The sequence below is a fragment of the Camellia sinensis genome, chromosome 8 (genome assembly GCF_055761805.1).
Source record: "Camellia sinensis isolate YWXY chromosome 8, ASM5576180v1, whole genome shotgun sequence".
Lineage (NCBI taxonomy): Eukaryota > Viridiplantae > Streptophyta > Magnoliopsida > Ericales > Theaceae > Camellia > Camellia sinensis.
Window position 1 is genome coordinate 106,605,428 of NC_138968.1, and position 72,089 is coordinate 106,677,516.

The 72,089-nt window shown below is 35.5% G+C and overlaps 4 protein-coding genes and 1 non-coding gene across 9 annotated transcripts; 1 reads left to right on the forward strand and 4 right to left on the reverse strand.

Moving 5' to 3' along the window:
• The first annotated feature begins 8,747 nt into the window (after positions 1–8,747).
• On the forward strand, positions 8,748–21,788 carry LOC114301170 (vacuolar acid trehalase). Of its 3 annotated transcripts, XM_082883087.1 has the most exons (9): positions 8,748–8,996; positions 10,233–10,306; positions 11,237–11,278; positions 11,689–11,730; positions 12,264–12,347; positions 14,311–14,398; positions 16,101–16,198; positions 16,290–16,341; positions 16,485–16,616. In XM_082883087.1, the coding sequence occupies exons 1-8, from the start codon at positions 8,822–8,824 to the stop codon at positions 16,308–16,310; spliced, it is 624 nt and encodes a 207-aa protein (XP_082739213.1). In that variant the 5' UTR covers positions 8,748–8,821; the 3' UTR covers positions 16,311–16,341; positions 16,485–16,616. The 3 variants fall into 3 exon arrangements, with proteins under 3 accessions (XP_082739213.1, XP_082739211.1, XP_082739212.1); XM_082883085.1 differs by lacking the exons at positions 16,290–16,341; positions 16,485–16,616 and adding an exon at positions 21,484–21,788; XM_082883086.1 differs by having other exon boundaries at positions 16,290–16,616.
• U11/U12-31K (RNA recognition motif and CCHC-type zinc finger domains containing protein) lies at positions 17,403–24,052 on the reverse strand. 3 transcript variants are annotated; one of them, XM_082883083.1, is made up of 2 exons: positions 23,131–24,052; positions 17,403–17,870 (listed from the first exon to the last, which is right to left on the reverse strand). In XM_082883083.1, the coding sequence occupies exon 1, from the start codon at positions 23,988–23,990 to the stop codon at positions 23,181–23,183; it is 810 nt and encodes a 269-aa protein (XP_082739209.1). In that variant the 5' UTR covers positions 23,991–24,052; the 3' UTR covers positions 17,403–17,870; positions 23,131–23,180. The 3 variants fall into 3 exon arrangements, with proteins under 3 accessions (XP_082739209.1, XP_082739210.1, XP_028101885.2); XM_082883084.1 differs by having other exon boundaries at positions 17,403–17,939; positions 23,131–24,050; XM_028246084.2 differs by lacking the exon at positions 17,403–17,870 and adding an exon at positions 22,571–22,754 and having other exon boundaries at positions 23,131–24,050.
• Positions 24,053–33,449: 9,397 nt separating this feature from the next.
• LOC114301163 (uncharacterized) lies at positions 33,450–46,171 on the reverse strand. The gene is made up of 7 exons (XM_028246078.2): positions 46,025–46,171; positions 40,782–40,882; positions 37,967–38,837; positions 37,688–37,822; positions 37,457–37,519; positions 37,171–37,325; positions 33,450–33,897 (listed from the first exon to the last, which is right to left on the reverse strand). The coding sequence occupies exons 2-7, from the start codon at positions 40,845–40,847 to the stop codon at positions 33,643–33,645; spliced, it is 1,545 nt and encodes a 514-aa protein (XP_028101879.2). The 5' UTR covers positions 40,848–40,882; positions 46,025–46,171; the 3' UTR covers positions 33,450–33,642.
• LOC114301171 (small nucleolar RNA U49) lies at positions 40,003–40,068 on the reverse strand. Its single transcript, XR_003642928.2, has one exon. It is a non-coding gene; the product is annotated as a small nucleolar RNA U49 (small nucleolar RNA).
• A 2,570-nt stretch (positions 46,172–48,741) lies between the features above and the next one.
• Positions 48,742–55,442, reverse strand: SCPL49 (SERINE CARBOXYPEPTIDASE-LIKE 49). The gene is made up of 9 exons (XM_028246075.2): positions 54,827–55,442; positions 52,900–53,068; positions 51,452–51,571; positions 50,830–50,973; positions 50,593–50,743; positions 50,284–50,372; positions 49,740–49,998; positions 49,488–49,621; positions 48,742–49,013 (listed from the first exon to the last, which is right to left on the reverse strand). Exons 1-9 carry the CDS (start codon positions 55,138–55,140, stop codon positions 48,885–48,887), a joined length of 1,509 nt encoding a protein of 502 aa, XP_028101876.2. The 5' UTR covers positions 55,141–55,442; the 3' UTR covers positions 48,742–48,884.
• Between the last annotated feature and the right edge of the window lie 16,647 nt (positions 55,443–72,089).

Sequence of the window (72,089 nt, forward strand, 5' to 3'; positions counted from 1 at the left end):
TGGGCCAATCTTACAAATTCAGTTTCTGGCAAGATTACTCTACATTTATTTCGAGCCCTCTTAAATCTAGAAATAAACTGAGTGGCCTTCTCTTCAGGCCTTTGACTTAATCTGGCCAAGTCTGCCATGGAAACTTCTGGCTCTGATTGGAAAAACTGGGCATGAAATGCCTCTTCCATTTGCTGCCAAGTCTGGATGGAGCCAGGTGGAAGGTTAATATACCATACGAATGCTCCTCCGGTTAGAGAATTTGGGAATAGTCTCAACTTTATATAGTCATGATTGGTAAATTCACCACATTGAGCGGCAAACCTAGCAATATGTTCTACTGTGGATTGGTTTCCGTTCCCATGAAAGAGGACAAAATCTGGTATCCTGAAACCTCTTGGATATTCATGTACCCTATCGACCCATTCTGGGTATGGTTTTCTATACACAGGGGTCTGGACCCCCCGAGCCATTGGTCCACACAACTCCCTAACTATCTCAGTGATCTGGTCCCTAGGGACCATATTTTGCGCCTGCTGAACCACCATTGGGGGAACAAACACAGGATTTGGTGGACAACCTTGTGCTTGTGGTCCTCTTGGTCCATAAGGTGGTACATTTGGGACTGGCTGTCCCTGTGGTAGAGGGTGCTATTGGGGGTGTAGGTAACCTCTTTGAGCCTGTCCTGCGAAAGGACCCACGAAGGGTGCTAGAACAGGTATTGTATCCCTTCCACTTGTAGGAAAACCTTCCAACCCCCCGGGTATAAATTCGAATACGGGATTATTGTACCCCCTGGTGCCAGGTATGGCTTCGAATGTGGGATTTGGACTCATTCTTATGCCGTTTTCTTGTACCGGGCCAGATCCACCAATCTGCATGGCTTCACTGTTGAACATTGAGGCATTCTGGCCTGCTACAGGCCTCGAAATGGGTTCGTACCAAGACTGAGGTGGTAATCTTTCATGAATCTAATTACTGGTTTGACCATTAGAATGTCCATTAGCTTGCATAGGCTGTTTGTCTCTAGCCAATCTTTGCTGAGGGACATTCACCTCCTCTATGTGTCTTACATTCGTTGGTTGGTGGTTATTCATTCGATCCAAAAAGGATACTGCCCACCTTTCCATTGTGTTTATTAATTGCTGTCCCATGGCATCTATCAAGCCGCCCCACGGATTGAGTGACTGAGCAGATGGGACACTGGATGGTCCAATCCCTTGGTCTCGTCCACTATTACGAACAAATGGTATTTGTTCTGAAGTATTGGTCTGTTCGACCATGGGTTCCGATAGGATAGAAGTCTCTATAGGATGTGTTATCACATTATCCTCTGGATTGGATGTCTCCACCTCTCCTTCCACGCCTTCTTCCAAACGTTCATTTTCTCCTTGTCTCCTACGTCTAGCCATTTTGTTTTTTAAAAGGTCCCACTGGGCATGCCAAAAATATATGTTGGCTTTTTTGGCTTTCGAAGGTTACTTTCGTAATTATGAGCGTGCCAGCAAGGATCAATCAGTCCTTACAGAATTGCCAAACAATTATTCAGACGATTGTGTTATGGTTCTTTCGGCCTCAATAAAGAGGACTTTTACTGGTGGCTTACTGGTAATTTAACTTCAGAAAATTTGAACATAAGAACAATTAACTAAACTGGAGTATTTCATTAGTATAAAAAGAACTTACAATGATCTCAGTTCCGTAGAGAATTACGGCGGCAATATACTCGACAACTACTCCTACAAATGAAGTGCAGCGCAGAAACTTAAAATACAGGAATATAAAGGACAGGAAATAACACTGGAATATGTAAAGTAATTCTTTAGATTTTTCTTCGTCCCCTTCTCTGAAGTCCTTCCTGCTATTTATACTCTCCGAAGATAACCATCGAATTGTACTTCAAACCGTCGAACTGCTCCTCCGTAGTTGTTGATCATGCTACCTTATAAGTAGTTCCACTACGCCTTCACTTGCAGTTAGGCTTCCCCCTTATATTCGAATTTGAAATGTGAGCAACCGTTGAAGCCACGTCACTGTACGTCTCTTTGTTGATCTGCTACTACTCAAATCTTATAACAACCAATATTAATTGTCATGTGTATGATCAGGATCGAAGACCTACCTGGTCTCCCCATATTACCCTCACTTCGCCACGCGTCGGATTGTCACTGGCTTAGTACAAAATGTGTAGCCAACAGTTACACTTCAATGTAATATACTAAAAAACTCGTTGGTGTATTTTCTCAAACATAACAACGTAACACTCAAAAAAAACTCTTTGGTATGCTTTTTTTAAATGTAACGCTCAACTGTAATACAAAAAAAAAAAAAAATCATTAGTATACTTTTTCCAAACGTAACATTCCATTCAGTATAATCCCAAATGTAACACTTCAATGTAACACATAAAAATACTAAAAAAACTCCTTAGTGTATTTTTTTTTTTCTAAACATAACACTCACAATTTAAAATTATAAATTTGCCAAAAACTTACTAAGGAATATTTGTACTCCTTTTGGAATGGTTTGAAGAATCTCACATTCTTTTTTTTTTAGTGTTAGGGGTGTTTGGGAAGAAAAAAAATAGCTCAATTTAGGCTAAAATTCACAAAATAGGCTAAAATAGCTAATAAGACAAAATATCACATCAAACCCATAATCATTTCATTTTTTCTCTCACAAACATCACATCCAACCACAAAAAAATCCAATCATCTTCCCAAACACAAAAATTTTAGCCTATTAAAATAGCCAAAAACTAAAATAGCCTACTAAAATAGCCACTTCCCAAACGAGGCCATTAGAGTGTTGCGTTTAGAAAAAGTACACTAAGGAATTTTTTTTGTTACATTGGAATGTTATGTTTTGGACAAGTATACCAAAGAGTTTTTTTTTTTGTGTGTTATATTAAAGTGTTAAAGCTAAGGTATTTTTTAGAGTATTATATTAAAGTGTTATGTTTAGAAAAAATACGCTAAAGAGTTTTTTGTGTGTTACATTAAAATGTTACACTGAGGAGTTTTTGTGTGTTACATTAAAGTGTTACACTAAAGAGTTTTTTTAGAGTATTATATTAGAGTGTTACATTTGGAAAAAGTATACTAAGAAGTTTTTTTGTGTGTTATATTAGAGTGTTACACTAAGAAATTTTTGTATGTTACATTAGAATGGTACACTATAGAATTTTTTTGGAGTGTTATATTGATGTGTTCCGTTTGGGAAAAATACACTAGGGAGTTTTTTATGTATTACATTAGAGTGTTACTGTCACGACCCCGTACCCGCCCCCGTGGGTTAAGGACGTAACCGGCCAGTAATCATGAGATTACCTACGGCCTCAAACTGTCGGAAACGTATTTTAACAGAGTTAATGGGGGCCAAACGGAAGCAAAATTAAAAACTTTGTCCATAGAGCCGTGCTTATATGCACATCAAACAAACCATACTCAGGTACGTTAATAACTCACATCAAAAGTACGGTTTCACAAAATTCATTACAGACAGGATCGTCCAAAACGAGTCAACCTATAACAGACTATGTACAGACATGCACTAGGTCCTTGCCAACAAGACAAAACATAGGTACATAGTAAAAGGGCAAGGATGGTCTCATGCGCGAGGCACAAGGCTGACTCTCCCAAAACTCCTGTTGTTTCTAGCAGACTTCACTGGGGCTGGGTTTGGACTTCCCTTGGCTCACCTACAAATACATGAATGAGCGTGAGCGATAGCCCAGTGAATAATATCAAATACAACAGTTACATAACATTATGTAGAACAACATATTCCAAACGGCCTTGGGCCCAATTCATACTTCTGTTTAACAACCAAATATATATAACTATACGAAATGCAAGTCAAGTAACTGTAGTTCCAAACATTCTGGCCTTTGGCCCATCCGGGTTTCTATTCATGGCAAAACGGCCTTCGGCCCATTCATTCATGTCAAAACGGCCTTTGGCCCATTCATTCATGTCAAAACGGCCTTTGGCCCATTCATTCATGTCAAAACGGCCTTTGGCCCATTCAGTCATGTCAAACGGCCTTTGGCCCATTCACTCATGTCAAAACGGCCTTTGGCCCATTCATTCATGTCAAAACGGCCTTTGGCCCATTCATTCATGTCAAACGGCCTTTGGCCCATTCATTCATGTCAAAACGGCCTTTGGCCCATTCATTCATGTCAAAACGGCCTTTGGCCCATTCATTCATGTCAAACGGCCTTTGGCCCATTCACTCATGTCAAAACGGCCTTTGGCCCATTCATTCATGTCAAACGGCCTTTGGCCCATTCATTCATGTCAAAACGGCCTTTGGCCGATTCATTCATGTCAAACTTTTGTCCACAATCCCAATTAACAACTCATAATATTTATAGGGGAATAACAATTGGACATTGACAAGTTTTCAAATATTGATATTACTCACAGTGATCGGCTTGTGGATGCGCCCTGGAGCTTGACCCTACACATTTCATGAATACAAAAGGGTCACTAACAGTTCAATCCGTTCTTTAATTCACATATTCCTCTTTAGGCTTTGTTCTTATCTCATTAACTCATTTACAATGCTTAACATATGCCTAAGAGTGCTTACAAGTGAAAGGGAACGGAAAACGAATCACAGAATGCATGAACAAAATTCCAGGAAACAGGGTCCCCGCTCGAGCGGACCGTTAAGGCCTGCAGAAGTACTGGTTGCACGAAAGATGCGCTCGAGCGTGGAATAGAGCGCTCGAGCTGAAGGCCTGTCTACAAAAATCCACGCTCGAGCGTGGAGTGTCCCGCTCGAGCGGACATCCAACTCTGCAAAAATGCTGGGAGCACGATTTTCCCGCTCGAGCGGCCATTACCCTGCTCGAGCGGACCTCAAAAATCTGGGTTTCCCAGATCGTGTTCTTGAGCTCCAAATCGGTTTTCCATCTACATTTCTTGCATGCAATGGTTCAAATTACACATTACACATGCTAACATGCTACCAATGCAAGATTACAACATTAGGAAAGCTCAATTACATGAATTATCTACACGCATGTCCCAAAATATCTCAAACCCATCATCAACATGCTCAAATTCAAACATTCAAGACTTATACTCCCATGATTTGTACATGCATGTGGGAGATGCTCATCATTCTCAACTTAGATGGTACAAATGGTGATTACAACATGAGCTTTAACCAAAACTCTACATGAATCATGTGTTTCAAGCTCAAACATGCAAATTCAAAGTAATTTCTTACATGCATGAGTTCTAAGACTTCAAACTCAACAAAAATCAACTCATTACATGTTCTTGATCACAAACAACCCTTGAACTTACAAATTACAAGTAAGAGTCCATGAATTCACTTACCTAAGAGCTTCAACACTCAAGCTCTAGCCAAATCTTGAGCTAGATCTTCAAATTCCCAAGTCTTGAGCCCAACTTACACAAATCTCTCCCTTTTTCTCTCCATGGCCGGCCTCTCTCTCACTCTCAATTGTCTAACTCAGATTTTGAGTTTTTAAGAGAGCTAAAGGAGAGTGCAATACAAATATACAACAAGCCCCACTAACAAATATTTTAATATAAAATAATGGGGTACTTAATTTATTATTTTAATCAGTTTAAATTGACCAGAATCAATTTTCAATCAAATTTCACCGTAGGCTCCAAAAATCATGCCAATCACAATGGCGAAATCAATTTCGGGTTCTGTGGCCGATAAGGCCTCCAATTTAATTTCCAAAGCTGATTATTCACACAGATATTCCTACGGTGAACAGATAAAACTTTCAAAATCACCTATATTCACATAATGGCACATAAAATCATGGTAAACACATAATCACACTCAATTTAAGGACCAATTAGCATATTACGGAACAGGGGTATTACAGTTACACTAAGGAATTTTGTGTGTGTGTTACATTAAAGCGTTATACTAAGGAGTTTTTTTGGAGTGTTATATTGGAGTGTTACTTTTAGGAAAAATACAGTAATGAGTTTTTTTATGTGTTACATTAGGGTATTAAACTAAGATTTTTTTTAAAATGTTATATTGAAGTGTTACGTTTGAGTATTGCATTGAGTATTACAGTTTGAAATTATATATTCAATAATGTTCTGGACCCCCTTTTCCTCACACCCCCTTGACCCCCTCTTAATATGATTGGCCAGTTTTTCTTTTCCTTTTTCTTTTTTTTCCTTCTCCTCCAATCACTACCCGCCACCGTGTGTGTGGGGAGTGGTTGGGGTGGTGATTGGAGGGGGTCTTAATCATGACCCATATATATTTGGGCAAAACTTACAAGTAATTTTTGTACTCCTTTTGAAATATTTGAAAAATTTCACATCCTTTTGAAATGTTTGAATAATCTCATATTTTAAATCATTTTTGTATTCATTTTGAAATATTTTTCAAATAAAAAAGATTTTTATATAAAAATTCATCCCAAATTTAATTCTCATATATTGTGTATCTACCTTTCTAGCACAAAAGAAAAAAAGAGAAGGAACATAATACAAATAAGGGTATAACCGTAAATCAAATTTTTAAATAATATACTAAATCTACTTTTCCAAAATCAATAGGGCTAATTGGTCTATAAAAAAATCTTTGGGATTAAATGGATCACCATTCCTCAATATGAGACTTATAGGTAAATTTTCCTTTCTTTTATTTTAATTGATTAATTTTGGAGTGAAACACAAATCAATTTTAAATAGTGATATTATAAACTATTTAGTTCTTCTTTTTATTTCACTTTTTTTTTTTATGGACCCAAATGTTCCATTAAAGTGTGAATTACATAAAGGGTCAAGCATAAATATGAGTGTTATGTGTTGAGAGACGAATGTGAGTTTTCTCACTAAACGTAACACTTCAAAAAAAAATTTTAGTCTACTTTTTTTGTGTGTGTTACTAAACGTAATACTCCAATATAATACACTAAAAAATTCATTAGTATACTTTTATCAAACGTAAAAACCTAACATTCTAAAAAAAATCATTATTGTACTTTTTTTAAACGTAACACTCCAAATAATGTAACACAAAAACACTTTTAATATAACAAATTAAAAAATCCTCGGTATACTTTTCTCAAATATAACAACGGAACATTTCAAAAAACTCTTTAATGTAACACTCCAATCAATTTAAAACACAAAAACTACTTAGTGTACTTTTTTCAAACGTAATACTCTAATATAACACTCTAATATAATACCAAAAAATTACACTAACAAAAATGTAGATTTTCATACTCGAAAGCCAATACTTCAGCCACCAAGCCCCCTAAAAAGAATTTTCCAGACCCCACATTTCCATTCCCACCCCAAAAATGAATAAGAAAATTTAAAAAATATATTACAAAAGAGTATTCATTTAAACTCAAATGGCACCAAATTAAATAAATACAACTTTTTAAAAACAATATGGACTAATTAGTTCATAAAAAAAGGGTTGAAACTAAGGCCAAGTTTGGCAACTCAAAAATAATCTATCTTTTTTATCTTTTTTTCATCACATCACCTCTCTACTTTTCTGCACATCTTTTCGTAAAAAGACAAAAAGTACACTTATTTAGATCATCCCAAACAACAAATAGATCAACATTGCCCTATATGAAATTTATGAGTAAATTTTCCTTAATTTTGATCTTAAATTTATAATTTTATCTCAATTTATTCTTATTAATTATAACTGTTAATTATTTTTTAGAGCAAAATCATAAACTTACACATCTTGAGTTAATTTTAATCCATTCATTGATAATTTTTTACTAAAAACATTAATGTCTAATTTGACTTATTAACTCAAAATCTAAAATTAAAAATTGACATTCAACCAATTGACACAAGGTTAAATTATAGAGATTATATTAGAAGTATACTTCGCTCAATTTTATTTTTTTTAATTTTTAAGATTTATTGTATTTAGTGCTTGTTTGGGTTAATCTAAAAAAGTACAGTTGCGTTTGGTAAAATTTTTTAAATATGATTTGATAATAGAGTTATATTTTGAGTTTGTGAGTTTTGGAATTATGATTTGAATGTGAAAATTTTGTTTGGTGAATGAGTTTTGAAAAGAATTTTGAATTGAGTGAAAAAATTTTGATGTGACATAAGATATTTGATACAAAAACTTACAACTCATAACCAAACACACAACTCAAAATTCAATTAAAGCTCATAATTTTTTTTAAATTCAGAAAATATTTTTTGTTGAATACATAAAAATTAACATGTGTCAATTGTAAAAAAAAATAAAAAATAAAAATTGCATTGTTTTGGTCAACCGGCCGGACGACCGGTGGGATGACCGGTTAGCCCAAATTTTCCCGCATTCGATTGAGTTTTCAAAGGTGAGCATAAAATTAATTTTTAAAAGCCACAATCAAATACCATATGCAAACTAAGAGCTGTAATCACAATTCCAAAGCTCTTTCAAACAGAGCGTACATTTTTTTTTTTACATACACACATTTATTTAAGTCACATCAATCAACATCTATCAACGTCTCCTTTCTACTTTTCTAATTACTTTCTCTATTTTTTTACAATTTCTTTTATAAAAAATAAAAAAATGTACTCATCTAGAACATTCTAACCATTCCTTATTTTTTAATTGACTGAATTTTGTTGTGATATCATAGGTTAATTGCCAAATGAACCGTTTGATTTGGACAGTCAAAGTTGCACCCCAACTGGGGTGAGGTCTAGCGTAGACAATTGAAACCCGTTGTAAAGAAACTGGAATACTAGGCATCATATAAAAAAATAAAAATAAAAAATAAAAAAAAGGGATAAAGGGGGGAGAGAGAGAGAGAGAGAGAGCAGTGGTATCTATGGCTTCTTCTGCTTTCATCACTCTTCAATGCTTCTCCTATGGCTATGGTTGTTGTATCCCAAAACTTTCAGTTTCATCAAACCCTTGTGTAGTCTCACATGTTTTAACCTTTCCATCTCCTAAAACTTCCAATTACATGAAACTCAATCACCTCCCAAGAGTCTCTCCTGAAGGTCTGCTTGCTTTCCTTTCTCACTTTCCTTGTACCTAGTATGTTAATACTGCAATCTCATGCTCACTTGATTATTTTCAAAATTGGGTTTTGGGAGAATTTTTATTTCTGCATTTCTTGTTTTTTGTATGGACTAAATATTATTGTTGAAAGACTTATATTGAATTGGTATTATTATATGCATTATCAAGATTTTAGAAGTAGTTTTCTTTATTTTATTAGCTACAATTTTGTTTCCAAAAAGCAAGAAACTTGGTTCCAAGTTCCGGGCAAATAGTGCCTTCAACTTTTGGCTTGATTCTTACTTTTTAGGGATTCCCTAGATATAGTGGTGTTGTGAGGTGTTTTGCATTTTTACTGTAGACTTACATTTACTGAAAGACTTTTATGGAGGCGGAGGGCCGATGCCCAAAACATATTTTATTGTATTTTTCGGCTGGGATTTCGACGTGAGAGTGTGATAGTATTGTAGAGTGATTGAGTTGAGGTGTTCGGAGCTTGTAATCCTTGTTGTGCATAGTGCATTTGATATCATCCCCTCCATGGGCACACATTGTCGAACCTTGTATATTTTGTGTTCCGTGTGTTTGATTTGTTTCTCTTTATTGTTTTGTAATTGGAACCATTCTATTTCTGCGGAACAAATAGAATGACAAAACAAGTCTTTGTTGCTGACTCTGTTTGGTGTAGCAAAGGTTGCATAATTCTTGTTCCTCAAATTATCAGAATTGATATGTAGACTTAAAAGAAATGGTATTGGGTGAGATAGAAAGGACTCTACTATGTACGTGTACTTCAATTAGAGAAATCATACTATATTGACTTTATCTCCAAATTATGTTTAGGGTGATTTTACTTGCAAGTAAGGTGTCCCAAGAAAAGCAATCCTGGTGATTATCAGATTGAAACTATTTGGACACTGGTTGGAAGGATACCAGCATACAATTCCTTAAATTTCATTGGGACCTTTTGACATTATTGTTGAATGATATAATCATTAAACTATTGCCCCACTCATCAATGAGAGTTTTCTATTGAATACTTAGTAAATGATGAAAATTCATTAATTTGATATTTATTTTTTGAAATTGTTACTATAGACCTGGCTGGAGAGATTTTGAGTAATATAGATGTTCAATTGTACTTAAATGGTTTCTTTATATTATATTATCTTTGAAAACAAAATACTTTCTTTCAGTATTTATGCTTGTATAATTTGGCCTGTGTCACGCTATAGGGCTTCCTACTGAGTTGATTGAGGATTCCAAGTTTGTTCCTTTGAATGCTGATGACTCTCAATATGGTCCACCTGTAAGTACTGGTTAGTTCTTTGCCAATTTATTTATTTATTTTATATTTTATATTTTTTTTAATAAAGTTTCCTGTCATTTTGTTTCCGTTAGTGTTTTCTTCTTTCCAGTTAAACAAATTCACAATGTTCCTGTTACTTCTAAATTGTGTTGTCTGAACTGTGAAATCCTTCTGTCGGAAACAGCAAAACATAGTTTTGGGATATGTGTCCAATGTACAACACCTTTTATTAGCATCCTAATCGCTATGCATAACAGAAAAATGCTCAATATAGGTATCTAGATCAAGTTCGTTGCATTCTACAAACCATTACAATTTGGAATTTGGAATCATTTTGATTATTGGACATGTTCAAATAATAGAAGAACGTGTTAACCTTGATTGTGTAGAATATAAACTTCCCAACTAAAATGATGAAATGATTCTTCATTATCTTAATTGAAGTAACGAGCCCCATTGGGGCTTGTTACTTCAATTAGTCCCGATGTTCCTCGAATGGATCTCTTAGTTTTTGAGAAGGTTGCGCAAAAGCGGTATATAAGGCGTACCCAGTAAAACTTACAAGTAAACGAGATAAAAAGATGGCTACTAGGGTTGTTGTTTCCATTATTTTATGTAATTTCAAGACCACAATGGATCTATGATAAGATCATTTATTTACAATGGAAACTAGTATACAAAGTCAACAGATCTCAATAAATAAAGAATTCAAATTCAACCATTCATGATTATTTCTTGTCTCTTATTTTTGAGATACAAATATTAAGCAAAATTCCAAATTTTATTTTTATTTTAAATGGAAAATAACAATTTCACAAAGGTATTAAATTCTAAATTAATACATAACAAAATGACATAGTTATGTTTTGATGTCAAAATTCCACAATAGTCTGATCAGATGAGAACTGAGATTCATATCTTGCTTTGCAGGCTTTATTGTTGTTGGGCTTTGAAGTGGAAGAGGCACTGAAGGTAAATTTTATCATTCTATCAGTTGCCTTTTCTATTTACACCTTTTACTGAGGTTAGTTTATCCTAATTGTTCTCATTATTGATGGCGTACCCTCTGCAGTGATCCAAATAACTTGCATTTCTTGTGAAACATTTTCTTCCTTTGTCGTCATCATGTTTCCTCTCTTCTTTCTTATAAAAATAAACTAGTTAAAGTGAAGATATGGTGTTTGGCATAATCTTCTTTTCTTATTTGTACTTATCTAAGATAGTTTATTTGGGATTTTTCTTTCATCAAGTTGAATGGACCTTATCAATAGCTTCGAAAAAGCAATGGTGCCTAGATTCTCTAGAAATCACCGAGTGTTGTCCAAGAAAAGTGTTTTCATAAGCATTGTAACTAGTACTTTAAGGTGTTTATCTTGTTGCAGATACAGCAGCTTCTAAAAGAGATGGGTGGTGAATTCCTAGAGGTAATTTCGCCGACTGCAGCTCTCTCCATTGCTTAATTTTTGTTGGACTTCGCCAATAAAGATATTTTAACATTTTTTATTATTTTTTTTCTGGACTCTGCCAAGAATTTCCTAAACGTACATCTGAACAATTTTTGCCTCTTCAAAGTGTTACATGGTCTTGGGTAGAACTCAACCCCAAAAGCTAATTCATTAAGGGCTTATATATACTACACATTACTTTTTACCCAGGCAATGTGGGACTTTGTTTCAAACAAAGAACTCAAACTTGAAGAGTTTTCAACTACCAAAACCCAATCCTTAAACATTATTCAGGATTATTTTGCCATTTTCTCTTCTTGAGGGTGATTCATGCACCCTTTGTGATTATTTACCCATTTCTTTTAAACTTTCACATTTGAAAAAAAGAAACTGTTATTAGTATCATTATGAATACTATTAGCTGGATCTGGATCTAATAACCATGCATTGAAACTTACAAGAAGGAAAATTCTATATCCATTATGATTTCTACATTCAAATTTATACTGCAGGTGATTTTTTGTACTGAAGACATGATTACAGGCACGCTCTGGGAAGCAGTGAATACAAAGCAACCCAATTTGGATACAGTGAAGGTTAAGTTTCTAACCTTCTTGGCGCCTTGACTTTTTTATTTTAGCAACCACTATGCCTTTTGATTTCCAGGGGAAGTGTGAATACAAGTGAAGCTCTTTTATACTCTATTTGGTTGAATGGAATGAGATGGAATGGTCATTTACTTAGGCTTCCCTACACAATAGTGAATAATGATTCCATATGCAATGTATTTTTCATTATTTTTTTAGTCAATCAAATATGGGAATGGACATTTTGATGAAATGATCATATTCCATTCCACTCCATTCCAATGAACCAAACACTACTTTAGGGCTTTCAAAATTCTGTTAATTTTGATTTGTAAAATTAACCAAAGAAAGATGCAATTGATGCATTTCAGTAGTACTAACTTTGAAGAGAAGACTGGACAAATGGCTCCTTTTTAGCAGAAACTAAATATCATTTAACAGTAAACCACCTTGGAAGAAGGCTGCATATTCTTAATCGCAGTTTTTAAACTGAAAATACAGAGTAGAGTATGATCAGATTGTAAGGTTGTAACTTGTAAGTTTCTAAATAATAATCTATATATTCAATTGTGTTTAATGATGCTATCGTTTGCACACCAAAATAAAATGAATAAAACCGGTAGCAACTACCATTATGAAGTATAGCGGTTGAGAACGGGTGTCGAACCAGAGAGACTAGGGCAAGTTATTTATAATTCAAGATTTCGGTTTTGAAAATGGAAAATGAGAAAAAGAAAACCTTAGGGTCTAGAATCCACCACTGACCTTGTAATTAGGGGTTATTGTATTTAGATTGTAAAAAATCATTGAAATGGGTACTACGATGTGTCTTGGTCAGGACACATCACTTAAAAAGATCTGTGTTTTAAAATCAAAAAGTCATGAATCATTTTCGCCTAGCACAGACCGTCACCACTAAACTAAATTAAACTAAAGGTGATGCACGACCTGTCTTACTAGGTATGACTCGTTTAACAATTTTAATACACAAGCAATAAAAACAATTGTATAACATGTATTCATAACCAGTGAACACATAATTTGATAAAACAATAATTGCACAAAAATCTAAGTTATACAACAGTACCAAAATCAATTAAAAATCTACAAAACTAAATGCAAACTACCCCAATCACTTAATCAGAGTTTTCATCTTAACCCTAAGCTAAAGAGGTTAGTTCCTCATACTAATATTACGACCACTATATAAAAGCACTCTAAGAACTCCAACTATTTATAGTTAAATATTTTTGCATAGTTAATATAATAATATTTAAAATGTATTATTTATATTAATTTTTGTACAAACACTCAAAATATATAAAAATACACAAAAATATGTAAAATTATAAAATAGTAAAAATAAATGGACTAATAAAATGTATTTCAGGGGCTAAAAATGAAACATTCAGGCTCCAATCATTTAATTCAAAGAGTACAACCGATTTATATAGACCTAATCTAAAAATGGAAATAAGAATAAACCTATACTCTTACAATCAATCTAATATATTTACATAATTAACATAATATTCTCACATGTTAATCTCTAGATCCAAGTGTAGTCCAGTGACTCACTCTAAATTGCCATCAGATCTGCTGTACATTTGTAGTTTTAAATCAATAGCAAGCCTACCACTACATCTCTCACCTCTCTCTCTTTTGTTTTCAGCCGCCCCCCCCCCCCCCCCCCCCCCCCCCCCTCCTTTTTTTTATTCTCCTTTGCCAATTCATGGCAATGAAGTGTAGTCCAGGGAGTTGGGTGTTCTCGGATCTAAAAGCAGAGTTTCAGGGCCTAATATGTTGAGAGAACTCTTGTAAAATACTACTACTCTGTTCTTTGTCATCTAATATAAGTATCCTTATTTTGCTGCTTACAAAATCATTGCCATGAATTTGCTTCCCATCTGGCGAAAATGTTATTGTTCCAATTCTGTTTAGTAATGATTAATAAGTATTCCATGCTTTGCAGATTGCAAAACCAGTGCCACGAATTTGCTTCTTATCTGGTCTTACAGGGGAGGAGATGATGATGTTCATTGATAGCTTTCCAGAAACGGGTACTGAATTGTCTTAATAGCCTTTTATTATCGCCAGACATGATTTTACGTTTTGGTATAAGTTGGTTCTGATCATGGTTAAAATTGAAATGAGATGTCTTAGCATCAAGCAACAGGTAATAGAGTGTAAATGCAACTTGTTCAGATCATGGGCTGGCCAAACTAGTGAAATTTTTCAAACTTCCAGCACAGTCCTAATATATATTTTTTTCTTGGAAAAAATATATGGTAATGTGTGTTCTAGAACTCACAATAGCAAACATTTTTAAACATTTTGAAACTTAGCAGATTTGCTACTGTCGCCTTGTTGCAAGTCAATATGGTATACCAAAGGTTCTTTCTTGATTGTAGGCATATTTATGTTACATAATGTTGTCAGTATCTTAAGCTTCACGATATGTATCTTACAATTCAATACCTTTCAGAAGGAAATCAATATTATCATCCGTACGTATCTTAAATTAAATGTATCTTATGCTACATATACGATACATGTTGCGATATACAATACATAATATGATATGTATGTTACATGAATACTTAAATTTCTTTAGCAAATTTGAAAAAAATATATTCAAATTATTTTATTTAAATTAATATTGTCGAAAATTTTCATCAACTTATTAAAAAAAAAAAAGCTATTTTTGAGATGAGAATGGTACTTTTTAGTTTGTTTCTCGACCTTTTTGACATATCTATCGTATGGTTTAAGAATCTTGCGTTATTAATTTATGCCTTGTGAAGATAATATATATTGTTGCATGTATATATTTAATTTAAGGAACTTTACTTTTGCAATTGACAGAAGTATACATTATTTAGTGTTTTATTCTCATAGGATATTTGTTTTTTATAACTACATTTATTTTTCTACCTATTTCTAAAGATATTGAAGTATCTTACGATACACGATACGTGATTAAGAAAAATCAAAAAACGATACACGATTCGTATCCTGATTTGACAACAACATGGACTTGGGTGCTGGAGCATATCTAGGGGTTGGACACATTAAACTCCAAATTTTAGGATATGCAGACTTTGCAAAATAGAAACAACAAATTAGATATGGATACGGTGATACATTGTCTAATTAGAAAAAAAAATTATACATGAAAATTAAAATTTATTCATGTTCTATCATATTATAAACAATGATTTTATTATAATTTACTATGTTGGCAATGATTTTTCTCTTTTTTTGATAGAAACAAAATTATGTTTCTAAACAAAATGGTCAAATTCATATCACGTATCTCCGTACCCGTATCTTGTTGTGCTGACACAAGTACTTTAAACAAAACTGAAGAGTCCATGAAACGAGTTATATACATCCAAGTTTTGCATGGTATGTGAGACGAATAAAGCTTTGGACCCCCAGTGGGGGTACTGGGGGTCACCTCCCATTGGTCAAAAAAAAAAACAGTTTTTTTTTTTTTTTTTTTTTTGAGTTTTCAGCCAACCCCAGGCCGACACGTGGCACTGGGGGGTCACTGGGGGTCATCCCCAGTGGGGGTCTGTAGCATTGCTGTATGTGAGACTAGTGGACAGCTTTGGGGCATTTATGTTAGCCTGTTATGAAAAGATTTTCCATCATTTCTTCTTCTTAATAAACCCTGAGTTTCCATTGACGTTATTTTTGCTCTTGGCTTCAATATTTACATTATATTCTGATTTGACATCATTACTCGGTCCTATTCAGGGCTGGAACCGGCTGTATTTGCAGCTCTCGTTCCCAACAGTGCCAATACACCACTACAAGAGTTGATAGAAGAGATTATGGGAGACCATGAAATGCTGGTAAGTTGACATCTCCTTGCTGCAAATATGTTTTTTCTCTACAATTATCTGGTCATCATCAGCTTACAGTAATTTTTCAACTTCGATATAGTCTTCAAAACAGTCGGGCTAGATGCTGCCAAATGCAGATTAGAGATTTGAAGGTTCAAGAACTCAATTTTTGGTTTTGAGATTGTTTATATGTACCAGTAATTCTAGCTTTACCTTAGGAGCATGGTGGCAAATCTATTTTTAGAGTCAAATTATCACTGAAGATGACCTTGTTTTGTTTTTTTGTTTTCTGGAGGTAGGAAAGAGGATGTGCTTAGAAACAAGTTAGTGTTTGTAACCGAATTTGTTAACACTATTGCAATGTTGGAGCTCTCCCCATACATATCTATCAATTAAAGTGTACTGCACTTATGCTTGTTTTTGTTTTTGACATGATAGTGAAATTTCTCATTCCAAGCATTTCCCAAAATTGCCATTAGATTTCTTCCTCCTCGAGTCAGGCTGGATCCTTTGTTTCCCTGTGCCAAGTTATTTCTCTACCACACGGAGGAGACATGGACTGAGAATACTGCTTCAGAAACACATGGTTGCAGGTTTCCTAGTGCTTTTTTAGGACAGCAACTGAACTCAAAACATATCAGACTTTTTAGAACCGATTGCATGCAAATGAAAAATAGTGCAGAATTTGAAATCAGAGGAACAGGAAGTGCCAAAGCCTGGTTTAACGTTAGTGTAAAAGCATTCAATGCACAAATTCGGGTTTCGAGGTATGATGAACTCTTTTTTTTGGGACAGGCGTGCATTCATTGCTCAATTCTTATTTATCAAATTGATCATTTTTAACTACTTTGATCTTCACAATTACCAGCTGCAGAAAAGTGCAATTTTCTTTCTGGATTTGAACAAACGGAGAAGCTATATAGTATGTTCTTGTTTTGCAGCATATCTTCGAGTAAACAACTCCCCACACCCTCACCACATACACGACCCAAGGGTTCTTTTAAAAACAAACTTACTGCATTTATGAAGATGCTTATGCGATTCAAAACTGTAGCCTTTAGGCTAAGAACATGGGAGCCCCCCCCCCCCCCCCCCCCCCCCCCCCCCCCAAAAAAAAAAAAAAAAAGAAGAAAAAAAAAGAAGAATGTCACCTAACGTTAGTTTGAAGATGCCAGGAAATGAATTAATTCTCAATAGTAGTCCAGAGAACCCATTTTTAGCATGCAACACAGGACCTCAGGGTCGATGAAGATGCTCCCAAGTTCACTGACCTTTTGAAACCTTTAAAGTTGTGCAATTTACAACACCAGCAACATCACTTTGCATGGGAAATATTCCAGTTAAAATGCACAGAATAAATACATCACCATCATAAATTACATTTCAACTACCTAATCTTTAACGGGCAAGATGCAGACAGAGATTATATGAACTGTCACTGACACAGAGCATGTAAGAAATGAGGACTCTTCATTCTTTTATGCTTTTAACAACTTAAAACATATCTTGATATAGCTTTTCCTTGGAAGTTATACCAGGATTGGACCAAGCTATCTTCATGACTTTGTGTTATCCTGAATCGATGGAAAAACAGGCTTAACTGGGTTCCTTTCGGAGGACAGCTACAAACTGGATCTCTGTAGTATTCATTTTATTGGTGCTTGAGCGTTGAGAGTTACATCTGATGAACGAAGCATTGATCATCAGAAACATGTTGATAAAATCAGAACCTCCGAACTATGCCCAACAACTATACATCAATAAGTTCGAAACTTTAGAAAAACTTGCACATAATCGGTGTGTAAACTAACACAAAACACAGAAGGGAAAAAATTCAAGAAAGCAGATGAGTTAGAGAAACTTGAATTTTAAACTAGCCACCCATCTTTTCAGTTGATGAAGGATTCAATGGACTTCCATTTAAACATTATGCTGAACCATCACAAAAATGGATATCCTATAAATATGGCACTGCCAACTTCCCAACTCCTATTCTAATAACAGAAATCCAATTTTACTTAAATTCAGTGTCCTTCCTCATACTTGTTTCAGCTGCAATGATTTTTTTTGAAGAATTTGCCAGAGTTGTTATCAACAAAGTGTTCATATGGTAATAACAGGAAGGGGTGCATTTAAGCTTCATGTCTTACCCAATCCCTTGGGAGCAGAAGGAATGAGCAAAAAACAAAAAAAAAAAAAATTCAGTTACTGATTATTTTGGAAGTTTAGATTCTCTTTACCATATTTTATCTCAAATCCCAAATCCCAACTCTACTATTCATAAATTTATAATGAGCCCTAACCTTTTCCACCCACCTTTTGGCCTTGAAATTAACAATGACAAACTCTGACATACTACCTGTCCAAAACTACAACTTTGAAAGCTATCAGATTCTAACCCGCTCCATCTACGGGCCAACAAAACTTTCTTCTATGTATTAAAATCCTGAAGATACAAGCTTTCAATACCCCCAACCCATCATTAAAATCAATCATAGGGAGCAACATCTTAAATTTTCTGGTGCCGTCTTACATCATTCTTTAATATTGAGATCAAATTCATGGTTTTAGGTTGTATAGGGAACGAAAAGGTTCCTTTGTCTTGTTCAACATATCTTTGCTAAAGTCCTATCAACAAAAGAAATTTGTGTTCCTAGTTCCTACTTGAACTCGTCTTGAGGCCAAGTCCCTACATCTAGTAGGTTTCCTTATTCCATCTCCATAGAAACCACAAAAAGAGGGTAAAGAAAGGAACCACCTTTACCCAAAATAAAATCAGGATAAAGTAATTTTGCAACTAGTACACAAAAGAAGTTACCCCTCCTACATGGGGTATAAGCTCTAGCTTCCCCTCGCTCCTAGACATTAAACAATTCAATTTGGAGAAAATAGGTGTAATATCAGTAGTTTGATATTCCCCCACTATACATACCAGTACTTTTAATTTTCCTAGATCGTACTTCAAGTTTTCAACTATCATTCCAAACTTAGCAGGATTAGCAAAATTTATCATTTAGAAGAAATTCCGTTACATACCTCTTGACAATTAAATTCATTAAAATAGTACCCCTTTTCCTAGTTATCAATTCGTCTGGACATTGTTTAGGGGTAGTGATTATAACTTAACCCCATGGTTAGTACCTCAAAAATTATCCATGTGTTGTGTCTGTATCTGTGCTTCTTAGGAAGGTTATATTATACACACACACAAACCCCCATCCACATTTCTCATGGAAGGCCATTTGGATGATTTCCCATGTGATGCAACACCACATGCATATCTAGAACAACGGAATTTAGCATTCGGTGTCGTATCACTGATATAGCGATCCCGATTTTGACCCGACCTTTGTTACATTCCGGACTGCGGTTTCGTGGTTTAATATTGTATCCATGTCTTATTTTCCTCCTTTAACTCTTTGAATTTGAGTTTTGGAATATGTTGGACGTGTTTGGAACAGGTTGGTTGTTAGTTGGTCTAGATTGTTGTTGCCCAGATTTTGGCTTCTTCGCTCAAGCGAGGCTTCTTGCGCTCGAGCGAGATTTGAGAGTTCTTAGGTTTCTTGCCTAGACGCAGAATTTCTGGGAAGGTGAATTTCTTCGTTCGAGTGAGGCTTCTTGCGCTCGAGCAAGCGTGTGTGTTTGTAAAACTTCTGAAGCTTTACATTATGCGCTCGAGCGAGGTCACTTGTTGTGTCTGGTCGCTCGAGCGACAACTCCTTCGCTCGAGCGAAAGTCGCGTATATCAGTCTGCAGCAGAGGAGTTTTATATCACTTTTTGATTTTCTTTTTGCAAGAAACCCTAATTCGGCACTCTCTCTCTCTAAAATTCTCTCTCTACAAATACTCTTTGATCCAAGCATCACTACCCTGCTTCCTTTGAAAAAAATGTGGAGCACCTTGTGGGCTTCCATTCCATCCGAACCAAGCTTGGTTTTGTGCACTTTCGAAGATCTCCTTCTTCTCCTCTAGGCTTCTACACTTGAGGTAAGAATATTCTATACCTTGTTATCGTTTTTAACCTAGGTATTTGTCATTTTATATAAGTGGTGGAATTTAGGAGGATTTGAGTGAAGTTAGGGTTTGTGTTCAAAGTTTAAAAGAGGGATTTTTATATTGGGTTCCATGAATGTATATATATGGGGTATTGAGGCCAAGTTTGGGAAGATCCAAAAAAACCAAAAAGCCAAAAAGTTACTCAAAAAGCTAAAAAGTTGACACTATTCACCAAAAGTCAACAATTACGGCTGCACAACTCCCAATTCAAATTTTTCCCTACAAATCAATTTTTACAATTTTTTATTACACATTTTTCAATAAAAAGTCAAAAAGTTAACCCAAACATCCATATTTTCAACCTCAATTTTTTAGTCCAAAAAGACAAAAAGTGCACTTTTTTAGTCTTCCCAAACTTGGCCTGAATATGAGGTTATATGGGTTAAAATGATGAACTTGGACTTCGGATTGATATTTGGAAAAGGGAAAAAATTGTCCTAAATTGTGTTAAATAATTATTTTGTATGAATAATAAAATTGATATGAGAAATATGAAATTGGAAGGATGTGTGAATGAATAGTGTTGTTGGATTCGATAAATCACTCACCTATGAAAGATTTGATAAATTATCTGCTTGATAAATTGTACATCTGTTTAGAAATATCTATTTTGGGCTATCGATGGAGGATAGTCATGATTGTTGTAGAAATTGTATGAAAACTAGGTGAATTGAAACTGGTCATTTGAATTATGTCATTGAATATGATGGTTTGATTAAACCATTGAATATGTGATTTGGATAGTCGTTGTATATAACAATGCTTTTACATACATTGTATATGTATTATTGTTTGGGAGGAGATAGGGGATGTACTCCATTGTTTGGGAGGAGATAGGGGATGGACTCCATTTAAAATTAAGTTGGCCGGAGTGTCCAGGGTGAAAGACCCGAAATCTTATATATATATGGATGCCGATTCCTTCGGACGAGAATCCGTAAAATGGCAAGAAGATTGAAGTGTTTGAATAATTAATGTTATTGAATTGCGAATGAATGAGTTGTAGTCTCATTGGGATTGTTTAGATGATAAGAAACTACACTTATGCATTAATTTGAAATGAATGAATAGAAATGGATTAATATGTGGTTATCAATATTGAATGGTAATGGGGAGAATGTAACTTGGCCTTGAGTATTGGACTTTTATCTGACATTTATATCTTAGTTAAATCTCATATATTGTGTTAGTTTATCTCTGCTAGGTTTTGCCTCACCCTACTTCGAAAACCATTTCAGGTCCAGGTGACATGCCTCCTCCAAAGGCGTAGCTTGGAAGGACTTAGGAGTTGGAGGCTTTGTTTTGTTACTTTTGTGTTTAAATGTTTATTCAAGCCAAAGACTTTACATGTATAGAGCTTAGAACTCTTTTGTTGTAACCAAGTAATATCTTGAAAATATGTAGGCCCGTGGAACATTTATTTTGTTGTAATCAACCAGTGTTACCTGCTGTAGTTTCAGAATGAATATTTATGAAAGTGTAATGCATGTAATATCTCTTGTAACACAAACTTTGATGAATGAAAGAATAACATTTTCTATTATGTTCATGAATCTCATGGGATGGATTATTCACTTTATTTTGAGGGCGCGGCAACTGAGCAACAAAAACAATGTCAAACATATCAAAATTTGTATTTCAGGGCTCATTACCATTTGCTACGTTGCTCCATGCCATAAAACTCTCTTTTTCATATAGCCCACCAGAAGAAAATCAGCAAGACCAAAAGCTTAGGCCTCATTTGGGAACCTCCTTTTTAGCCAAAAAGTTAAAAGTTATTAAATTAGTCAAAAAGCCAACAACCCATACCAAAAAGTCAAAGATTCTCTTTTCTCTCTACTTTTTGCACATCTTTTCGTAAAAAGCCAAAAAGTCATCCCAAACATACTAGTTTTTTTTAGCTCATATTTTAGCCAAATAGCCAAAAAATTACTAAATTAGCCTGTTCCCAAACGAGGCGTTAGTGGCCAAATTGTTCACAGTTTCACACTATCAAACCAACAATGTCTATAAATAGCCAAATGAATAAGACTTTCTGTATGTGCTTACATGTTATAAGAATATCCTAAAAGCCAACATCTAGCACTAAAGTCAATCTATACTAATTGAAATTGCACGTGCACAATATTTTCAAGCCAGCTTGTAATCCTATCCGGGGTTTGGGTTAATATTACACCTCTTCGAACAGAATGTTGCATTTGAAACAACTTATGTTTGGATTTGATGATCACGCAAAAATCACCATGCTTGCCACAAGATTAGACAATAACCAATTCCCAACACAGTAGTTTCAAGCAATTATTCATACCCAAGGACTCAACTATAGGAACAAAAAGAGCAGAAGATACACACTGATAACATAGTGCTCAAGGTAATCATAAAAGTCACAATATTGTTTCAACTTCTAGTTTACAATCAACTCACAACCATCTCCAATCCTAATATCAATGTCCCAATCCATCTCCAACTTCATCCTACGAATTGATATTTCAAGCTTAAACATAGCCACCTACGTAAAAAAAGATTAAAAAAAAAAAACCCTTAAACATAGCCCTCAGCTGAACATATAATCTTCATAATCTTATTTTGCAATAGTTTGCATTCACAAAATGAATCTTTAATGCTGTATTTGGTTAGAAAATTTGGAAAGAGATTAAAGACAAAAGGTAACCATTTCCCTTTCACTTTCTAAATCCCTTCGCCAACCAAACACAGCGTAAAATCCTCCCAATTTAATTCTCATTGGATAGGGTCTTATGAATCTTCATTCTCTAATTTCATTTCCCATATATCCAATCAAAATTAACCAACCAACTAGATTCATAAAACCACATAAACTAAAAAACACACACATTAACAGAAAAAAAAATCATAAAAGCACATACCTTCAAGACCCAATCCAAATAAAATGTTCTGAACAAACCCCAGTTCAAAATCACTCCTCATCATCACTCTCATCACTAAAATAACTCGATTTCTTCTCTCTCTTCCCATTCTCCTTCTTCCTCTTCCTCCCAATCTCCTCTTTCTCTCCCATCAACCTCCTCTCATCTGCATCTGTATCCACCACAGAAGCCCAATTATCATCTTCAAACACCTCCCCACCACCACCCTCCTCCTCCTCCTCCTCCCACTCCTCCTCCCCTCCCTTCCTCCCACCTCCCCTTCCCCCACTCCACCCTTCTCCGTCCCTCCGCGATCGTTTCGAAGGCTGAGGCCTCTCTCTCGGCCCCAACTGGTTCTTCGGACACTCGTACGACAAATGCCCACTCTCTCCACACTCATAACACCTGCTCTTATCCTTATAGACTTTCCGGCGAATAAACTCCGATGCACGGCCGTTATCGGAGGCGATTGAGGCGGTTAGGGTTCGGCCATTGAGGAGCTTGCCGTTGACGGCCCGGGCGGCGGCGAGGGCTTCGTCGCGGGAGACGAAGAGGACGAAGGCGACGCCGCGGCTCTGGCGGGTGAGGCGGTCCTTGAGGATGGTGACCTTGGCGACCTTGCCGAAGGTGGAGAAGATGGTGAAGAGATCGGAGTTGGTGAGGGTGTAGTCGAGGTTGCTGACGTAGACAGTGGATTTGGATGGAGCAAGGCCTCCGCTTCCTCCTCCCCCGCCGCCGGGGGGCTTGGATGGGGTTTTGGATGAGACGGAGGTGGAGGGTGGTGGTGGGGCGGAGGAGTAGCGGTGGTAGAAGGTTTCGTCTTCGTCGGTGTCGCTGTTGCTGTTGTTCTTCCGCACCATCTCTCTCTCTCTCTCTCTCTCTAGAATTGCTCTCTATTTTCTCTCTTGGGATTAATCATTTTAGCCTTCTAAGAGCATCTAAAACGCTTGAACAAATTTTTTTATCAAATTTGAGGGGGAAAAAAAAGACAGGTGACTCAATCTGATATCAATTACTTTAACGGTGTACCGTAATTTTTATCAAAATGTACTAGACGTTTGGGAGACGATCGGCCAATCGATCAAAAAGAACAAAATCTGTACAATTCTGTAATTGAATTTTTAAGCTTGAGGGTCATTTGGGGGTCGACCGGAGGTAGACCTCCCAGTGTAAAATCTATACAAAATTTGAAAGAAAATTGGTCATCCAGTAGGTCATCCAGTGTGTCATCCGATGAGTCATCCGGTAGTGAAAATACAAAGGTAATGAACAGTGTTTTGGTGAAAGACCTAGGGCATTCTCAGTTTGGTAAAATTTTTGCTTAATTCTCAATTTGATATGAAACCATTGGAGAGAGAAAAAGTGACTTTTTCATCAAATTTCAAATCTGATACACAATTTGATGCAATGTTGGAGATGATCTAAATAGTCTCTTAAAATTCCTTTATTAAAAAAAAATGGTTTCTTAAAATTATTTTTGTAAAAATAGTAAAAAAATTTAAGATAATTTAGGCTAGGTTTGGCATAACACAAAAAAGTCAAAAAACTAAAAAGTCACTATCCTATTTAAGTTACATTGTCTTATTTAAGTCACATCACTTCTTTACCACATCACTTCAAACCCAACCCATATTTCATAAGGCAGTGGCTTTGGTCCAGTCCAAGATCAGATTGGACCGTGCTGTTAGGCCCGTGGAGGCCCACCACGGGTCCTATTTTGATAATCCGAACCGTTTAATGTGTAGAACTCGTCAAGTACTGTATGCTTGTAAAAAATCACGTTGATCGGATATTGAGAGCTATATAAACAAAACAGTTTTTTATCAACTGTTAATTGTTTCACCGTCAATTTTTTTTTAATACAAAACTGATTTGATCACATAGTTATTGATATCCGATCAACGTGATTTTTTATAGGCATGTAGTACTCGACGAGTTCTACACATTGAACGGTTCGGATTATCAAAACGGGCCCAAAAAAGGGCCCCATGGGCCGAACTGGACGGGTCCAGTCTTGATCTCAACTTGAGACAAGCTGGACCCATTTCATAAAAAGTCAAAAAGTGCACTTATTTAGATCATCCCAAATTAGTAAAAATCGTGTGTTTTCTCATTATCCAAAATTAATTGAAAGAAAAACTTTAGAAATAATATCGTATAGATGAAAAATAAAAAATAATTGTAAATGAATAAAAAATTTATGGAACAGTGATGGCTTCTCTACTGTGTTAACTTATTAAGTTTTGTTTGGTAGAGTTGTGGAAAAGTGATTATATAGTATAGTTTAACAGATTATAACTTGTAGCTGTGAACATAAGCTATTAACCTATTTGGTGCAGCTGTGTGATTATGAATTTAAACAGCAGAGTAATGTTTGGTTAATAAGTTGTAAAATAACTTTTTGTTGTTTAATTGTCATTTTTGCCCTTATATGATATAAAAATGATTATTTTGTCATTTTTTCAGTTTTAATTTTAAAAAGTTATTTCATTAATTACTATTTTTCTTTGCATTTCAATTAATGGCTTAATTAGTATTACAAAAATTATTATTTTCATTATAAATTAATTAGTGTCAATTAATGGCTTAATTAGTATCATTACTTTTTTTATTTAATTTATTAATTCATTACAATTAATATAAATTAATATCCATGTATTTATATTAATGTTGTGATGTCATTACTTATTATTTTTCTTTATATTAATTTCAATTAGTTATTTAATAGTAGTTATAATATTTTTCTTTGTATTTCATTTTTTTTCCATTAATTTTGTTTTTATTAATTTTGTAATATAATATCCATTTTTAATAGAAGTTAATAGAAGTTATAATTTTGTTTTTATTTAATAGAAGTTATAATAGTTTTTTTTATAATATCCATTTTTATAAATGTCCAGTTTTTTTTCATTATCCATTTTTTATAATATCCATTGTTTTTCAAATGTCCAGTTTTTTTTCATTATCCAATTTTTTTTTTATAATATCCATTTTTATAAATATCGAAAAAAAAATTTCATTATCCAGTTTTTTTTTTCATTTTTTGTCATTAATTTTGTAATATAATATCCATTTTTAATAGAAGTTAATAAAAGTTAATTTTATTTTTATTTAATAGAAGTTATAATAGTTTTTTTTTATTATATAATATCCATTTTTATAATATTAATTTTGTTTTTATTAATTTTTTTTCATTACAATTAATAATATAACAATTGTTATTTTTTTAATTTATTATTATTTTTCATAACAATTAGTAATATGACAATTGTGCAATTTATTTCTTTATTTAAATTGTGCAATTATGCAATTTTCATCAATAATTGTGAAATAAATTAAATGGAAGTTAATAAAAGTTAATTTTGTTTTTTTTTCTTCTTTTTTTTCATTACAATTTTGCAAAACCCTAGATCTGATTTTGCCTTTACCGGAGCCAGAGTCAGGCTTTATCCACGGAGTCTTCTCCGAACCAGAATAACTCGGTACCGATTCAATTGGACTTGCTGCCAATTGTGAGGGTGTGTTTGACTGATCTGGGAAGAACCCTGTTAGACTCATTTATTTTGATGATTTATTTAGTTATGTTTTAATTTATTTGAAAGAGAAAAATAGAATCCAAAATTTATTTTGATGATTTATTTAATTATATTTTAATCAAAATTTATTTTGATGATTTATTTAATTATATTTTAACCAAAATTTATTTTGATGATTTATTTGAAAAAGAAAAATAGAATCAAAATTTATTTTGTCCCATTATTTCTCACCTAAACTTTTATCTTAAATGTTGTTAAAATGTATTTAATATTTGATTAAATTAGGAGTTCAAACAATCCAAAACAAATGTTCAAACAGCTTAGCACAGTAGCAGGCTAAAAGGTTCAAAAGGTTCAAGTGGAAGATATTCAAATTAGTAATGATGGAAGTACAACGGCTATAAACGGCTATACAGGTTCAAAAGGCCAAAATATTCAAAAGGTTCAAGTGGAAGATATTCAAATTTGTAATGATAGAGTGGAAGATATTTAAATTGGTAATGATGAAATTACAACGGCTATAAATTCAAATGACTACAAGGGCTATAAACGGTTATAAATTCAAATGAATATAACGGCTATAAATGGCTATAATTTTTATTATGTATACCAAAGCCTCTAATGTAAACAAGTTACAAAAAACCTGAAAATATTCTTTGATCTATAATCATTCACATCTATTCTCAGAAATTATACACTAAGCCTTATAGCTTTAAGCCCATCTTTCTTGTGTGAGATTTACAGAAAAATCAAAATTTCATTTTATATATCTATCTTTGAGAGATATTGATTGTAAGCTTTCTTTGAAAGCAAAAATACCATTTCATCTTGTAAAAGTGTTGCAAACACTGTGCTCTTGAAATCTTGAGAGTGATTGTGAATCACCTAAGATTTGCAAGGGTTTGGACTTGTGAAGTCTGTGTAAAATCCGTAGAGGATTTCTTCATTTGTAAAGAGGTTGCTAGCACCCCTGTGAAGCTAGAAGATAGTGGAAAATCTCAAGTGAAGCTTGAGGAATGGACGTAGGCCGAGTTGAAGCCGAACCACTATAAATTTGTTTGCCTCTCTCTCCCTTATCTCTTTATTTTATTTTAAATTGCCATAGCTATATTTCACATTTTTAATGTGCTAAAATCATTAACTGACATAGTTGTTAAGACACTTGTTTTAATTATTTTTATTTCATTAATTATATTTATCTATTGTGCCAGTCATAATTTTTATTAGGGTATTATTAATTTTAATTGTAAAAACTTAATTCACCCCCCTCTTAGGTTGTCTTTTGGGTAACAAACCCAAATGGGTCGAAAGGTTTTGAAGGGGTTGGGAAGCGATTGGGTGGTGGAGAGACCACTAGAGAGCTCGGATCGAAGTGGGGATTCCACAAAATCGCCCCATTCGTCGTCATTGTAGTCGACTGTCGATTTTCAACCGTGGATCTGATCAGAATAGAGAGCGTGATTGGCGAAAGACGCAAACGTGAAGTCACCGAAGCCCTCATTGTTGTCTTCCTCTGCTTCAATATCCACCATAGCCGAGAACTCTCTCTCTCTCTCTCTCTCTCTGGGTTTTTTTGGTGATCGTGTGTGGTTTCAAAGCTCACATCTGACCGTCGAAGCCCTCATCGTCGTGGTCTTCCTCTACTTTGATGATCATTGTCTTCACCGAAAATCGCATGTGACCGCCATAAATCGCCTCTCACGCCGAAAATCACCTATCTCTCTCTCTCTCTCTCTCTCCCTCTCTCAGAGTGAACAGTGTTAGGTTTGAACTCAGAACTGTGTTTATATACTGGCATTTTCATAATTTCTTAAGTTTTGGAGGGGCATTTAAGTCATTTTTTCCCTCCAGGATCAAGTTGCGTGCTTAAGCTAAATTTATAAGCACCCTTGGAGCAACTTTCAGATTTAAGCCGAAAATGACTTAAATTAAGCTATAATCTGTGCCTTATAAGTTGTACCAAACACACCAACATAGCTTAATTTAAGCCAAAAACTGATTTAAGTTGAAAAAAAGTTTTACCAAACAAGCACAATAATGTCATTGGATGTAATTAGCTTCACCCTTGGAACGCATCATCTATTCTCTCTAGCATGTTCTTGACTAACATGCTAGCTCCTGCTATTCCTCCATCCTTGTTGGTCCTTTGTTTATAGTGGTCAGTGAATTCTCCCATCTCACCATTTGACCTTAAACACAAAGAAACCTTCGGCTTCTAAAGAATCTTTCCTCTTCAATTTTGCAAAGCTTTGGGGCGCTTCTCATTCCTCTTCCTACACTTGACAACCCATTGTGTAATGGCTCGCCACTCCTTGTTTGTTTTGCAAGGAGTCAGCTGGTGAGGAAAAACTGTATCTATGCAGAGCTCAGTGTATGTATATTTTGTTTTCTTTAATCCACAGATAATACTTGTCCCACTTGAGGATTCTGGGTTAATGTTTCTGTTTGAATGTAAAAATATTTGAATGTAAAAATAAAGATCTTGAAAGAGAGAGATTGTTGTTGCCCTTGGATTGGACTTACCTTGATATGATTGCGAGTCTGCGACATGAATAAATAATTGTTTGTAGTGCTTGCTTAGGAGCATCCATAGTGGTTGGTCTAGTGCACAGTTCTTTCTAATTCTATGTTTCATCATTTGTGCTAGCATGGCAATAGGGTGGGTTTGTAGTCTACCGTCCCTCAGATTCATATTGGGGCGGAATAAATTAGGTTGGTGACAAGAGCAGGCCGGGTGGATTAATTGTGTAACTTAAAAATTGGGAATATTAATAAAAATTAAAAATAATATAATATATTATAGATACTAATTTATAATTAATGAAAGTTAAAATATGTCAGATGAGAAATAAATCAGTGAAAATAAATGATAAGTGTAATATTTAGGGTGATGTACCAATAAATCTCAAAATGTGATTTTGTGAATTGTTTGGTCCTTGCTTTTTTCTTATAAATCTAAAGGTCTCATTAAAGTGAAAATTACACAAAACGATAGTCACTTACATATTTAGGTTTAATTTTTTGGGAATAAAAGTGAGTTTCTCCAAATGTAAAATTACACATTTGGGCAATCTGCACTATAGGAGTTTTGAGTTGCATTTGGTAGAACTTTAGAATTATGATTTGAGAATAGGGTTATATTTTGAGTTTGTGAGTTTTAGAATTATGATTTGAGTGTGAAAAATTTGTTTAGTTATGAGTTTTGAAAAGAGTTTTGAATTGAGTGATATGACATATGATATTTAATTCAAAAATTTACAATTCATAACCAAACACACAACCTAAAATTCTATTCAAAACTCATAAAAAAAAATTTAAAAAAAAATTCCCAAAATACTTTTTATTTAAAATATAAAAATAACATGTGTCAAAAAACAAAACAAAAAAGACACAAACACTGTTCCGATCATCCGACCGGACGTTCGGGGAGACGTCCGAGAGGATGACCGGGTAGACGTGTTTTGAAAAGTGTGTGGGAATCAATTTTTGAAAATTGTAAACAAACCGAGCACTCAAATCATGTTGTGGGATCATATTTGGAAAGCTCCACCAAACACAAGATTTTCTCTTATTCTAGAATAAATTCCACATTACGAATAAAAACGTAATACTTTAATAATGTAACACTCTAATGTAACACATTAAAAAATTTCTTGGTGTATTTTTCTCAAACGTAACAATATGACATTAAAAAAATTCTTTAATGTACTTTTCTTAAATGTAGCACTTCAATATAACACAAAAGTAACACTCCAATCAACGTAACACTCTAATCAATGTAATCCTAAACGTAACATTTCAATGTGACATGCTTCAATGTAACACACACAAAAATACTAAAAACTCCTTATTGTACTTTTTTCAACGTAATACTCATAGTTTGAAATTATACATTTGTCCAAAACTTACTAATGAATTTTTGTATTCCTTTTGGAATGATTTGAAAAATCTCACATCATTTTTTTGGAGTGTTACATTAGAGTGTTACGTTTAAGAAAAATATACTAAGGAGTTTTTTTGTATGTTATATTAAAGTGTTACAGTAAAGAGTTTTTTTGGAGTGTTATATTTGAGTGTTACATTTGAAAAAAGTATACTAAAAGGTATTTTTTTTATTATTTTTTTGTATTACATTAGAGTGTTACACTAAGCAGTTTTTTTGTGTATTACATTAAAATGTTATATTGGAGTTTCACGTTTGTAAAAAGTACATTAAGGAGTTTTTTTGTATGTTACACTAGAGTGTTACACCAAGAATTTTTTTTTAGAGTGTTATGCTTGGGAAAAGTACACTAAGGTTTTTTTTTTTTTTTTTTTTTTTTTTTTTAGTGTTACATTGAAGTGTTACAGTTTAAAATTATACATTCGTTCAAAGTTTACTAAGGGTTTTTGTACTCCTTTTGAAAAATTTAAAGAATTTCACATCATTTTGGAATGCTTGAAGAATCTTATATTTCTAGTCATTTTTGTACTCCTTTTGAAATGTTTTCCAAATAAAAAGATTGTCATATAAAAATTCATCCCAAATTCGATTTTTATAACCGTAAATTTAAATTTTAAATAATATATTAAATCTACATTTCTAAAATTAATGGGACTAATTGGTCTATTAAAAAATCTTGAAATTAAATGGATCATCATTTCTCAAAATGGGATTTATAGATAAAATTTTCTAATATTTAATCTTGTTATTTTGAAAAAAACTAAAGAATATATAATATATGGAGTAGGGGCAAGGCGAGTTAGAATGGGGGGAAGCAAAACCCATTTCTGTCTCACTTTCTCATCACAGGTAGGGCAGAAGATGCAAGGGCAAAGTAAAGCGGTAACTGTTCCTGGAGGGGGAAATGGGGTCACTGTTGCGCTAAAGGCGCAACAGTGACCGTTGTGCCTCAACTTGAGGTGTATTATGAGCTTATTTTTATGATCCGAATAGTTCATTTTGTAAGGTTTGTTGAGTACTTCATGCCTACCAAAAATCATATTAATCGGATATCAATAACTATATGATCGATAACCAAAAAAATAAACAATAAGTTTTTCTTTTGAGAAATAACATAAAAAATGCAATTCAATCATATAGTTATTGATATTTAATTAATATGATTTTTGGTAGGCATAAAGTACTCAACAAATCCTACAAAATGAACAGTTCAAATTATAAAAATAAACCCATTATACACCTCAAATTGAGGTGCAACAGTCACTGCTGTACCTTTAGCACAACAGTGACCCCATCTCCGTTGGGGGTTTACTCCTATAGTTCAAGGACATAGGCTCCAATCTTTGGAGCAACGCTTAGATACAAGATTTGGACTCATTAATTTTGACTATGGACTGGACACTACATTCAATGAAATTAGAGTCAAGTTATGACTCAAGTCTGTAATCCCTGTTTTCAAGTAATTTTTGTATGTTAAAGAAGGTATATTTCACGTGATATCTTCTATTATTGTGATTGGCTTTAACAATAGGATCTATCACATTTATGTAGGGATGTTTGGGGAACAATAGGGGGCACATATATTTATGATTAGTGGAAGATAGTGCCGCGTAAACCCTATTAGCATACAAAAAATTCTCGTTCTGGAGCCTAGTGTCACGTCCCGCTAGATTACCTAGACAGAATTGCTTACCAAGAGAAAGTCTAAAGGAAAAGAGGCTAATGAAATATTCCGGAAGCTCTTGGAAGACTTGAGAAAATGTGAAAATATGGTACATAATTCTATAATGCACATGAAAGGATCTAGAATAAGTTCTAGACCATTTAAGTGAAGATTCGAGGAATAGAAGCAATAGAAGCTTCTAGAACCTCCTAGAGAAATAAAGGTGGTAAAAGACCCTTATACATACATTTAGAATGAGATAGATATTTGTATAGATATTTTTAGGGAGGATGCTAGAACCTTCTTGTAAGATAAAGAAAGCTTCCTTAAGAAGCTTCTTCATAACTCCTTTGTATGTTTTGAAACATTCTAGAAAAGACCTAAGATTTTTAAGGTGAATACAAAGGTATTCTCTCAAACTCACTGTCTTTTTATTTCTCTTTCTTGCAAAATTTCTCTTTCTTGCAAACTTGTGAATTAGGTCAAGTAAAACTTGTGATTGTCTAAGTGTATTATATATTCACCCTTAAGCCTGAATCTATAGCCCGTCATACAATTACAAAACCAATTCATATCTCAAATACAATGCCTTAAGGATTTACATATTTTAAGGAGTAAAACTTTATAGATAACCAAGGCCATAACACTAGGCTCATTTGGGGCTTTCCTATTCAACACTCCAAAAAAAATAAGTATAATAATCACGTTCAAAAAAAGTTATATATATTGATCGCCCATTACCCTTTTTCAAAGGGTTAGTTACATTTTACCCCTCACAACTATCAAATAAAATCAACTGTAACCCCCTTAATTTTAAAATATACATTTGAATCTCTCAATTATCAACATCGTTTCACTTCCACCCCTCTAGAAAAGGGGTTTTTGTATAATTTTTAATAGTTTAGTCTAAATGTATGGTTTAAAGTTAGAAAATAGTAAAGTGATATCTAGTGATAATTGAAAGAGGTAAACTTCAATTGTTCATTAACAAAAGATCACATAATACCCACCATCTATCTCATAAAAAAGATCCACCATTGACAAATGAGCTATTCTCAATTCATGACAGCAGGAGTGAAACTTGGTCAAAATTCCTATAATCTAGTAGAGATGTACAAATAGAAAATCTATATAGCAAAATAATCCATAAAGATATAGCAAGTTCTATTTTTTGACATTTTAAAGCAAAATATCCATCAAGATAACTTATATTTTCAACAAGTCATAAGTTATGTACAAAAATAATATAAGTGTAACACTTTCCTAACTCAAAATATATGTTTCATAGATTCTAGTCTTTACATGTTCATCATATTTGGCAAAGTACTGATTTGTGCAGTTGAAACTAGAGAAGAGTTTGAAGCTCCATCTTACTTCCTATCAACACTAACTTTATAAATGCACTCAAACACATCCTCAATTTCAAAAGCACATTCATCTCCAACCTGAATGCGATTTGCCTTGCAAAATGCTTCCCAACCACTTCCCAAAACTTTGATACCCTGTTTCTCATGGTAGATGACTGGCCACAATCTAGATACTGGGTCTCGAAGGCGAACTAATACCTTCCTTTCCATTATGGGCCTTCCCCTGAATGAAACCGATGGCAAGCAACTCGGCAACTCCTGCACCAACATAAAAGGATTGTGAAGAAAAGTTTAGGAATGCCGAAGAAAAGGGTACATTATTTCACTATCTAAAAAAGAAAAGGAAAAATCTCCGAAAAAACATTCATTTACACACAAGAGGTGCAAAAAGAGTCCATTCAATTGGTTAAATGATAACAAGTAGCCAACATCAAGTTTTCCATGATAGGTAATACATGAATGGTCTTTTAATTATCAGCAATGAGTGGAAATTCAATTTATTGACACGGAGAAATGATGGTCAACCCGCTACCATAAACTCAAATATTGTGTTTGGATCTATGGAGGACAAAAAAAAGAAGAGAGAATTTGTGAAAAAATATATCTCATCAACAAATCCAAACATAGTCTATGGGTTCCACTCATAGTTTTGCGGTACTTGATATCCATGATTTCAAATTCATGCTCAACTGATACACGTTTAGATAGAGATAGAGAGAGGAGGGGGGTTGATTACTTTTTCAAACTAAGACCAAGACAAAAGACAAAAAAAGAAGCTACAAGTGGGAGTAGGAAATCATAAAATGGGCCTTCAAAGAAAAAAGAAAAAAGACAAAAAAGGGGAGAGAGAGAGTAGGGAATTGTTCATTGAACATTTAGGTACCTTGCTCAAATTCGAAATTCTGTCGAATCCTTGTGAATTACCATTTCTCCACATATTTCAATTCAAACTAACACATAAAAGGTGTTTAACAGGGAAAGTCAAATGTTTTTGGTCAGCTTTCATCCATTCCATCTTCTCTTAAAATGGTAGGACTAAGCGTTTCATCAATAACTTTATTTGGAACTGAATTCTGTTACATAGTAATTATTATTAATGACCTCTAGCATGTAAGACCAAGGAAAATTGAGAATACCGAGTTATAATGCAGTGCAATCAGAAGAACAATATTACAGAAAAACCAAAAATGATTTTGCAAGTCAGATTATTATGATAACATTTTGACAAAAAATTGAGAACACTACACATTCTCTATTCACTTCGACTACATCTTGGGTGTCTCCTTCAAGGCAAAAAAATGGTTTTTCAAGAGTCTATAATTTATTAGTTTCTTGCATCCTTTACATGATTTCGTCCATTAGTGTCACATAATAGAATGGCGCAATAACTAAAAGCATCCTTCTCAATTAAAAAAATGATAAATTACAATTACACCCCTAAGGTTTACCAAAAATACAGGGTTCGTTTGGTTTGAATTTCCCAAAAATTTTTGGGAAAATTTCTCTACAAATGAGTTTTCAGAAAAACTCAAATCAAACAAATTTTCTCAAAAAAATTTCCTAAAACTTGTAAACCAAACAAGTTTTCCAAACAAATCTCTCTCTCATACACATCAAATCAATCACTTTTTTCAAAACTCTCTCTCAAAATAATTTTCCAAAACATCTTTCCAAAAAAACCAAACCAAACAACTTTTCGTACTTTTTATCTCCCAAACTCATCTCCCAAAATCAAACCAAACAAGCCCACAAATTCCCTACTTTGGTTTGGAAAATTACAGAGACCCCTTTGTTGGAGTTTTATCTTTTAACAAGATTAATAGAAAAGGAAAAATTACCTAATTACCCTCCCCCACACCCAAAAAAAAACATGGTACGCTCGTCTCCTTTGCCCAAGCCCTTCCATTACCTCCTTCCCTCGCCAGCATCTCACCCCTCTCCCATCCATTAATCTTTTTTTTGTTAAATGTTGTCCGTGGCTATGCTTTAACCATAATGACCAATTAGATATAATGGCTTCTTGTTGTGACACCTCCCAATCAATACTTTTTGTTCCACAATCCTAGGATATATATGACTCTAAGTTCTTCAAGCAAATTGAAGTTGCGCATTGGTTTTGCAAGGCCTATTATGTTCATCGTGTCTATAAAAAACGTGAAACAGAGTCTTCACACATTCAGTCTTGTTTGGAAGGGGTGAATTGACATTTCATTTCCCTTCCTCCACCACAAACACCTACCCCGCCCCCTCCACTCACCGTGCATGACTCACAGCCAAACGAAATCCACTTGGGTCTTTTGTCGAATAGTTGGTCCACAACTTCCACAGCCTATTCTCCCTCACCCTTCACCCCCATGTCACCAACACTCAGCCATCGGCAAAACAGCCACCAATAATAACCTCCACCACAACCATGCCCAACTCCACCTCTTCACTGCACATTTGCATTGCCGTCACCACCACCCATCACCAAGACCCCGTAGCATCTAACCCTTACCATTGAACGTGTCCCCAGCGTGTCGTGTCCCTCATCTTTTAAAAATTTGCATGTCCACGTGTCTGTGTCCATGTCGTGTCCCGTGTCCGTGCTTCATAGCTCTTTGTCTCCTAGGTTAGGGTTTCTCTTTGTTTTCAACGTGTCCAAGAGTATCCGAAAGAGTGTTCGGCTGCAAAAATTCAAAAAAAAAAAAAAAAAAGGGACACATTAGGTAGAGTATCAGACACGTGTCCACCGTGTGTCTGACGCGTGCCCATGTCCGACACCCATACGTTGCCTCTGGAGAGGTGTCCATGCTTCATAACTTACAATCATCGATCCAATTCTACGATCCGATCCTATACACTCCTCCAACAATCCAATGTAGGATCCTGATTTTAACAACTGTGGGAAGGAAGAGGGTTCAAATGATGGGGTGCGATGGACGGAGATGGTGGTCAGTGAATCTCCGATTGAGTTAATAGATGAGCAAGAAAAGAATCTTGATTTTGAATGCAACACATATCAACTTTGAACATTTATTTCTTTTCCATTGTATCATTTTTATGGTAATGATAATACAATGCCCTTTGGACATTTGGGTGGGGAAGAGGGAGATTAATGCGAGTAAAGAGGGGGAAGGAGAGAGACATAGATGGAGTCTCATGTCTCTTAGGGGAAAATTTGGTACTTCGAAAAAAAAAATGTTACTGAAATCACTACATTCTGTTAATTGACCTAATGGCAGATTGACGGATGTGAAAAACTGTAATGCGATCTAAAATTTTAGGCTGCAGGATGTATTTCAGAACCTCAGGTACTCAAATATACTTTTGATAAGCCTCGGGGGTGTATTTGTAATTTACCCTAAATTAGGTAAACATACCCAAAAGCAATTACCGAGACCAAAATATTAGAGCAAAAACAAAACAAAACAAGAATCTTTATAATACAACATGCTAATTGATTTATTTAGACTATTTGCTACGAAGGATGAATTTGTTGCCATAAAAACTGTTCAAAATCAACTAACAATGAGTAGATGAGTAACATACAAGAAAAGACAGCCTGCCCGGCACCGCCAAGAAAGGGACTTTGACTGAAAGTGTAGACGTTGCATGTTCAGTTTTCACCACTTTGTAAACATGATCATTATCTTTCATGGAAGGACTGGAACTCCTGTCACACTCCTTGATCTCTGGATACTTTCCTGCAATCATTCATTGCATTTTATACTGAAGATGGAAATACATGCCATAAATCATGAAAGTTGGGCACACATGATCATGTTCATGTCTAAATAGCTAAGCAAGAGGAAAAGAAGTGAAAATATAATCATACCATGCATCATCTTCCTTGCCCTCATCTCCACTTGCTCTTTTTTAACCACTTTCATCCTCTCTCCTACTCAACATAGCATTAGGTTATACATCTTAAATTATTCTTTTAAATAGCACAGAAAAAGAATAAAACAATAATAAATAAAATAACATAACCTAAAAGCTTAAGTGAAAACAAAGTGCTGCAACAATAACTGGAGCAATGGAAAATTGACAGGGACTGGAAACAAACCAGATTGACAATTCCAAGTTTGAACAGAGGCTGGAAATTCACAGAACTTTGACACATCGGCAAACTTCTGTTGCATACTTCGACACCTTTCCATGAGGGAAGTATCTTTCTGGGATATCAAAGCCTTATTGCTGCCTAGTAATGATTCAAGACTTTTCACGTGAGGAAAATTAAAGTGAATATAGTAAATTAATAATGAAAATAAGAAAAAAAAAAAAAAAAAAGAACAAAGAATTTAGAACTCATAGTTCCACGCGAAATGAAGACAAAGCAACTAACTATATCGTGTCTTGCTCCTCCGCTCTCGCCCAGAAGTGTTGCCATTGCCATAATCTTGATTAGACACGTTATCCATCATCTGAAACTCATTTTTCTCAAGAATTGGCAAGTTAGGTACATCTGAAAGCGTTGTCTGGCTCACTACCTCTTCAGTCACAGGTAACTTATCCACTATTTCGGCTTCAGCTTGAGATTGCGGCATTGTATTAACATGGGAAAGGGGCCTTACATCTTCTACCAGAACTTCTTTAGGTCCATCAACACTGGGTGTCCTCTGCATTTCAAAGTCTGCAAAGTCATATAAAGAGCTCAAGCGGTCCACTTGTCCTACCCCAGAATCTCTATCAATCATATAAAATGGTTCTTCGATGCATTTTGTTCTGGGAACATTATGAAGCCCTTCATTGACGTTATCAATGTTTGAAGTGGTATACGTGGTTGCCATTGGCAGCCTTCGGCTTATTTCACTTTCAGAACCAGATACAGCAGAAGTATTTGAACCCTCTTTGTTCATAGAATTTATAGAAACATTATCAATTGTGTGACATTGTTCATCTTTGGCACTGGAATCTCTATTAGCCCTTGTTCGTTTCTTCTGATTGCTATTTTCCTTCGAAAAATAGAGTTTTTCACACCCACTTTTTCCATAGATTTGAACAACAAAGTGAAATTGCTCTATGTAATGGAATAACACAAAATCTCCAATTTCTAGACCATGTTCGAGTGAAAAAGCAGGCCATCCCTGTTGGAAAGCCAAGGACCCATCATATTTGGATAATGTTACCGTCCACCTCTGCCCATTTGCATCCTCCAGCTGAGTTTTTTGATCAATCAAGTCTGACAGTGTTTGGGCAAATTTAGGAGGCAAGAACTGCAAAGAAATAACAGCTTAGAGAACATAATATGGATGGTTTAAGCAGAAAATCTGCAGAAGTTTAATACAGATACTATAATTACAAAGTTAACTACAACAAAAAGTTTGTTAGAGCAACTCCAATGGTGAAAACTAAAATGGCTTTGTCAAAGTAACTTTTTTGCTTCATACAATACAAAAAAAGTCATTTTTAGCTATACAAATCCAATGGTCCCGTGTTATTTTGGCACAACCAGCTCTCATATCAATTTGTGACCATTAGATCTACTTCCCAAAAAGCATCTAGTGTTCATAATTCCCTTTGCCTATGAGGGTATAGCTAAAAATGGCTTTGGCTCAAGGATTTGGCATGGCATAAGAGTTGCTCTTATACAACCTTGGAATGATACAATTCATACACATGCAAACAATGACTACAAATGTTTTGAGATTTTGACAATGAGAACCCTTTTCAGGTCAACTACATTAACCGAGCAATAAAACAGACACACGTGCATACGTGATATGATACTGCTACCAAGAAAAATATACCATGAGACCAAGAAAATTTAATGATTAATTCAGAGAAACTCCAAATTAACTCAGCAAACACTTCCTGTAATAAAATTTTTGCAGATTGCAATTTCTGCTCTCTTTTTTTTCTTTTTTCCTTTTTCCTTTTTTTTCTATTTTTTTTCCTTCGTTATAGATTAATTGAATCCCCAAATTTTCTATTGTTTTTAATGTTTCAGGTGCAAATATTCCTGCAATGTCATGTTGCCCACTATTAACAAGGATAAGTAGATAATCATAATGAAAGGACAACAAAAAAAATGACAACCAGAATAGGAAGATCCATCACTATACCATCCACAATATAGCAAACCACAACCCTCTACTTCACTCAGCACTAGGAATCAATCTTAAAATCAACAGAACGAAAAATAAGAGTAAACAATAACTAAATCAAATAATTTATTCTATGAGATGTAAATGCAAACAGAGCAATGAAACCAAAAACAGTATTTCTATCTTATTTTTTTTCAGAAACTTTTTTTACCCTCATAGATCCGTTTCAAATCACAAACACAGCGGAACAACAAAACACATGATCCTGACCAATGACCCTCAAGATTGTGGGGGAATCGGTCCACAATTGGCCAATGGGGAAGAGTGACCACTGCATACTGCTGCTGTTGGGAGTGTCATATGGCACTTCCTATTATATGGATTTTCTTCCTCATAGGGGAAGATTTCTGAGAGAAATCGAATCTCAAAACATAACCTTCAAACATTTTACAAATAAAATTGCAGCATCAATTCTCAACACTTCCAAACCCCAAAAGACCACCCATCCTAATCAGACCCTTGGAAACATGGTACTATTTTTTTAGATTATAAAGCATGCAGGTACGGAACCAGGAATCGGAGGGGCCAAAAGAAAATAATTTTTTTCACCATATACACAAAACATACATGTATGTATAATATGATATATATAAATTATATATACATAAAAAAAAATTAAATACCATAGAAGCAATTTCTAATAAGATGAAGTTTTTTTGGTGTAAAATAAAAAAAGAATTTAAGATGGAAGAAGAATGACATATATATTTTTTTATACTGGGGGGCTACTTTATGTATGAAATGATATATATATTTTCAAAATTCAATGGCAAACAATAATTTTCAAAGAAACAAGAGCCATGGCCCCCATAGTCTTCTCCTAATTTCGTCCTTGGAAGCATGCAGTTACCATACATTTTGGAAATGGGGGTGTATTGGTGTTGGGACCAAACCCTAAACTTCTTGAACCGACTCCAAAGGCCCCCAGCATAGGGTACTATAGAGAAGTATGAAACTTACGATTTTTCCAATCACATACGATGGAGGACCAATAGTGTTAGAGAAACAGTATTGTAAAATAACTAACAAGGAATTGTAGAAATGTAACTATACCAGGACTTTTGAAAAATGATCACCAATCATGATTTTGAAAAAAGAGGTAGCAACAGGCCAACCCATCTCTTCTCTACTGATGAAATTCCCTCTACTGTAAACTTATATATACAAAGAAACAAAACAAAATCAATTAGAAGTTTTACAAAAAAAAAAAAAAGGGGAGGGCAGAAGGTCCAAAGAAGGCAAACCATTTAGCCACGAATATAATAAGGCATTCAAAGTCTCCGTAAGAGCTTTCAAATTTACTCATGAAGTGATTTCATAAAAAACATAAAATAATATAATTCAAATAAAAAACAACCAGGGTTCTCAAACAAAGATTGATCATAAATAAATATAGAGATTATTACATTTACAACAATAAAAAACAAATTTATTATAGATAAGTGCATTTAATGAAAATATTTCTTCGAACATCTATGTATAGGAATTTAATTATTAGTAAGTCAAAAACATAGACAAAAAGTCATTTTTACCCATCATCCATTCTTCCCCACAAACATGCCCCCTCCTTCGCACTACTTCTAACACCTTGGTTTACAAACACACAAAATGTAACCACGTAGATCTATATATATATATATATATATATATTAAGAAGCATAGACACAGATACAATATCGATTTTCAAAAAATGCAAGACACGGCACATGGAGAACACGTACAAAATATATTAATTATATGACATATATATGAATATATCATTTAAAGAAAATTAAAAAAAAATACAATATAACACTTAATTTTATAAATTTATATTGTTTTTCTTCTATTACTGTATCCTATGTCATTTAGTTTAACCTTATAATTAGTTTCATACGTTTAATCAATGGACACATGTGTCCTCCAAGTGTCCGGATCTATTTTTTTCCTTAAAATAAGACACTTTTTGACGAGTGTCGGTGTCTGACACGACACGACATCTACACACCACATTTTTAGAAGCGCTCGTGCTTCTTTGTATCAGAGGAAATTAATATCAATTAGGGTGAAAGAGACCATTAGTTAGATTTTGGCATGCCGATTCCTTCTCAACAATGGGCACATATTTTGGAGCAACCAATTGAGTTTGCTTCTTCTAAGAAGCACCGACACGGACACAGACACGCAAATTTTTTAAAAATGCAAGACAACACACGTTGGGGACATGTTTAAAACATATAATTTTGTATATTTATTATATGTCATGTTTTTAAATATTTATTTATTTATGTCAAATATTTAATTTTATTAAATTTATCAACTTTAGGTATGCTATTTTAGTAAAAAATTTAATGTATCTTCAGCGTGTCCCAGCATGTCCCTAGTTTAGAATGAATGTATATTATGCTAGGGAGAGAGGCGTTTCGTTGAAAGGAGGGAACTACACTTTACACTAGAGACTAGTAGAACTTTGGAAAGAACAGAGGGATATCGAGAGAGAGTATGAAAAAAACTAGGGTTTAATTCAAACCCCAAACCCTCCATTGTTAAAGTTCTGTACCAAAAACAAAGCACTTCTCAATTCCTCGCTCGCATTACTCTCTGTCACCAAGGTCAATTGCTATGCTCTCTCCTCCTTTTTCTCCTTTTCTTCATATATAATTATTATCTTATAGTATGTCATTCTAAAGAGAAATTTTATAAAATACATTCATTTTTTGTGTTATGACTGATTGTGATGTTGATTATTTCTATTGGGATTGTTATTGTGATTACGTTAAAAAAAAAAAGTCTTTCTGTTTGATTATGACCCATTATGCTTTTTTAGTTACGACTAAAAGGATGTAGTTGTGGCATTTGTGATTTTGTGTATACTGCCTAGTTTCGCAACATCACTTTTGAGCTTAAAAGTTAAAAAGTTACTTTAAAAAAGAAAAGAAAAAAAAAGCCAACAACTTATACAAAAAAGTTAAAGATTCCCTTATCTTTTTACTTTTTGCACATCTTTTCATAAAAAATTAAAAAGTCATCCCGAACATACTATTTTTTTTTTTTATGTCATATTATAGACAAAAAACCAAAAAATTACTAAAAAGCATGTTTCCAACATACTAACATGACCCATTCTAAGGCCTTGTTTGGGAAGTTGGTATTTGACTATTTTAGCATGGCTAAAAATGTATGTGTTTGGGAAGTTAATCGGTGTTTTTTTTTTAATTGTTGCGATTGTTGTGAGAAAAAAAGTAAAATTATTATGGGTTAGACGTGACATTTTGTCTTATTAGTTATTTTAGCTTATTTTGTCTTTCAGTGGGCTATTTTAGCCCAACCAACTTCCCAAACAAGGCCTAAATACTATCCTTTGGGTGATGCTTTTGTGTTTCCTTTAAATCTCTATTGACATGTCTGTTGATTGGGATTATAGGGTTTTATGTGCATTTATTACCAAAGTCCGATTCTTTTATAAACAAAATTTTCAAAACCAATTAATTTTAAACTTAAGCTTTGAAAATATTTTTCATGTAAATTGATTTTGCACAAAAGAAAAGAAAAAATTCTTTTTATTTTCCGATTATTTGGTTGACACTTCAAACAACCACCTTATGTTGTATGCATTGGGTAGAAGTCAACAAAGAGTCTTCCTTTGAGTTCTAAAAGATCAATGTATTGAAAGCATAGCTGTTAAATTGAGATTTGAATCGTGAATCGAAATGATATTGTACCGAATTGCGAATCGAATCGAATCGTGAACCGTAAAGATTCGGTCACCTTTTTTAAATTACATATAATAATATATGTATACACTTAATATTAAATATATCTAATAAATACGAAATATTTAGACTTAAATCAATGAAAATATTGTTTTAAATGATGATCATATGGTCTAAATAAGAAGTTAGCACAGTGTCACGGCCTTGGTTGTTTCCAAGCTATCCGTGCGGCACTTAGACAATCTCAAGTCTCACTTGATGATGCTAAGTTAGCCTAACTCACAAACTTGAAAGAAAAAGAAGTTAGAAGAACACAAGAGAGTTTGAGAGAATGCCTTGTATCCACTCTTGAGAGAAAGCTTTACAATTCTTGGATGGTTTGGAGCAAATGAGCTCCTCTCCTATTTATAGGCTCGCAAGGAGTATTCTAGAATTCTCAAGAAAATATTATGTAGAAGCTTCCCATGGAAGCCTTCTTTACAAACTACAAGAATGTTCTAAAATGCTTTTTAGAACTATCTATACAAATATCTAATTATATGTACAAGTGTATAGGTTCTTGAATTCCCTAGGTCCTTCTAGAATCCTCCATGATCTTCATATGTGCTAGAGTTTGCTAGGGAGTTCTAGATTCTTCCATGTTCTCTCAAGTGTTGGAATGTGCTAGGAAGTTCTAGATCTTTCCATTGGTCTCCATGCTCCCAAGCTCCCATATTTTCTCAAGTCTTCCAAGAGACTCCAGAATATTCTATTAGCCTCCCTTCCTTGAGATTTCCTCTTGGTATGCAATTTTGTCTAGGTAATTTGGCGGGACGTGACAACAGGTTCTTATATTTACCACTTCACATTTTCCCTTTTAGATACTATTTCTTATTAACCATTCTTAATAAAGAAAGCAAACAAAGAAAAATTTTCAAATTTCAATTTTCAAGTAACAATAACTCAACAACAATGTTTTTTTTTTTAAAAACTTTTTACAAAGTTAAAAAATCAAAATCTTCAAAAAAAATTTCTAAAATGTCACTTGATGCCTTCAAAAAATTCATTTTGTAAATGCAAGTACTTAGATAAAATTGAATATATAAATTTAGAATATTGTAGAGAGAGTTTTTTTTTTTTTTTTTCCTGCTAAGATTTGAGTATTTGAGAGTAAATAGCAAGGTTGTGTGACCGATTCGGTTGTGTGAACCCTTTTCCAACAAAAAGCAAAAAAAAAAAAGCCAAACATCAATTTTAGCAATTCACGATTCACCGATTTGGTTCAACGATTCACCGATTCATAGCTATTTGCGATTCACATAACCTGTTCGTATCGATTACCCACTAAATCGAATTGAATCGCACGATTCGAATCGTGAATTGTACGATTCTAGTAAGAGAGATTGAAAGAGAGATTGAAAGAGCTAAGCTGGAAATTAACTTTTTAAAAAAATTGACTTTGTGAAATTTTTAATGGTAAGCCATTTTGGGGATTATGATGAAAAATACTTGTCTCAATAAATATGTTACTTTTTATTCAACCAAACAATGAAAAATGTATAAAATATTTTTTTTTTATTCAACCAAACAATGAAAAATGTATAAAATATTTTTGCAAAAATATTTTAAGTCGAAACAAACAGAGCCTAGAAAAACTTGTTTTTTAGATGTGTTGTGTTGTGTACAAAGGTGATTGGTTTATGTTGTGTTTGATTTGATTTTTCAAATACCTTTTTTAGATAAGTTCTTGTTTATTTTTAGTGATTTTTTTTATAAATATTTTAATAAAATTTCTTGTACTTTTTAGATGCACCCAATTGAGATGCATCTAAAAAGTAAAAACAAAAACTGACTAAAATATTAAAAAAAGACTAAAGGAAACAAAAATTCGAACAAATATCTGTGTGCATTTTTGTTTGGTTTTTTGTTTGTTTTTAGTATTTTTTTTTTCATGTTGTAGTTTAAATTTTTTACTTTGTAGATACATCTAATCTTGATGTATCTAAAAAGTAAAAAAATTGACTAAAATATGAAAAAAAATTTAGTAAAGACAAACGAAAACCTATCTATAAATAATTTATGAAAACTGTAACCAAATGTTTTATAAAGTTGTCATGACTTCCATAATTTTAAAGTTCAACTTTAAAGTAAACATGACTTCATGAAACAATATGAGCTTGAGAATTAAGTTTAAAACTACTTGAATTTGAGATTTAAAAAAAATAAATAAAATAACATGCGTTTGGTCAAAAAACTTCTAAACTCAGGTAGGGCTTTATGAAATTGTTACCAATGTGTGTGTGTGTTTTACGGTAATATAAGTTGTTAGCAATGTTTCAGGTTGTTTTTCGTAGCAATTTCTTGTTCTTTGTTGTTCATGACAAGGGTAGTTTCTTATTTTTATGAGAGCAAATTATGCGCTGTCATAATATATATATATATATATATATATGGGATTATTATGCATAAGTTAACAAATGTTAATTCTATTTTGAACATGGAAGATATCACCCAAAAATCAGAGAGAGAAGGGAAAGCGAGAGAGACACAGGGAGAGAGAGACAACGCTGGATGTGTGTGCATATATATATCTATATATAACAAACAAAGGGCATGAAATCTTACATTTTTGGTGCAGATCAACGAAAAACAGGGAAGAAAGGAGTTCGATCGGCTGCGATCTTCCAGATGTGGCGGAGTTCTCGTCGTCGTCGCCAGAGAGGAAACCAGAAGAGCAGAAGAGAGGAGTGAGAGAGCAGCGTGCTAGGGAAACAGAAGAGGGTTTATAGAATGGCAATTCCGTTATTTTTCAAGTTTTGAAGGGGCATTTTAGTCATTTCAATCCCCCAACCCGGCTGCACGCATAAGCTGTTTGAATAAGCCTCCGTGGAAATAAGGTCAAGTTTGGTAACTTAAAAATAATTTATTTTTTTATTTTTTTTTTCATCACATCACTTCTTTATTTTTTTATACATTTTTTTATAAAAAGACAAAAAATATACTTATTTATGTCATTCCAAACAACCCCTAAATTACAAATAAGCTAAAATTTGATGATTTAAGTTACACCAAACACATATTTAGGGGTTGTTTGGCATGTCTAAATAAGTGTATTTTTTTATTTTTTATAAAATATGAATTGGATTTGAAGTGATGTGATAGATAGGTGATATGACTTAAATAGGATGATGTAACTTAAATAAGATAGCGACTTTTTGACTTTTTTTTAAAGATGTCAAACCAAGCCTTAATTTAAAATTAAAAGCTGAAATAAGTATCTTATAAGTTGTGCCAAATAAGCACTTAGTGGTCCAGGCATGATCATATTCCTAGCTAATTGTAAACTCCCATGCTCTTTTATGTTTTTTAATTATTCAATACAAAATTATAAATTTTATTATCTCCACCAACCAGAATATATGTGAAGCATTATGTGGTGTACCCTAGACCAATCAATAACTTTTTGCATGGTAGCGTATAGGTAGGCCCCGTTGCTTAGGAGTGAGCACGGTCTAGATTGGTTTGATTAAGAATAAAATTAAGATCAATCATTTGTCTCGGATATTATAAAAATTGAAATCAAACTAATCTATTTAAATTATAAAACCAATTTGAATCAAATCATTTAAACACGGTTCGGTTTGATTTGAAACTATGATTTTACATAATTTGTTAAAATCATATGACATTTAAAAAAAAATTCAACTTATAATAAATATTAAAAATAATAATATATCGACCAAACAAAAACATAACACTAAGCAAATATTCATTAATATGCCCATGATTTTTCAAAACATAACAAATATAATATATAGAATTGCACGTATCGGGTGTATGGTATGTATATAGTTTTAAGTTACATATGATCCGGTTCGGTTTTAATCCGGAACTAATTCGCAAAGACCGATTCTCCAATTTTTCAAACCAAAACCGAACCGCGGATTCAAAAAACAAATCCAAACCTATCGGATTGGACTGGACTGGACGACTGGACTGATTCAAATTGCGAATTTTTCAATTTCCTTGCTTAGTCCTACAGTTGCTTACCACGGGCTAACGTTAATAATTTAATCATTTTATTTTATAAATTTTGTATGTAATTTTTTTTTATTTAAAAAAATTGATTCGATAATTATATCAACATTATTTGACTTCTAAAACGAATAAATACTTTAGTTTTGAAATAATGCTTGCTGTCTATTTTTGTGAAGATAATGTAATAAAATTATGTGAATTATCAAATTAATATATTTTATAATTTTTCAAGTGATTCATACGTGTAAGTTTACAAAATAAATGAATCAAAATCATTATGTCTACGTTATGAATTAGACAAAAACTTGGCTCTTTTTGAAATATTGTCTTCTTCACTAGCAAAGGGTAGAATTCTAAAAAAAATTATATTAATTTACAATCATTTTTTATTTTCTTTTCATTTATATGATATTTTCTTACACTTTTATGTAAACCAATTAAAATATGCGTTTGTGATATGAGCTAAATCTCAGGGAATCCATATAAATGGTTGTTTAAAAAAAAAAAACAATAGTGATTCATCCCCTAAAAGTAGAATTCTAATTGAGCTCTAATGATGTGAAAAATTTTAAAAAAAAGACTAAAACATCATATCAGATGGAGTCCACACACACATTAGAGCTATTATAGTTCATTTTCTAGAGCTCCCAAACATTTTAAAAAAAAAAAAAATATATATATATATATATTTTACACATTTTACTGGTCTAAAGACTTAGGGTTGGTTTGGGATGTTCTAAAAAAATGTACTTTTTGACTTATTGGCTTATATGGATTGGGTTTGGATTGAGTTTGATGTGATATGTTAGAGAGGTGATGTGATTTAAATAAGATGATGTGACTTAAATAGGATAGTCACTTTTTAACTTTTTGTATTATTTAGGCCTAGTTTGGGAAGACTAAATAAGTGCACTTTTTGACTTTTTATGAAATATGGGTTGGGTTTGGGTTGGGTTTGAAGTGATGTGTTAGAGAGGTGATGTGACTTAAATAAGATGATGTGATTTAAATAGGATAGTGACTTTTTGACTTTTTGTCTTTTTTGTCTCATGCCAAACTTGGCCTTAGTTTATGCCAAACCAACCCTTAATTTGTTTCTGAACAATTTCCTTTTCTTCAAAATTTCTAGGAACTATGCTTAGTGAGCAAGTCAGAAGTTTATATTATTTTCAAAATTTTATCTGTGTTAGTTTCTCAATGAAGTCATTTCACAATCCACCATATATAACCGGGTAAGAGGGAAATATCACACAGATCATATAGTAAACACTACAATTTCACAGAGAAAGAAAACAATGTGTGCATAGACAAACCCTATGGATGTTCGTTTTCATATTTTATTGAGATCTTCAGGATTTTGAAAAACACCAGCAAGAAGCCAAGATCTTGTTGTTTGACACATATTTACAAACACATATCAAATAAAACCCTGCCACATTTTTAGAAATCACATTGAAGACACCAAGTTTTCTGGTTCAGCAGTGGCTCCCGAAAGTGAGCCCTGAGTCCACCTCTTTAGCATCTGCAGTGAAGCTTTAGGCTGATCCATTGGAACCATATGACCCGCATCGTGGACCTGGTTGTCACAACACATGACCATGCAAAAATGTTGTCATAAAAAATCACCAACTGTAGATATACAACAAAAATTATTCATACCACTAATTTAACACTATTAAATAGACCACTAATGACATGGCGAGATGTGGACCCCACACTGATGTGATAGTTTGGCCTTTGTTTTGTTTTTTTTCCTTACACTACCACGTAATTAGTGCCACTTTTAGTGATGGTGTATTAGTGGTTTGAATCGAAACTCTATATACAATGGCGGACCAGATTCAAGGTTAGGGGGAGCCAAAATGATACACGAGTCAACGATTTCAGTCAATACAGAAATTAAGGGGGCCTGAGGAAGGAATGCACGTGAATCAATAGTTTGATTCAATTTTAAAACCATTTGACCTATTATCTATTAGATAAAATTTTGGGTTCAGTTCACTTAATTGATACGGAGAACCTCAAAATATTAAGAGAGAGAGAGAGAGACCTTGAGGAAACTGAGAGGCCCATGGCTCTTCAACACTCCCGCTTCAGAACCATCAACTTCAAAAGGAACTTCAGGAGATGCTACAAACTCTTTCTGACCAGCCCATTCCATGGCATGCACCCATCTTGAGTTGCCTGCTCAACAGAATTTCATTCCGAGATAAGGACATTTTTCTATGATATGTTGGCCGAGACCATAGTTACAGCACTCGAGAAGAGTTTGTTTCTGAAAATTGACCCCAAAAAGACTTACCAAGCCAGTTGCAGATAAGATCATATTCCCCAGCATATACAAGTAACTTGATTCCATCCTGGAGGAGAGCAGGTATGCCAACTTCGAGGTTCCTCATCCAGTCCACAAGCATAGCCTGATACACAGTAGGGCTACAAGAAACAAAGTTTATGTCCCCGACTCCAAGAGCTTCCCTAACATTTTTCTGCTTCAGAAATTCCTCCATGTTCGAGAAGTCATAGCAAAGGTTGCCATCACACTTCTTTCTGATGTCATAGTACTGCAGGTGACAAAATTAACAATAATCAAATTTAAAATTATTCTTTGTGTTTTGCTCAATAATTCATACTCATTGTCTTTTTAGAGACATCTCTGGAAGACAAAGAAAAAACTCGTTATTGAAAGAAACTGCATTCTTAATCAGGATTGAGAAGACAGGTTTTCCTCTAAACAAGAACTAAAGATCATGAATGCAACAATTTGGAAGTATGTGGAAAATGGTTTAGAAAGCAGTGTAAGATGTTACTAGATAACTAATGATGGGGGAGGTTGTCAGTTTTCTTACATTAACGTTACCGGCAATCAACATGATGCTACTGAATATGGTATTGCAAACAAAGTATGAAGCCACACAAGAGATTGTACCATCAGTTCCTGAAACAAAATAGTCAGAACTTCAGAACAGACCAGAGAGATAACCCAAAAGTCAGATATCGCGATCCAGATTTGTAACAAGCATATGAACCAACTTAGGAAAGAAATAAGCAGAAGAGAAACCTTGAAATAAAGGGGAAGGGTCGTGGCATGGGAAGAGAGAAGGGAGCAAACTCCTACCACAAAATATAAATAAGAGCAATATCAAATGGGACATTACCACAAAGCTTTATTGCCATTTCACAGACAGGAAGCACCTTGTTGATACGATCATAATCAGATTTCTTAATAATCCCCATGTCCAATGCATAATCTGTGTATGCTCTGTACTGAATTTCAGGATTAGTAAGCCCATTACCAATGGCAAATCCCTGTTCAAGCCAGACGAGTTTCAGCATTGGGTTATAACTTATAATGACACTTCACAATGCCGAAATTGGTACAACTCAGGGCATACCTTCAGGTTTATGTGAATTCCCTCTTTAGCTTTGTTTCCTTGGTGGACTCGAGCAGCAAAAGCTGGTATATAGTGCCCAGCATATGACTCTCCAGTTATGTAAAAGTCATTCTTTGCAAACTGGGGGTGCTCCGCAAAGAAGGCCTAATGTCATTCAAATGAACCAGCGTCAATCATAATTGCATCTCTTTCCATACACATCTAATTTATCCTACACATTTAGTTTTTCCTATCATCTTCTCTATCTCAGCATCAACACAAAATATAAAATCATTAAATAATGTTTCAAACAAGGGAATCAAGTTAATTAAGGCAAAATAAAATGCCTAAGAAAAATCTATTAGGAAACTATCCCATGAAATTGAATGGTGAAGTTGTGTAGAGAATGAACCTTGAAATCTGTGCAGCAAAGCAAAATGAAACAATTTTTTATTTTTTAAATATGCAAATATAAGAAGTATCCAAAGGTTGCAAACTAAAACAATTGACATTTAGTTCAAGTGAAAATCAAATCTTCAAAATTTCAGCCTACACATTATTTATGAGTAATAATCAGTGGTTTGGAGAGAATACAGTGAAATTTGTTGCTCAGACACAGTTTTTGAAGGTTGAATAAACTCACCTGCAAGAAATCATACAAGTCATTACTGACACCTTCTTCATTGTGTCGAATGTCACGTTTATCAGAACTATAACTAAAGCCAGTCCCAATGGGTTGATCCACATACAGAAGGTTTGATGCCTGCAAAATTGTCATAGCAGTTATGTTCAGTTTTTTCACAGAAGTAATCACTAAATATCCTTTGACCAAAAATATATTTATTAAGATAAAAAAGGAAAAAAGATGGACTTAGCAACAGTTCTACAACGAAAGTTTGAACAGCCAATTACACTCAATTAATGTCAATCAACTCAATCAAGCTACACACGTGTGTTCAGTAATAGGAAGCATATAAAACAAAAGTGATTGCTTGTTGTGTTTGATAAATTGCACATAACACATAATAATATTTTGATAAAAAAAAAAAAACACCTTCAAATGAAGATACCAGCTAAACCGTCAGGAGACATATGCTAAGGGTTCCAAGGATATTTTTTAGGATTTTTTTTTTTTAAAAAAAAAAGGAAATTCCAACAGATGAAGAAGGCAAACAAAGGGGGCCTGAACAGTTATTAGACTGCATACAAAGGATTTGAGATGGTAATTTGGTTACTCTAGCATCATGCAAGATCCCATAGTGTATACTTGCTCCAAAATCACAATAGACTTCATACTACACACAATTATGACCTTAATTACTGGTTTGAGTTACATGCTCCGATTAAAACCAAACAGTAAGCAAAGAAAATTGCTTCAATTTGCAAGTTGACAGCCATGGAGGAGAAGAATATGTAGATGGATTAAACAAAAACTGAGATTCATGATGATTACCACGTGTAATGCTATGCATATGAACAAGCCCAAATGAAGAGTTCCAGTTTTTTCATGCTACATGTCAAGAAATAAAATAGGAGTATGGAGAGGGGAACTACCAAATAATGCAACAACAAAACCATTTAATGTAAATAATCTACCTAATCCGAAATATTTGAAATTAACATCACCGATATCTAAGATCCTCAGCAAACCAATTGCCTTAAAAGAGAAAGTTGCTAACTGATATAACAATTGTGAACAAGAAAAACTAAGCAATGTTCAATCAACTCTCAATAACATACCCAAAAAACTCTCAATAACATGCAAATAGCTTTTTAATGTAACTTTTTTTGTGGCCAGTGTTCAATTCATTCTATTTAACTTGAAGAAAGAAATTGGGTAATTGCTTTACTTTCGCATAAAAATTCATGGGGATAAAATTAACAAAGAATTGATATTTAACAAATATCACAATAGCGAATTAAATAAATAAAATAAAATGCATGCTAAAAGCCTTTTTTAGCTTAACACATACCGCATCTACATAACTACATGTATGTAAGGGAAGAAGGAATAAAAAATTCAAACAACTACCACACGATACTAAACCAATGTAAGCTTCCAATTGCTATCAATTTCTCTGGAAACAGTACCTTGTCCCACCCATGTTCATTCCATACAAGAGACAAGTTTTTTGCTATATTGAAAGGCCCATTTTCATAGAACATAGCCAACTCACTGCTACATCCTGGCCCTCCAGTCAACCAAATAACAACAGGGTCTTTCTTGCTGTTGCGTGACTCAAAGAAAAAGTAGAACATCCTACAAACACAAACATGATTTATTAGCATAATTATGAAAGAAACAAACAAGCAATATTCACAGGAATAAGCTGGAAAACAATAAGATAACAAAAATATCAAGTTGAAACATAACATAATAAGTGTCCCGCTTCCAACACTAATAACAGCCCTAGGGGCTGCGAAACTTCAGTAATTTAAGCAATAGAGAGCTACCGAGCTACAAATACAACAAAACATATATAACACAACCAACAATGTTGTTCATCAACGAGTGGACATCCATGTGACAAATTTAGTGGGGTCAATTAACAAATAATCATCATAGTCATCACACTTTTAGTTCTACAAAACCCTATCAAAATCAATGTCCACATGATACACTATCTACAAGAATATTAGTGGGGAAAGCAAAATTCAAACTTGTAAACAAGTAAGCATCACGTGCTGACAAGGAAGAGTAGCTTTCAACTAGACAATACTATTAGGCTTACTACATTTTCTTCTCACATTTTGTTTATTTGTTGAAATGACACACTCATAGTCATTGGTACAATGAGTCCCACATGAATTCCATTAAACACCTATTGTGAGCATGTCATATCAAGTGATAAACAAAATCTGGTAAAAATATATAATCATCCGAGTATTATTTCTCAACCAAGTTATGTTTTTAAAAAAATTGACTCCATGTTTGCTTCTTCTAATAATTTTAGGCGTGTCAATTTATGAAACCTTTCCAAAATTTTACGAAGACCACATAGGTATTAAAAAATTATCAAAGTTCAGTGGGTTCAACTGAACACATTGTGTTGCACGTAGCCACGCCCCTGCACGTGACCCATAGTACACATGAATCATCCATATTATTAGTAAAATTTTCATTTCATTACAACAACAAAAAAATGCATGGTTATATGCATACCATTGTACTTGTAAATAGCAATAGAAAATTTAAAAAGCTCAGCAGTTCACTAACTTTTCACCTGTCAAATTACGACAAAATTACTTGATATGAAAATTTATCTGAAACAATTTTCTAGGTGACTCACTATATGCTCAAGCCTTAGTATAAAAACCTATCCACAAAAATCCAGATATAACTCGAACTATACATAAACACGTATACATTCATATAAATCAACACTGCTGGCACAGATGAATAATTTATAAAATCTCTTGAGTTCCCATAATCTTCATTCTAATTACCTTGTACAATAAACATTTAAATTTATTTCCATGAAATACATACACCTTGCTCAAACACTTGATTTGAAATGGAAAAATGTTAAGACAATCAATTCTCTATCAAAACAAGCCATTTCAATAGAAGGAAAAAAAAAAAGAAAAAAAAAAAAAAATAGTCAAGTTAAATTCACAAATTTCAGATAAATCAAAGAAATTCAACCAAAATGAGGTAGCATAGCACATAGTGCCAGAGCCTCTGCACCTCCTAGGGTTCAACTGACCATTCTAAAATAACATGTGCATGGCTCTTGCAATTGTTTGAGTCTTTCTCTATTTCAATTTCCTTTCTATATACATATCTATATCTAAAAGGGAAGGCCAAAATTGAGGTAGATGTCACTTTTTTTTTTTTTCCTTTCCAATTGCCCAGATCAAAACCTCCTATAACTACTGAAATCCAAATTCAGATTGAGATCAAAATTTGTAACCTCTAATAGCACACCACACACCACTAGTATAGTATAGTATATATACAAACAAATTGACATAAAAATGAGTAACAAAAATCGAAATTGGAGGGATTTGAAAAAACCTAGCAGCATGAGAATGCTGAATCGTGTAGTAGCCGGCATGGTGACCCAAGTCTTCGGCGGAAACGTCGGGGTCGACGAAATTGGGAAATTTGAAACGCTTCTCGACGATCCTGGGAGCGACGGGCGCAGCAGAGACATCATTGGGATCGATGATGTTGATGGACTCCTTTGGAAACAAATTGAGCTCTCTGATCAACTTCTCACCCTGAAGCGACGGAAGCCTCGCGTTTGATGGTATGCGAAGAGTCGCTGAACCCAAAGAACAGAGAAGAAGGAAAGGAAAAACAAAATATACACAAACCGAACCCTTCATTTCTCTTTCTCGCTCTCTGGTTTCCACAATTGCCCCCACAAACTCGATCTCTGATCAATTTATATATATATATATATATATCTATATAGCGAGCGAGCGAGAAATGTGTGATGAGAGAGAGGGAGAGAGAGAGAGAGAGTCAGAACTAACTGTCTACGGTTACGGGGTGTGGTGTAAGTGTCGTCGTATAAGGCGGAGACAGATATTTAGAGAGAGAGAGAGAGAGAGAGAGAGAGAATGGTTGTTGGGGGCGGTGCTGTTAGCTTGAAGCTTCGAGGCGGGAAACAGAAACAGTTTTTAGCATTTATAAAAGAAAAGAAAATGTTATGGATACAAATAGGGGTTGTTTGGTAAACATGTTAGGGTAAAAAATTATAAAAGGATAAAAAAAGTCAAAAAATATTATAAAAAGATTAAAAAAAATTCCTATTTTAAAGTTAAAAAATTAATTAAAAATACCAAACGAACAAAAAATTTTAGGAAAAAAAAATTTAAAAATTCAAAAAACTAACTAAAAAGGTCATTGTCAAACGAAAACATAAATTATTAAATTTTTTATCAAATTTTTTATATGAGTGTGAGATTCACACAAATCACATGTGTAAGTCTCACACTCATTCGCACAAATCACATGTGTAAGTCTCACACTCATGTGAGAGGTTTGATAAAAAATTTAATAATTTATTTGAGGTCTGTAGTATAATTCTTTATAAAAATTACGGTAATGAATTATAAAAATTACGGTAATGCTACATGTACCAATTAATATATATATATATATCTTAGTGTATCAATTAATGTTATGTCATTATTATAAAATCCATCTATATATTAATGTAGCAACTAATGTTATGCCATCATTAATATATTAATTAGCACATTAATTACTAAGGCTTGGTTTGACATGTTTATAAAAAAGTCAAAAAGTCAAAAAGTCATTATCCTATTTAAGTCATATCATCTTATTTAAATCACATCACTTTTCTAATACATCACTTCAAATTCAACTCATATTTCATAAAAAGTCAAAAAATACACTTATTTAAATCATCTCAATCAACCCCTAAATATAGGATTATTTTTGTAGAAAATGGGATAAGTTAGTTACGGGTGCTTTGCTTTCGAGAAGTTATTTAGTGGTGCTTTGAGAAGTTAGTAAAAAGTTAGTTTTTGACTTTTTTAGTCAAAAAAGTTAGTTTTTTGAGTAGTGACTTGGGTAAAAAAGTTAACTTTTTTGACTGAAAAAGTCAAAAATTGACTTTTTACTAACTTGACAAAGCAAGCGTAAGGGGCATTGCTAAGACAATATAAGGGTTGGTTTGGCATGTTTAAAAAAAGTTAAAAATTTAAAAAGTCACTATCCTATTTAAGTCACATCATATTATTTAAATCACATCACCTCTCTAATACATCACTTTAAATCCAATCCAAACTCAACTCGTATTTTATAAAAAATCAAAAAATACACTTATTTCAATCATGTCATTTGTTATGTTGTTTTTTCGTAAGAGACAAAAAGTGATAATTTTAATCAATAAAATGTAGAAAAATACTTGGGGTACTAGAAATGGACTACTAAAAGAAGCATTAATGATGTGACAATAAACCCCGCACACTTTCTATACCTTATTTCTTTTTTTTATCATTTTCAATGCATCAGTATTATTAGTAATGTATTTTTTAGTGATCTAAATCATTATTGTAAAATGTAGGTCGGAGAATCGTTTGAATTTGTCGTGGAGCAAACTATAGGCTCTGTTTGGTTGTGCTCTGAAATTAGTTTTCTACCTGTGTGTTGGAGTATCATGTTTGGTTTCGTTTTCAAATTAATTTTCTACACTCTGCAGAGAGAACTCTGATGCACAGGCGCCTTTTTTGTCCACCCGGATGACCACCCGGTAGACCACCCGGATGACCACCCGGTAGACCAACCGGATGTCCGGCTGGTTCCAGATTTTTTTTTTTTTTTTTTTTTTTTTTTTTTTTTTGCAATTGATTTATATAATCCGGGACAAATATTTTCTGAAAATTTTTAAATTTTTTATGTGCTTTAAAATAATTTTGAATTGTATGTTTAGTTATGAGTTGTAAATTTTTGTATCACATATCAAATGTCACATCAATAATTTCCCACTCAAATCAAACCTCTTTTCCAAAACTATTTTCAAAACTCTTTACCAAACAAATTTTCTACACTCAAATCATAATTCCACAACACACAAACTCAAAATACAACTCATACTCTCAAATCACATTTACAAAACTCTACCAAACACTACCATAATTTCTCTTTGCTTTCACCCGAAGAAACGTACAAGAGAACTGACGTGAGCCTTCCTGACAAAAGGCGCCAAGAGTACAAGCTAAGGTGTGACTGGATCGGGATGGGTTGATCGACGGTTCAGATCTTTCACCTTTCTATTTTTGAAACCCTTTCAAAGAAGTTTTTGGTGAACTTTGTGTGTTGGGGTTTTTTTTTTTTTTTTTTTTAATTAAAAGATAAACTTTTTGTAAAATAAAAAAAAATAAATTAAAATAAAATATCACATTTAATTCTATAATTATTTCATTTTTTCTCTCACAAATATCACATCTAACCATAAAAAAACTAACTATCTTCTCAAATTTCAAAATTTTTTTATTTAATAATATCCTACGACAACTTACATAAAAACCTACTTCTCAAACACTCACATTATTGGTTATGGGGTAGCGTTTTGTGATGCTTTACATGTCTTGTAATTAGTGAATTGAGATTTATAATTTTATATTAAGTGATTGAAGAATATGAAAAGACATAAAAATTTATAATTGGTTTAAAACATGGTTACGTAACGTCTCAAACCTAACCAATAATTTTTTCTTACAAAAGACACTTTGTTTGGTTTTAAATTTTTTAAAAAATAGTTTTTAAATTTAAATTTTTTTTTTTAAATTTTAGAACTATATTTTAATTTTTTTATTTTAAAAGATACAATATTGTGAATGATGGTTTAAATATTTTAATAAATACCCAATATTGTGGATAAAGGTTTAAACATTTTAATAAATGCAAAATAATACTAAATTTTTATATTTTTCTTTTGCATTTAATGAATTTTAAAAAGCTCTTTTACAAATTTTATACTTTTTTAATGTATCTAAATTAAGTAGATTTAAAAAATACAAAAAAATGATTTAAATATTAAAAAAAATCACTAAAATTCCCAAAATATAAATTGAAAGTTACAAAATTATTTTTGAAAAATTCAAAACCAAGCAGATTCAAAGATTTAAGAGGCATTTATTCATAAATTCTTCTTTACCTACTTATGTAACACCTCAAAATAATTACCATAATCCCTTCACAACATTTGTAAATGACAATAATAATAAAGTAATTATCTTTCATTAAATCTAATTGGGATTACAAAAGGAAAACAAATGTAGTACACATTCATAATGCCTGGTCCTAAATATATAGCATATGTTACAAATAACAGAAAAGTATGAAAGTTAAACAGGTAAGAAATACCCTAAAAGCTTACAACTTCCCAAGATAGTTCTTGGCTACACAAAAGTGGACTTTCGGTTCAATACATTTAAAGCCCTAGGTTATATATATATATAAAAAAAAAAATACAACAAAGAAGCTCTTACTCCAACTCTTCCAAAGCTACTATCTTGGCGGAGGCGTATCATTAGTACCTGAAAATCGTTTTCCCTAAGTAGGGTGAGTCAAAGCCCAGTAGAAATTAGGACTGAGTAAGGAATCCGTAAAATCCGTAATCCAATCCGATCCAGTCCAATTCGATAGGTTTGGATTGGTTTTTTGAATTCGTGATTCGGTTCCGGATTGGAAATTTCAAAATCCGTAGGCCACAGATGGGTTCCGGATTGAACCTCACGGTTCCGAATTGGAACCGATCCGGACCATCTAGAAATAATCTATATTTATACTATGTACCTTCCGACACAATATAATTTCTTGTCTCCTATAAAAACTAAAATGTAACCTAATTCACGCCTCACTCATTCATGCCTCATTCAGTTCATTGTCTCTCACTCTCACTCTCACTCTCATCTCATCTATCTCTCTGTCGATGGTGTCTCTCTCTCTCTCTTCTCTTTCTCATCTCACACTCTCATCCATCTCAGATCAGATCGATGTGCTGCCCGTCTCTCTTTCTCTCGGTCTCTCTCTCTCTCTCTCTCTCTCTCTCTCTCTCTCTCTCTCTCTCGGTGACACTATTTTTGTTCCTTTGTTCCCAGATCATCCATCGGTGTGCTGCTCCTCTCTCTCTTTCATGTCATCTACAATGGATTCTTTAAATGTAAGTAAGAGATTTTATTTTTATTTTTTCTGTTTTCTATTTTTATCCTTCTATTTTCTTCTTCCCTCTGTTTTCAGTGGTGATGGTGTTTTTTCTTGAGAAAAAGTTGAGAGCTTTATTGGAATCTGTTCTTTTCTTGATGTAACTGTTCATGGATTTCTTGCTTTTGATTTATGGGTTTTTGTTTTTTCTGGGTTTAGGGTTCTATTAGCAATTTTGCAATTTTATGTGTACTTCAGCTCAAGCTAGGTCTCTGGATTCATGTAGTTGTTTGATTCTTATGCTGTGTTTTAAGTTTTGATAATCCTAAACCGACACTTCTGGGTTCTGGGTTTTGGAAATATTTTCTTTATTCTAGCTAATTCTAGGATTTGGATTTGTGGGCTTGTTCTTGGTGTTGAGTTTTGAGTTCCACGAATCATAGCATTCTAAAATTTATAATCAATTTTGTGGAATTTTCGTACTATTAGGAGAGCAAGAGTTTCGAAGTACTAAGATAAATGGATTTCAATAATCCATTTTGCATTTCAGTTTTGCAATTTGGCTTTGAATTTCAGTCTTGGGTGTTACTAAGATCTTGTTTGAATTTTAGTCTTGGGTATTGTTTGAATTGATAAATGAATAGACTTGTGTATATATGTATTAATTATTTAAATCCGTGGTCCTAAACCGATCCAATCCGTGTTTCAACGGATTGGTTCGGATTGGTTCCACAATTTAAACGGATTGGATTGGTTTTAATTTTTCAGGAACCGTAGATAACGGATTGGTCCTGGTTTTCTCTCAATCCGGACCAATCCAGACCATGCTCACCCCTAGTAGAAATAATCTAACGTAATATATGAATCTTAACAAAGAAATAAGTGTAACATACACATACAATGCCCGTGATAAAATCATTTATAACTCTTTTGTAAGATCATACTATGCCAAACTTATATTTCGATCCATTTTATCTTAATTCATGAGTCACTTTCATTTCGTTCAGACAACCAAACTGAGGATACAACTTAATGAGTCTCTAACCAATATAGCCATCATATAATCACTTATATTTGTCATTTTACGGATCTTTCATCCGCGGGAATCGACACCCATATGTACTCGTAGTTTTCGGGACTTTCACCCTAGACACTTCGGCCAACTTAATTCAATGGAGTACATCCTCTTTCTTCTCCTAAGCATGGAGTGCATCCCCTTTCTCCTCCTAAACATCATACATTTACAATGTACTAAAGATGTGACAACACATAATGCAAATAGATGAGAAGTTAGTTTCAATTCACCTAATGCTCATGCAATTTCTACAACAATCATAGTTATCCTCCACCGACAGCCCAAAACAGATATTTCTAAACAGATATACAATCTCCAAGACAGATAAATTATCCAAATTTCATAGGTGAGTGATAATATATATCCAACTCCACCATTTATGCAAACATCAATCCAATTTCACATTTCTAATACCAATTTCATTTATTTATACAAAATAAATATTTGAAACATTTTAGGGTAAACCCTATTTTCTTCTAAAATTCAGCCAAAGTATCAAAATTAACAATTCTATTGCAACACAACCTCATATTCACTCCCATAACCATTTTCATTACACCCATTTGTAAATCCCTCGTTTGATTTTAAACCAAAACCTTAGATTTGTTCAAAATCCTAAAAAATCACAATATTGTTTATGAAAAACAAATAACTAAGTTAAAAATTATAAAAGAGTGTAGAAAATCCCTACCTAAAGCTTAAAAGTCAAAAGGAAGAAATGGAGAGACTTGAAATATGCTACAGCTCAACACCATTCGAATTAAATGAGAGTCCTTAAAGTGCTCTATCTTTTTATCAAAGAGAGTAAGGCAGAGAGATCCTTGGATCTAAGTGTATTTGTAGAGAGAAGTTGGGTTTTAGAGAGAGAAAGAGGGTCGATCTAGGGTTTTGAGAGAAAAAGATATGAAAAAGTGATATAAAAAGATGTTTCTGCGAACTGATATATGCGCAGCTTGCTCGAGCGCAAGAGTTGTCACTCGAGTGACCAGATACAATAAGTTGCTCTGCTCGAGCGCAAGAAGCCTAGCTCAAGCGCAGAATGCACACTCCCATAAGTTTTACAAACAGAAGATCGTCGGTTGAGCGCAAGAAGTCTCGCTCGAGCGAAGAACACTACCCCCCCAAGTATCTTTGCAGGCCTACAAAAGTACTGGGAGCTCACAAAGCTCGCTCGAGCGCAATAAGCTTTACTCGAGCGAAGAGGCCAAATTCTGAGCAATAACAGTTTGAACCGACTAGCAACCAACCTGTTCCAAACACAACCAAGGCACTCCAATACTCATCCAATGAGAAATAAGGGAAGTAAGACATGAACAATAATACGAAACCATGAAAATTGAATCCAGAATACAAAATGGGTCGGGTCTAAACCAGAATCGCTATAACTTCCCCTCTTAAGGAATTTCGTCTTCGAAATTTTAAATCAAGTTTTAAAGCTATGATTAAACCAATTATACTAATGATAATTACTCAATTCCATTACCATGATCCATTCTCTGGTCATCCATTCTCATTAACTCGATACACAAGTTCCAACATTGAAAGTACAATGCACACTTTTCCAAAACATATATAACATTGTGGAGAAGTGGATCAGAAATACTCTTCTGGTCCTGGAGGGCGCTTGTGATCCTCAGCTGGTCACCTAAAAAAGATTGAACACTTCGGCCGGGGTGCCGGAATTAGCACTCCGACGGATAAGTCAGTATCTACTCTCTTGGTTGCGTATGTCTTAAGTTAAGCTTACTTGTTCTCACCTGCTTCTCTTTGGTTGATGTTCTTCTATTTATATCTCTCTTTGGGCCTCAGGGTTGGGCCCACTTTTAATCCACCATATAACTGTTTACTCGGCTCCCTTTGTTGCAAACTGCTCTTCACTCGGCTCCTCACTTAACTGGTTATGCGGCCGATTAGGATACTTCTGGATTTGTATAAGACGGGGCCGAATACAATGTATGTACCTCGACTCTCCAAGTTCAATTATTCGGCCTCTTTGCACCCCCTGATACCTAGCCTCCACAATTGCCCCCCAAACACTCCACTAAGAACAGTTAGCTAGTGTGTTTGGTTTCGAACTCGAAAAGTCAGAGCCGAAATTCGGCGGCTAACCTCATTCCAATGTAAACGTCAGAGATCACACGCCTTTTGGTCATCATTACAACTTCTCGCCCCTTCGTACACTCCTTCCATTTATTGTGATTTTAAAATTTTGTTCTCTTTTCGAATGCATACACATTTTTGAATTCTTGAAGCTCTTGGCGTGCCTTCCGATTCACCTCTGCAACCTCTTTTTATCCTTCATTGTCTTTTTCGCCTTTTGTAAGTTCTCTTCCTCTTTACTTCGAATCCTTTTTCCTGGTTTGTTTTTAGTTTAACGTACTCCATAGACTGACAAAAATGGCAAAGCATTTAAAAGACCTCCTTTCTACAGATCAAGTTTCTGGCTTTCGATGCCATTTTTCCATCCCTGATGACGCCCGTCTGTCACTTGTGACAGACAACACCCTTGATAAGGAGAGGGCTGATGAAAGAACAATCGTCTTCCCTCTCTTATCAATTACAGAGGGCAGAGTCCGTTTCCCCCTTCACCCATTCCTTAGAGCCGTCCTTCGCCATTGGGGTCTAATCCCTTCCCAACCTAACGTAAACTTTTTTTGAATCATAATGGGAATTATAGAATTAAATCGTCGCCTTAGGATTAATCTCGGCATACCTGCTATTCGGCATTGTTATGCCTTGGCCAAGTCTTCTGGCCGGCATGGGCGCTATTTCCTTGGGCCAAGGACACTGACCATCAATTAGTGACTATGCTTTCCAGCTCTGGCAAGCGAGTCGACGATGTCATGGTCGTTGTCCGAGGTAACTGGGAATTCGGCGAAAGCGAGGACCGCCTAGATTCTATTCCTAGACGAAGAGGTGAACTAGGTGGCCACATAGCCCCTTGCGTTTATTTTTCTTATATTTACTCAGCTTTATCTTTGTGGTCTCATGGTTTTACTTGTGTAGGAAACGATTTGAAGAAAGTTTTGGTTTCAACCGACGATGTCGTTCTTGTGGAAATTAAAGTCGCGCTCCAATACTTTGGCTGTTCGAGCCTTCAGAAACAAGGGAGGGTGGCTCACATTCTACTTCGATACGAACCGTCGTATACAACGTTTTCGGCGGTAGAAAACATCCCAGTTTCGAGGGGCGAAGAGTTTCTTACGGCCCTCATCCTAACCAATTTCAAAAACTTGAGGCAAGTTGATTTGGGCGGGTCCGATTCGAAGCAGGCAGAGGTAGCTGAGTCGCCAAACCGGTCTGAAGCCGAAGTAGACGAGGCTTTGAAGTTGGCCTTTGAGGAAGCCGACCTCAATTCATCCAACCCTCCGTCCACCTCAGGCCGAGGGGACGTTTGCTTTGATGACGTCTTTACAGGTTTAGAAGACCTTCCCGGCATGTACCCTGAGGACATGGCTGGGTTGTCACTTACACAACTTGCCAAGAAAAAAAACGCCGAAAGAATGGCCGCCCGGCGGAGAGTAGAGGCCATTCGATCAGAAATTCCACCCACCGCCGAAGCCGAGCCCTCCTTGTCTGTTGTCGAGGGGGAGACGACTCAAACCCAAATGACCAAGTCAGAGCGGGTAGAACAGGAGAATCAAGAGCAGCAAAGGGGGGAGAAACGCTGCGTCGAGGAAGAAGCCGAGTCCGCTGAAGAGCAGGTCGATAAACAGCCACGCGTTGAGGAATCGGATCTGGTTGTTCCGTTCACTGTTCAACCAAAGATAAGGAACATGTCGATTTCCTCTAACGCTTCGGCTTTAAAAGACCCGGCTGTGGCCTTGAGCATGGCCTCTTTGATCTCCTTGCCAGCTAACAGAGCCATATTTCAGGTCGAGCCAAATCTGCTGTCGATCACGTTAGCGGCTCAGTCGGCTTTATTGGTACATGCTTTAAATGCAGTCTTCCACCTAAATACATATATTTTTAATATTATTTAACTCTATTTCCTTATTTTGCAAGCGGTGGGCAAAATAGCCGAAATAGGCCGCTGTCAACATGACGCTATAGAACAAATCGCCTTGTTGAAAGCCGAAGTTGAAAATGAAAAGAGTAAAGCTGTGGAAGCCTCTCAGAGAGCCGATTTCGAAGCGGCGAAAGCGGAGGAGGAACGTGCCAGGGCGGACTCTGAGGCTAAGAACGCGAGAAACTCTGACCAGTTAAGGCTGGCTGCCGAGGACAGGGTAAAAATGAGTGAGGATACGCTCCAGTTAGCCAAGGAGGTGATTGCCAAGTTGGAAGCCGACTTGAAAGAATCGAAGAAGGCGAAGGAAAAAGCCGACTCTGAGGTTTCCAAGGCATTCCAAGCTGGACAAGAAGCCGCCTTGGAGAGCTATGCGGATGAAGTGCCCAAATTCGAGAACCGGGGCTTCAAACACAGCTGGCTCAAAGCCCCTGCTGCCGTGAATATGACATTGGCCCAGCCGATTCCATTTGAGCAAGTGGATGTTGAACCGCTGGCGTCTGACCCTGAGGATTGACTAAGGTGATGTTTTAATTTTTGCTAGGCATCTTCCATGCAAGGTTGTAGGTTTTTTGTTTAATAGATTTTTGTTAGTTTAAGGTAGTTTTCTTGTGTAAAATGGCTACTATCTGTACTCAATTTACTAATGAAAATACCCTTTGCTTGAAAACTTCCTTTGCTCTTTGCTATTATTTATGCTTAATTTTTGCTATTTTAGATAAAATAATTGTTGTCTACTGTGTTTGCTAGATATCGATCCAATAGGATGTAGGATTGCGAGGTGAATAAATTAAACATTCGTGAATATCTGTCGATTAGATAACTGTATCCTGGCAATTTAGTAATTTATCCGTTTTTCAATTTATCCGAACAAGTGAAACGGCACGGGGGTTCGTCGTATGGCCGATTAGCTTCATGAATCTGCCTTTGCCCCAACCATTGTATGAACTATGAACGCTGGATACCATTAGTTCATGAAGTGGCTGCGGTACGCGTCGATCGGCACCGGGCTTAGATGTTTGGCTGATCAGATTAATAAATTTGCCCTTGCCCAGCCATTGTATGAACTATGAATGCCAGATACCATTAGTTCATGAAGTGGCTGCGGCACGCGTAGATCGGCACCGGGCTTAGATGTTTGGCCGATCAAATTAATAAATTTGCCGCAGCCCAGCCATCGTATGAACTATGAACGCCGAATACCATTAGTTCATGAAGTGGCTGCGGGACGCGTAGATCGGCACCGGGCTTAGATGTTTGGCCGATCAGATTAATAAATCTGCCCTAGCCCAGCCATTGTTTGAGCTATAAACGCTGGATACCATTAGTTCATGAAGTGGCTGCGGCACGCGTAGATCAGCACCGGGCTTAGATATTTGGCCGATCAGATTAATAAATCTGCCCCAGCCTAGCCATTGTATGAACTATAAACGCTGGATACCATTAGTTCATGAAGTGGCTGCGGCACGCGTAGATCGGTATCAGGCTTTTGAAGTTTAGTATTAATGAAATCGCCTCGGGGGCGCTGCACCCGTTAGGAATAAATGAGGTGAGCTCTTCGCGCCCGTAAATCCCATTTTTGTGTTCAGACTCAATTTAAACCAGCCTATTGGGGGCGCTGCACCCGTTAGGAATAAATGGGGTGAGCTCTTCACGCTCGTAAATCCCATTTTTGTGTTCAGACTTAATTTAAACCAGCCTGTTGAGGAAGGTTAGATAAGTGCGAATGTCAAGCAGGCTATTCTTCAACAGCAGAGGAGAATGGAGGACATTCGCTGAGCTGGATACAGAGATGAATCGCAGTGGCGCGCCTATGCGCACGTGGAGTAGGACGTCGAGGGAACGGGAAAAATGTCAATCTCCACGTCGAAGTAGATCACCCAGAAGGGAAAGACAGCAACGGGGTAGCTCCCCTTGACCGCGATCGAGAAATGAATCCGATGCGACACCGCGGCCGTTGAGTTTTACAATTTTTGTGGGGAATAAACCGATGATGGAAGCGGATTCAATTGTCCACGACCCAAGTGTGGCAGTTGAGTTCACTTGACAAATTTTTCCACCAAAAGTCCAGCAATCGATGGTCGGTCAACAGGACTTCGAAATGTTTCGAGAGGGTATCCATGGAGCAGTAAAAGGGCTGTATACCGCCTATGAAATCGGCATGCGTCTACGTGCCATGTGGCGGGAGATAGAGCAGAAGAACGAACAAATTCAAAACTTGGTGGCTTGCGCGGAGAAGGCCGAGCGTGAGCTAAGGAAGGCCAAAACTGCCGAGCTTCGCGCGGCTGGCCAATCTAACCCGGTCATGGAGGAAAGGGTGACCCAACGGTTGATAAGTCATGCAATTGCCGATCGAGATACGGCAAGCATGCTTGTAGTAGAGACTGCGAGGTCTAGGGGTTATGAGAAAGGCTTCCACGACGGCCGGAAAGTCGAGATAGACAAGACCAAGGAGAAACTCGCCGAGGAAGTATGCCGATACGAGAATTGGGGTTTCAGGCATGGGTGGATTAAGGCTCTCTAAGCCACAGAGACTCTGCGAGAAGCAGGCGTTGAATTGACGTCTCCGTTATACCAACGTCATCACTTTCCCTTTGACGCTTTCGAAATCGAGAAGAGCGACGACGAGGGTGAGGCCAAATAAAATTGAACATATTGTAAATGCTCCAACATAGATTGGGCGCAAATTATGTACTTATTGGTTAATTTAATAAAATACCCTGTTTTAAATGTTTGCATGTTTCAATTTATGTTTATACATTTTGAGCCAATCGGTTAATGTAATGAAACACTTCATTTTGAATGCTTGCATGTTTAAACTTTTGTAAACAACCCGTGCTTTTTAATTGTGATATTCATGAGAAGCACGCCGAAACCGGATTATTATTCGGCCCCAGCACGTCATGCGCGGATGGGCGCTCCGAATCCGGAGTCTTATTCGGCCCAAACGTGACCTGCATGGATGGGGCTTCGAATTCGGAGGCTTGTTTATCTTGGCCAATCGTGATATCCACGAAGGGCGCTTCGAATCCAGAGTCTTATTCAGCCCAAACGTGACCTGCATAGATGGGGCTCCAAATTCAGAGGCTTTTTTATCTTGGCCAATAGTGATATCCACGAACGGTGCTCCGAATCCGGAGTCTTATTCGGCCCAAATGTGGCCTGCACAGATGGGGCTCCGAATTCGGAGGCTTTTTTATCTTGTCCAAGCGTGATATCCACGAAGGGCGCTCTAAATCCGGAGGCTTTTTTATCTTGGCCAATCGTGATATCCATGAAGGGCGCTCCGAATCCGGAGTCTTATTCGGCCCAAACGTGACTTGCATGGATGGGGCTTCGAATTCGGAGGTTTTTTTTATCTTGGCCAATCGTGATATCCACAAAGGGTGCTTCGAATCCGGAGTCTTATTCGGCCCAAACGTGACTTGCACGGATAGGGCTCCAAATTCGGAGGCTTTTTTTATCTTGGCCAGTTGTGATATCCACGAAGGGCGCTTCGAATCCGGAGTCTTATTCAGCCCAAACGTGACCTACACGGATAGGGCTCTGAATTCGGAGGCTTTTTTATCTTGGCCAATCATGATCTCCACGAAGGGCGCTTTGAATCCGGAGTCTTATTTGGCCCAAACGTGACTTGCATGGATAAGGCTCCGAATTCGGAGGCTTTTTTATCTTGGCTAATCGTGATATCCACGAAGGGTGCTCCGAATCCGGAGGCTTTTTTATCTTGGCCAATCGTGATATCCACGAAGGGTGCTCCGAATCCGGAGGTTTTTACTAGAAGATTTTTGAACTGTATTCTGCAATGAAAAAATAGGAAACTTTGCATTGCAAAAGTGAAATCTGTACATGGTAAACCATTTAGAACAAGTATCATGCCCCACAAGTCGGGTTTAATGATAGAATTTACGCTAGTGCGTTGAATTCCAAGGTCGTGGTAGACTCCTCCCAGACATGTCTTTGAGTTAATATGCCCCTACTCCCGCGATTGAGTCGATTTGATAGGGGCCGTCCTAGTTAGGACCTAATTTTCCATCAGCCGGATTCCTGGCAGCTGGAAGCACTTTCTTCAAGACTAATTCGCCTAGTATATAGCGGCGTAGTTGAACACGTTGATTATACGACTTAGCAAGCTGCTGTTGGTACCGTGCCATGGATGCAAGGGCACGGTCTCTTCGTTCTTCAATCAGGGTCAAATCTAAGGCCAGCATCATGTTGTTTCGGCCCATATCAAAAACTTTTGATTTCAAGGTTGGGAGGCCGATCTCCAAGGGGATGATTGCCTACGTTCCTAAGCACAAAGTGAACAGCGTTTCCCCGATGGACCGCTTCGGAGTAGTGCGATGAGCCCATAACACACTCGGCAATTCTTCGGCCCACCTACCTTTAGCTTTCTCCAGCCTTTTCTTGATGTCGTCCAAAATGGATTTGTTGGATGCTTCAGCTTGGCTATTACTTTGTGGATAAGCCGGGGTGGAAAAATAAGGTCGAATACCATACTTGCTGCACAGTTCTCGGTAGACACTGCAATCAAACTGGGTGCCGTTGTCTGAAATAAGTGCTTTTGGAATGCCGAATCGCGTTATGATATTTCTCCATACAAAACGCTTCACATCAATATCTCGGATGCGCATTAGTGCCACCACCTCTACCCATTTTGTGAAATAATCTGCCGCGACAATCAAAAATCGCTTGTTACTCGGGGCGCGAGGTAATGGTTCGACGATGTCAAGTCCCCATTGGGCGAACGACCAAGGACTGGTTATAGAGCTCAACTCTTCAGCAGGCAGATGGGTTAAAGGAGAAAACTTCTAGCACTGTTCACATTTCTTCACATAACATTCGGCATCAACTCTCATTGTCGGCCAATAATACCCTTGTGTCACAACTCGATGAGCCAAAGAGCGCCCGCCAGAATGGGCACCACAGCTACCTTCATGTATTTCAGTCAAGAGTTCCTCGACTTGATCCAGATGAACGTATTCTAGGTATGGACCAGAAAGGGATTTTTTGTAAAGCTTTCCTTGCGGATCTAAGTAGTATCGTAGGGCTTTGTTCCACAGCTTGTGTGCTTCTTTCTTATCTGGCGGGAGCTGTTCGGAAGATAGGAATACAGCAATGGTGTCCATCCAACTCGGTCCTAACTCTATAACATTGACTTAGACTTTCTGTGAAGGGCCAATGCTCGGCTTATAGACAAAACCCACTTCAATTGTCTGTTTAATCTCTGAGTTAATAGTGGAAGCTAGGCAAGCCAGGGCGTCTGCATATGTGTTTTGATCATGGGTTATTTGGTTCAATTCATGATGGTCAAATTGTGCCAGCAAGGAGTTTACCATTTTCATGTAGGCTGCCATATGGTCATTTTTGGCCTCGTACTCCCCCCTTAGCTGATTGATCACCAATTTTGAATCGCAAAATATAAGCAAACGCCGAGCGCCCAGAAGATGTGCGTTCCGTAAGCCGGTTAGCAGGGTTTTGTATTCGGCCTCATTGTTCGATGCTTCGAAGCCGAGTTTGACGGCCTGCTCGATTATTGCTCCGTCGGGAGCCATGATCACTACTCCCGCCCCACTATCCCATTGGTTGGATGATCCGTCACAATACAACTGCCAAATGTCCCCAACATAAATTCTCTAGTTCGGCTTAGGTTGAGTCTGATCGGACTTATAGTCGGCGAGGCCTCTAGTGAATTCGGCCACAAAGTTGGCAGGGACTTGCCCATTGATTGAGGTTCTAGGCAGAAACTGAATATCGTACTGGCCGAGTTCGAGAGCCCACTTTGAAACGTGGCCTGATGCTTCTGCACTACGGAGTACTGTCCGGAGGGGGTAGTTCGTTAGTACCCCGATGGTATGCCCCTGAAAGTAATGCATCAGTTTTCTTGCTGCCATGACGAGGGCTAGGATGAGTTTTTCCAATGGGAGATAACGTGTTTCGGCGTCAACCATTGCCTTGCTCACATAATACATTGGCCGCTGCTCCCCAAGCTCTTCCTTTAATAGCACGACGCTGATGGCCCGGTCAGAAACTGCCAGATATAAAATGAGCGGATCGCCGGTCGAAGGTGTTGTCAAGAGTGGTACTGATCGGAGGTAAGTCTTCAGACCATTGAAAGCGGCTTCACATTCAGAGGTCCATTCAAAAGCTTTACCCTGCCGTAGGGTATGAAAGAATTGTCAGTAGCGATCAGTGGAACGGCTAATGAACCTATTGAGTGTGGCGGCCATCCCCATCAACTTTTGGACCTCCTTGACTAATCGAGGAGAGCCAAGTTCCAGGATTGCTGTGATTTGCTTCGAGTTGGCTTCGATTCCGTGGTGATTGACAATGTAGCCCAAGAATTTGTCGGAACCGATCCCAAACGCACACTTGGAAGCATTCAGCTTCATTTTGTATTTGTGTAAAATACTGAATGTCTCTTTCAGATCGGCTAGGTGGGTCTGCTCTTCTTTAGACTTAACCACCATATCGTCAATGTACACTTCTATCGTTCGGTCGAGTTGCTCCTTGAACATGGCAGTGACTAGTCTTTGGTAAATTGCCCTCGCATTCTTCAGCCCAAAAGGCATGACCTTATAGCAGTAGGTTCCTCTTGGGGTGAGGAATGCAGTTTTGTCTTGGTCTTCCGGGTGCATTGCAATTTGATGATAACCTCTGTAGGCATCGAGGAAGCTCATACGTTAATGATGCGTCGTAGCATCCACGAGTTGGTCTATTCCGGGGAGGGGAAAACAATCCTTGGGACAAGCTTTATTTAAGTCCGTGAAATCCACACAAACACGCCAAGTCCCATTTTTCTTCTTTACAACCACTGTATTCGATAGCCATGTTACGTAGGTGACTTCCCGGATTGCTCTGGTATCAAGTAGCCGATCAACTTCTTCAACAACGGTAGCAGTGTGTTCTGCAACTGACCGCCGGCTTTTTTGAACAATCAGCTTACATTTGGGGTCAACATTTAAACGGTGATGGGAAACAGATGGATCTACCCCCGGCATCTCATACGGTGACCATGCAAATACATCAAGGTTGCCGAGTAAGAAAGTAATTAGCTGCTGCATGTCGACTTGATTCAGGGAGGCACCGACCATGAAGAACTTATCAGGATTTCCGTCAATTTCAACTCGATCCAGTGCTTCTGTCGCCTTTTCACTTGGGAGCTGTCCAACTTCGTCAAGGCTCTCTCGATCCGGCACCTCAATAGAGTTCACTTCCAAATCTCTTGGTGTCTTGGCGGCAAGAAAATAACATGTTTGTGCCGATTTCTGGGAACCACCGATTTGTTCAATGCTGCGTTTAGTCGGGAAGCGGAGCAGTTGATGATAGGTACTTGGCACGGCCTGCATGGTATGCAGCCAAGTTCGTCCCATGATGAGATTATACGGCGAAGGCAGCTTGACGACCAAGAACTCCACATCCATTGTTCGAGAGCCCGCTCGAACTGGCAGTGTGATTTTGCCCAACGGGTATTTTGGATTAGCGTTGAAGCCGAATAACGGATAAGGAGCCGGAGACAGGTCCGACTCGGTGAACTCGAGTTTGATGAAGGTCTTGTAATACATAACTTCCGA

What these genes read in the sequence shown, in the direction of transcription:
- LOC114301170 (XM_082883085.1), top strand. Translation starts at nt 8,822, where the DNA reads ATGGCTTCTTCTGCTTTCATCACTCTTCAATGCTTCTCCTATGGCTAT. An exon ending in ACTCTCAATATGGTCCACCT is followed by an intron (nt 10,307 to 11,236) that starts GTAAGTACTGGT and finishes CTTGCTTTGCAG; the next exon opens with GCTTTATTGTTGTTGGGCTT. An exon ending in TGGGTGGTGAATTCCTAGAG is followed by an intron (nt 11,731 to 12,263) that starts GTAATTTCGCCG and finishes TTTATACTGCAG; the next exon opens with GTGATTTTTTGTACTGAAGA.
- U11/U12-31K (XM_082883083.1), bottom strand. Translation starts at nt 23,990, where the DNA reads ATGGTGCGGAAGAACAACAGCAACAGCGACACCGACGAAGACGAAACC.
- LOC114301163 (XM_028246078.2), bottom strand. Translation starts at nt 40,847, where the DNA reads ATGGGTTGGCCTGTTGCTACCTCTTTTTTCAAAATCATGATTGGTGAT. An exon ending in ATCATTTTTCAAAAGTCCTG is followed by an intron (nt 38,838 to 40,781) that starts GTATAGTTACAT and finishes ATTTCTTTGCAG; the next exon opens with TTCTTGCCTCCTAAATTTGC. An exon ending in AACTTGGAATTGTCAATCTG is followed by an intron (nt 37,520 to 37,687) that starts GTTTGTTTCCAG and finishes TATGTTGAGTAG; the next exon opens with GAGAGAGGATGAAAGTGGTT.
- SCPL49 (XM_028246075.2), bottom strand. Translation starts at nt 55,140, where the DNA reads ATGAAGGGTTCGGTTTGTGTATATTTTGTTTTTCCTTTCCTTCTTCTC. An exon ending in TGATTGCCGGTAACGTTAAT is followed by an intron (nt 49,999 to 50,283) that starts GTAAGAAAACTG and finishes TGTCACCTGCAG; the next exon opens with TACTATGACATCAGAAAGAA. An exon ending in TCTTATCTGCAACTGGCTTG is followed by an intron (nt 49,622 to 49,739) that starts GTAAGTCTTTTT and finishes TCTGTTGAGCAG; the next exon opens with GCAACTCAAGATGGGTGCAT.